The following is a 72,089-nucleotide window of genomic DNA, read 5'->3' on the forward strand; positions in this document are numbered from 1 at the left end:
GTGTATTTGAGTCGGCTAAGATTCCAGCCGTCTTCCTGTGAAATTTAACTTAATTTATTCCCTGTTACTGAAGTTCGCCGGCCGGAGTGGCCGTGCGGATCTACGCGCTTTTTTCTGGAACCGCACGACCACTACAGTCACAGGTTCGAATCCTGCCTCGGGCATGGATGTGTGTGATGTCCATAGGTTAGTAAGGTTTAAGTAGTTCTAAGTTCTAGGGGACTGATAACCTCAGATGTCAAGTCCCATAGTGCTCAGAGCCATTTTTTATTGAAGTTCACCAGCAGTATCTTCTGCCTACTGGCCGTTGGCGTTCCGGTTACCTGCCCTGATTGTTGATGTAATTTTAGGCAGTGTATTTTCCTCGTCATGTTGTTGCTGTCCAGCGTGACGTGTAGTTCGACACCTGAGGTGTTGTTGGTCGTTGTGGGCGCCAGTACTAAGTGTGTCGTGTATTGGAATCTTGTGGTCGTTTTGCTGGGTGGGTTGATTGATCGGTCGGCTGTCTGTCGGATGGGTTGCCTCCAGATTAAGAAATCTATGGACAGGCTGCCTGTCTCACCTAAAGGGGCGTTAGTGTTTCAATCCCAGGCTCACTCTTGGAAACTTCTGAGCTCCGTTCCTTGTGTGTCATGTAGTAGTTTCCCCTTCTGGATTTTAGTTATTTGGTTGATGTGTGGCTTTCAGTCGAGTATCAATATCTCTTAAATTAATGTTCTTGTCTTGCCCTTAAGGCATGAAATTGTTATATTTTGTATGGGGCCTTCAGCCGAATTTTATTGGAAAGGTTTAAAGATAAGGCCTTCTGCCTTTTAGATTGAAACTCTTTCTAGGCCTTAAGCCATGAAACATATTTGTTGTTATGTGGCATTCAGCCGAGTATTAATATATCTTAAATTAATGTCCTTGTCTGGCCCTTAAGGCATGAGATTGTTATTCTTTATTATATATGAAATGTTTTAAGATGTGGCCTTCCGCCCTTTAAAATTGACTCTATTCTAGTGCTTAAGCCGTTAAATTATTTACTGCTGAGTGGCCTTCAGCCGAGTTTTAATATCTCTTAAATTAATCTTCTTCGCCGGCCGAAGTGGCCGTGCGGTTAAAGGCGCTGCAGTCTGGAACCGCAAGACCGCTACGGTCGCAGGTTCGAATCCTGCCTCGGGCATGGATGTTTGTGATGTCCTTAGGTTAGTTAGGTTTGACTAGTTCTAAGTTCTAGGGGACTAATGACCTCAGCAGTTGAGTCCCATAGTGCTCCGAGCCATTTGAACCATTTTAATCTTCTTCTCTTGCCCTTAAGGCATAAGAATGTTATGCTTTTGAATGGGACCTTCAGCCCAATTTGAATGAAATGTTTCAAGATGAGGCCTTCTGCCTTTTGATTGAAACTCCTTTTATTGCTTAATATGCGACTTCCAGCCTAGTTCCACTAAAATTAAATTGTTAAGGCCTTCAGCCGATTAGATTGAAGATTTAGAAAACATTGTTGTCTGAAACCTCCGGAAGAACCTTGTCTTAAAATTTTTCTTAAGCCTTTTGTCTTGGATTTTGAATGTGGCCTTCATCCGATCTAAAGTTAATCAAAGGAGGTCGATTAAAGTTTTGGGTGTTTTTCATCCTTGTTGTAATGTTGTGTGTTGATAAATAAAGTTTGTATGTTGAGTGCAACTGACAGCAACTCATTTTGGCCCCTTACCACAGCCTAATCCGCTCTGTCCTGCTAGCCCACGCATTTCAATAATCTTTTCAATGTTGCAAATGTTGCAACGTATCTACTTGTTTCAGGGCAACTGAATTGATAATAAGACAATAGCAATTCATGAACTAAATATACAAAGGCATTACTGTTTTAGCAACTTAGGCTACGTTGCGTTTTACAGCTGTATTCTAAGATGCCATCGAACTATTTAAGGAACTCATTTCAACAATGATGAGTTTCCCGAGATATACGAAAGGCACCGGGAGCTGCATGAAGACAAAAGATGTTGATAAAAATGGAATTATGCACAAATGAGAAGTGAATAACGATAAAAATAATGTCGTTGATGTAAATGAAATTACAACACAGCTGTCTTGTTTTTCAGTAAGTCGAAGACACATCTTATCACCTCCGGAATTAAAATTATGCCAACAGAAACATCAAGGAATGAAATCCCAAGGGAAGGCAAAATTTAATATTGTTAAGCCCGTAGAACTGTTAGAAGATGAAGAAAGGTAAATAGGTTAACAAGACAAGATTGAAGCCAGTAAAATCTGAAGAAAAGACTAAAAGGTACAGACTCTCTGGATTGAATAATAAGAAAGTAAAGATGCTATAAGGAAAGGATTCAGTAAAGATTAAAAGTAACTTTGGGGAATACCGTGAGGAAGATAAGTTCGCTGTACTCAAACGAAACTTTCTCTAAGAACAATGAAGTCTGAATTAGATTCTCTAATTGTAGACATCTTACTCATCAGGAATGTGCTGGTTGACACCAAAAACTGCGAGAAATGTATCACTTCTTGACTTTTGAAACTAATTTGACATTTAACATAATTACGACAAATGTTAAATACTTTTTTCCAGTATTGAATATATTTCACTTCATAAACGTGTATCTTTTGCATTTAACAATCTCTTCTTATTTGCAGTGCCCCAAAAGTCTTAATCTTAGCCTTGTTTACACTTTTCCTTATCACTAGCCACTTTGCCTACCAGGAGAAGATGCCATTTTACAGACGTTAGTTATACTCACTTTTCTACAACAAAAGGAGGATTTGAATAACAACACCACAGTTTTATAGTTAGCGGAATGTATTCAGATTATACAGACAGATATCATGTTTGTGTCTACGAGGTCAGAGAAAAATAACATTTTCCTGAAGGACTGACACTTTACCCATCTTTCTCCTCCTTTACAAGCTATTCCATATCTTCTTGCAACTACTTCCAGCTTTTGTTATCCATATACTCCGCTCTGTACCGATTCTGCAGAAAACTCCTTTTTTACGAGTCCACGTAACTTTCGACGCAATTCCGTAACAGCACACCCCAAACACTTGGATTATTTCTTCCGCTTCAGTCAAGGATTCACTTCGACAGAACGCTGTGCTGCAAACGTACTTTCTCAGAATTTTCTTTCCCCAATTGAGGTCTGTATTTCTCTCTAGTAGATTGGATTTGGCAAGGAATGTTCCCTTTGTCTGTACCGGTTGGGTTCCATTTCCTCCCTTCTTTGTCTTGCAGTTTTTGCTTTTAGGGTGGTAGAACTGTCTCACTTTGTCCACTGCGAGATTTCCTATTTTGGAGTCCAGTTTGCTACTAATGTCATTTTTGTTATACAGCACCTCATTACTTTCCTCTTTCTTTAGTTTATTCTCAATCCACATTCTGTGCCCAGCAGTCTACTCATTTCAATCAACATGTCAAGTAAATTTTCCACATAATCACAAACGATAACAGTGCCGTCAGAGAGGTTCATCATTTTCATCATTTCACCTTGAATTGTACAGGGTGCGGCAGAAACAACTCCCCGATTTGAGGGGCAGCGGGCAGTTGGCAGGAATAGAGTGGTGCGGGCGTGTCGTTGAATGGCTGCATACGTGCCGTTGTCAGTGTACGCCAAGGTTTGGTCAGGTAAGCATCGCGCTTTTATCGCTGAGGAGTTTATTCAAAATAGCGGACCCTATTCCCAGTACGAAAACCATGTGTTTGTGGATTTCGAATTTTTGAGAGACAGGTTCTGCATTGAAATATAAGCTCAAAGGCCAATGGCTCATTTCTACAGGCTCAGAAAAAGCTGTTGTGAGAGATTAAGCTCAACAATCTCCTTGAAGTTTCGCTAAAAAGCAAGCGTTAGTCTTATGATTATCTGATCGAAGTGTGACAAGAATCTTGCATCGAGGTTTGAAAATGAAAAGCATCCCTACAAGATTGTGTACGTTCGAGAACTGAATGGAAGAGGTTACAAAGTCTGTATGGCACTGTGTCAAGACTTGCTTCAGAACGTTAAGAGAGAAGACGTGACTTTTTCCTTCTTTTTTTTTTTTTTTGTTTTTTTTTTTCTTTTTGGGGGGGGGGGGCAAGGTACAGTTTCATCTATCAGGTGCAGTAAACAAACAAAATAGCAGGTCTGAAAAAAATCTCCAGTAAGTCTATCAACGACCAGTTCATAGTCTCAAAGTAACATAGAGATGTGCTGTGAATTTTCGTGTGATTGGCCCCAATTTTTTTTTAAGAAAATGGTGAGGGTGCTGCTGTAAACAGCAGTCGGTGACATGCTCTACAGCGAAAATTAGGCGAATTTAATCTTCCTGGCAGATTGAAACTGTGTGCCGGACCGAGACTCGAGCTCGGGGCCTTTGCCTTTGGCGGGCAAGTGCTCTACCAACGGAGCTACCCAAGCACGACTCACGCCACGTCCTCAAAGCTGGTACTGTCAGAAGTAAAGCTGTGAGGACGGGGCGTGAGTCGTGCTTGGGTAGCTCAGTTGGTAGAGCACTTGCCCGCCAAAGGCAAAGGCCCCGAGTTCGGGTCTCGGTCCGGCACACAGATTCAATCTGCCAGGAAGTTTCACATCTGCGCACACTCCGCTGCAGAGTGAAAATCTCATTCTGGAAACATTAGGCGAATTGTTTAATGACCTTGAGATTATTTGGTTACAACACGATGACCCTACAATTCACACACCACATCAACCACTGACATTGGTGAGGTAAGTATTTCCTGCACATGTCATTTCTTTGCTTGGCAATACTGGGTGGCCACCAGCTTTCTCTATACTCGACACCCCGTGACTTTGTGCTGTGGGACTACCCCAAGTCCAGGGCGTACCAACATCGCCGTCAAACTGTAGAAACCCTCAAGGAAATGATAACGCAAGAAGTTGAAGTAATCACGCCTAACTTAATTCGTACAGCAGTGAGCAACTTCAGAGAACAGCTCAAGCAATGGTTCAAATGGCTCTGAGCACTAAGGGACTTAACATCTGAGGTCATCAGTCCCCTAGAACTTAGAACTACTTAAACCTAACTAACCTAAGAACATCACACACATCCATGCCCGAGACAGGATTCGAACCTGCGACCGTAGCGGTCGCGCGGTTCCAGACCGTAGCGCCTAAAATCGCTCGGCCACCCCGGCCGGAGGCTCAAGCAATGCATCAACAACGGAGGTAGCTGTTTGAGTGACGTATTGTTTAAAACCCATAAATACAGCATATTCTTAAACGACGGTATGTGCATTCTTAGGTAATATAAATAAAGACAATCTATCTTACAAGGAGACGGCACGACCGTGGGGTCGGGGATTTGTCCGCAATTTTGTGTGGTGAAAGAGGACCCCTAACACCTCACGTGGTTAAAATATTAGGACGCACTACCCGGAAAATCCCGGGAAAAATCGATCCAAAGTTTGTTAGGTGCCTTATCAGTATAAAATGTTAGTACACTGCGGAGCCGCCGTCTGGCCTAGGTACAAGTCGCGACTTGACTTTTGGTATTTCTTGCAGCAAGCCCACAATGAGGTTCATAGATGGTCACACTATCGGAAAACCTTTGCCAGCTATCTTCAGGCAGTCTTCCTCGACCCCCCACGCAGTTGGGATGTGCTGGGTGCAGTCGGTGTGCACATTTAACAGCTGATAATGAACCACACGCTTCTCTCACCACTCAATATGTAATGCACATACTATACGATGAAATGATCTACATGTTCCTTTTAACAGAGTGATCTTTATTGAAAATAAGTAAATAAACAAACAAAAAACAAAAAAAAGTGTTTAGGGCTCGGATTGTCCCACCAGAGGTCTCGTATTCGATTCCTCCCCTGGCAATTTTTTTTTTCTTGTTTCATTTTCTTTCGTTATTGCACAAATTATTCAGAAAGTTTCCCAAACCTACATTTTCTTTAACAAATTAGTTTCATTATTGAATAAAAATTTTCTTTTTGTCCAACAACACAATTCATTGCGGTGGGTTTTCCATTTTTCATTGTAAAGTATATGAGGAGAAACATTGCCTTTTTAATCAGAATAACAAAGTCGATTGGTTGGTTCAAGTGGCCCTGAGCACTATGGGACTTTACATCTATGGTCATCAGTCCCTTAGAACTTAGAACTACTTAAACCTAACTAACCTAAGGACATAACACACATCCATGCCCGAGGCAGGAGTCGAACCTGCGACCGTAGCGGTCACGCGGTTCCAGACTGAAGCGCCTAGAAGCGCACCGCCACACCAGCCGGCTAAAGTCGATTGGAAAACATTCAATTTTTATACATATAATAATTATAAACAAGAACCGCCGTGGTAATTCTCGTAAAAACGAACAAAGCAATAATTTTTGCGACATCTTGCGCAACATATAAAAGCGGATTTTTTACAATCACAGGGCGTTTGAAATAAATCTTACAAAAACATGCCCCATTAATATTTACGAAAATGTTTCGAGTTTCTGACAATTTTGAGGCAAACCAGGCACATTGAATCATGTCTCGGAACATTGGTGACGATAATCGATGGTGAGTTATAGAATGAATTTTTATAGACTTCCCGGGAATTAAGTTCATGATTCTTCTGTAACAATGCGCTGCAATTTGTCAAACAACAGAAGAAAAAAAAAGGAACCGAACCAGAGACTTTTCGTGTAAGGGTCCGAGCGCTAACCATGTTTTTTTTTTTTTTTTTTTTTTTTTTTGCATCTGCTCGGGGCGGACGTCGTAAGACATCCGTTTAAGTTCGTTAATGACCGATAAACTGGTTTTTTTTTATTACAGAAGGCACGTAACCCTCTGACCAAACACGCTGAGCTACCGTGCCGGCGACCATGTAGGCCAGACGGCGGCTCGGCAGTGTACTAACATTTTATACTGATAAGGCACCTAAGGAACGTTGGATCGATTTTTCTCGGGATTTTCCGAGTAGTGCGTCCTAATATTTTAACCACTTGAGGTGTTAGGGGTCCTCTTTCACCACACAAAATTGCGGACAAATCCCCGACCCCACGGTCGTGCCGTCTCCATGTTAGTTGGTTTCGTTTTGCTGAGCTTCCCTAATACGGGAGTTCTTTCTGGTGCAGCCTGTACTGGTTCTGAAACTCTATTTGCCGGTGTTTCTAGCTTCTTCAGGATACAGGTTGAACGGGGTAGGAGAAAAACTGTATCCCCCCTGGCATATGGTTAATTAATCCGGGAACTACTGGCTCGCAGGAAACAAGAAGCGACGTTGCTGAAGCGACGGCGCTTCTGGGAAGCAAGCGAGGAACGTTCTGGGATCACAGCGCTCACATTTTAGTTTCGCTGCTGTATGTAACGAATTCCTGCATCCAAGGAGCCGGGGAATGTGCTCGTGTGATGCCAGCAGTTTGCGGGAATTAAACACAAAGGACGGCGCCCTAAGAGCACATCCTCAGCCTGATGAAACTCGGCTCGCTGTGGGCGCTTTGTAATGTAACGAGCTGACTCCTTTACTCATCGTTCACTTGCAAAATCAACCAGCTCGGTCTCAGGAACATTACTGAAATTGTGGACGCGTTGTGTGGTAGAACTCCACGTTAACAAAGCACTTTTCTAGGAAAAGATACAACTAGTAACGTTCTACTCCCTGCAACAGTAACGAAAAGAACTCTCATCAAGTAACAAGTCTTTGTTGCTCACACTGCATAGTTAAGAATATTGTAGTGTACAGTTTATCTCTTTATCATATCGTTTGCTATTAATCTCTTCATCTTGACACAACTACTGTAAATTAAATCGTCTACGTATAATGTTTCACATAATTTATATTTTGCCTGCTTCTAAAACTACGGGGGTCACTCCAAAAGGAATGCACACTATTTTTGTAAAAATACAGTTTTCATTCTGCATGTGTGAAAGTTTTACGGTTTATAGATACATCCTTCCCGTGTGTTTTCAAACTTAGTTCAACCTGTTCCCATGAGTGGCGCCGTCACAGCATTTCTTCAACATAGCTGCTACACTTGGCGTTCGTCAGAAGCAACGTGCTGTCATAGAATTCCTGTGCTGTGAAAACGAGACAGTGGGAAACATCCACAAGAGGTTGAAAGAGGTGTATGGAGTTGCTGCTGTCGATCGCAGTACAGTTAGTCGGTGGGCAAGCAGGTTACGTGATGAAAGCTGGCACGGCAATATTGAGAATTGTCCTCGCAGCCTCAGGCCTCGTACTGCACACACTCCAGACAATGTGGAGAGTTAACGAATTGGTGACTGCTGACAGACGCATCACAGTGATCGAATTGTCACGCTACGTTGGGATAGGGGAAGGAAGTGTTTGCAGAATATTGAAAGTGTTGACGTTAAAAAAGGTTCGTGAATGGGGGGTTCCCAGGATGTTGACAGTGGCTCACAAAGAAACAAGAGAAACGGCATGCAGCGAACTTTTGGAACAGTACGAAAATGGTGGAGATGAATTTCTTGGAAGAATTGTGACAGGTGATGAAACATGGCTCCATAATTTTTCACCACAGACGAAGAGGCAATCAGTGGAGTGGCACCACGCAAATTCACCCAAGGAAAAAAAATTCGAAACCACATCTTCTGCTGTAAAAATTATGGCTACGGCTTTTTTTCGATTCCGAAGGAGTCTTGCTTGTGGACATCGTGCCAAGTGGAACCACCATAAATTCTGATGCATATGTGACGACACTGAAGAAACTTCAAGCTCGACTGAGTCGTGTTCGACCACATCGGCAAAAGCAGGACGTTTTGCTGTTGCACTACAATGCACGGCCACATGTCAGTCAAAAAAACCATGGAAGCGATCACAAAACTCGGATGGACAACACTGAAACACTCGCCTTACAGTCGTGACCTGGCTCCATGTGACTATCATCTCTTTGGGAAACTGAAAGACTCTCTTCGTGGAACAAGGTTTGAAGATGATGACTCCCTTGTGCACGCTGCCAAACAGTGGCTCCAACAGGTTGGTCCAGAATTTTACCGTGTGGGTATACAGGCGCTGGTTCCAAGATGGCATAAGGCAGGTTAGAGGGATGGAAATTATGTGGAGAAATGAAAATATTGTTCCTAAAGGATGTATCTACACACTGTAAAACTTACAAACATGTAGAATAAAAGATGGATTTAAAAAAAAAATAGTGTGCAATACTTTTGGAGTGACCCTACTATTTCCCCTGACTTCTCGTTCCAGCATTAACGGATTGGTAAGTTAAAATGTGCTCTCGAATGTGGTATAAGCAATTATTAAAAGCAATCGTGTAGGCCTGTTACAAAGAAAGATATTTCATTTATGCGACAACCAAGTTTCATTCTCAAAATGATTAAATTTGTGTTAAAATACATAGGACCCCAGTGCACAGCGATCGTTGGATATACAAATGGAAGAATGCTGCGATCGGTCACGAATACTCTGAATGCGTTGCAGACTGATTTCGAATATGGAATAGCCATTGTCAGTGCATACATCTTATTCGTATTATATCACATATGCTGCTTATTTTTCTCAGTATATTTATGTGTGTGACTATCTACTGAAATTTAAAGGCCATGTATCTTTAAGCATGTGACCATATTGAATTGTGTATGCAATATGCAATACATTCAAAATAATCATGTTTATTCTAAGCAGCGACTAAACAAACAATGCTACTATCTCTTTTACCAGTTCTGACCACACGAAATATTTGCAACTACACATAACCCAAAAATCTCCTTGGACGCCGGCCGCGGTGGTCTAGCGGTTCTAGGCGCTCAGTCCGGAACCGCGCGACTGTTACGGTCGCAGGTTCGAATCCTCCCTCGGGCATGGATGTGTGTGATGTACTTAGGTTACTTAGGTTTAAGTAGTTCTAAGTTCTAGGGGACTGATGACCACAGATGTTAAGTCCCATTGTGCTCAGAGCCATTTGAACCATTTTTTTTTCTTCTTCCACAGGGAGCATTCGTACACTATTACTCACGTTCTGGTTACGCCTGACGAAGAAAATATGCAGCACAATGTAGGGAAGGAGGAAAGAAACAAACGTCACAGGTTGGCAGAGTATGTGACGTTAATTCAGTGGCTAGAACATCGTGTTAAATTTGGAAGGAAGGTGCATGCACTAGTTCAGTTTGGATGGGTGTCATAATGATCTGTCCTCACCTGACGCAACCCGACAAATCAGTAGACTGTAGAGTTGAAATCAATAACGGACTAAGTGCCAAAAAATAATTTTTTTGAAATAGACCCAAGAAAACGTGCTAAGTGCCATAGCCAACTACCTGGAAAGCGGACTATTCGCTACGATCATTTCTAATAGTGCATGTAAGGCCCGAAAGATGGCATTTGCTGTATGTGCTGGGCCACAGAGGAGGCTTAAGTGGGCTTAGTGGCACAAAGCTTTGCCGTTGTTTCGAGTATGGTTTGCGACAGTACTGTGCAGCTACACTGCGTTGGTCTGGTTTGTTTGTTAAACTCACGAAAGTACTTTATCAAATCGATAATTTACACAGTGATACAAGCAGGAAAAGGAAGGAGGGAGAATCAGTTTGCGATGAAAGAAAGCTTTTAAGAAGAGAAGGAAAATCTTACACGATCTCGTTAGTAAAGCAAAATGGCTCTGAGCCCTATGGGACTTAACTACTGAGGTCATCAGTCCCTTAGAACTTAGAACTACTTAAACATAACTAACCTAAGGACATCACACACATCCATGCCCGAGGCAGGATTCGAACCTGCGACCGTAGCGGTCACGCGGTTCCAAACTGACGCGCTTAGAACCGCACGGCTACACCGGCCGGCAGTAAAGCAAAAACTGAGCCTACAGAACAGGTGTGTTTTATATATTGTAACTCGGTTTTCTCTTTTGATGCTAGTCAATTGTCATTACTGCAAAGGGCATTTGGTTCCAAAGCATTATGTCAGGGTGAAAAACACTAAATAAATTACTTTTACTCTCTTAACAACATGTGGGCACGGTGGATTCTTCCTTGGCTCGGCTATGAGGTAGAATGAAACAACATATTTACATAAGGTAACGTTTACTGGAAGTTTTGTCCAATGGTTACCTTACTGGATTGTTCTGGCTGGGAGAGCGGCAGCTGTGTCGTTTTCAAAGCCTTCTGCTGCGGCAGCGGCTGCGTCTGACTACGCCTGGCGGTGTGTATCCCCCGTCTCGTCCAGTTGACTGGAGACGCGCATCGTGAAGTGGCCCATTTAAGTATTGAGAACGAAGTCGTGAATCGGATGGTGATACCTTGGATGTGGCGTCCCAGTGTTTCTCTTCTCTATGCGGCCGCGTGTGTTGTGCGTCGGCCAGCGGAGCGGTTCGGCGGGGGAACGACAGTGTCCCGGACCCGAACAACGGACTCAAGCTTGCCAGTCTTCGCCTTTCAGCTCTTCATCCCAGCTCACAGGTGGGCTTCCTGTCCTCACGAGTCATCCAGGTATGTAAAAATCAAATACCTTTTAACTTCTGTCTTCTGGCGGCGAGGCTGCGGCCTACTATTCCATCACAGCGGCGGACTTGGTGCTTCTGTGTACGATGTAGTCTCTTTCTGCATGACGGTCTTCAGCACCGACTGAACTGTAAACTACTCTGTCGGGCCCACTGCGTCTCGCGTATTTATTCACTTCAGTTCACTGTAGGTGAACGATTTCACGGTCATTGCCGCTTCTGTCACGCTGAAAAGCTTCCCGAAGAATCTTATTAACGTCGGTCATTGGCTCTTGGAATGTAGGCTAGGGCCTTTGATCACATGTGACAATTGCGAAACACGTGAGCCGGTCGGGCGATGCCCTGACGGCTCAATCGACATCGTCCGCTTATGTGGGGAGGGTGATGGCTTCTCCTGAACGCGCTGACTTCACAGTCATTACCTCTTGTGCTCTACCCGCTGTTTGCCAGTGTGTAATTCTTCTAAACTAAACTAAGCTTTTCATTTATTTTCTAATTTCTACTTCACTTCACATTGATTTCACTAATTTATTTACCTATCTCAAGTACCACTCAACAATATTCATTACTGAGCCGTGGCTGGCTCATGCTATGCGGTGGATTAAACCTGCGTTGCGCTTCTGTGTTTAGTCTCCCGCAGTTATCGGGATTGTGCTGTTATCCTCTCCTTCAGCAGGTGGCAGCTGCGGTGTGTATCGATTTTCGCACCTTGGACTATCTTTGACGTAGTGCTTATAGTTCCCAGCTGGGCGGTGTGCGACCAGTCGGTCGGTTGGCGTGGAGTAGCGAGGAATTCTCCGCGGCACGCAGTTTGGTTGGGGCCGCAGGCGGTCTCTACGCAGTGTCGGGGTGTGTGGGCTGTTCCCATTGCTACGAGGTCTGTGGATCACCGACACTGGATACGAAAGTAGAGTTTTGATTTAATCAACCCGCAAGTCAAGACTGTCCACATTGTGTCATTTGGAGTTCGTTGTCGGCCCTTGGCATATTCCCGCAACAACGTGGTTTTCAAGTTGGAGAATTCTAGCCACTCTCCCGTGGAGTTTCGCTGTATTTGGTTCTTTGAATTGAAGTGCACCAGCGAAAACTTCTGCCTTGCGGCCGTTAACGTTCCGGTTGCCTGCCCTGGGCGATGACGTAAATTTCATTTAGTGTAGTTTCCTCATGGTGTTGTTGCTGTCCAGCACGGTGTGTAGTTTGACAGCTGCATGTATGATTGGTTGTGGGCGCCAATATCTTCTACGTTGTTCCGTTGAACTGCCTGTTGTGCCCTGGTTGGGTGAAGTAGAAGTTATCTTGTCGGTGGGTACCTTGACTGTCGGTCGGTTGGGTTGTCGTCGGAACGTGAATGGTTGGCCCCACTGCCAGTCTCACCTAGGCGAGCGTTAGTGTTTGAATTCCAGGCCGACCCTCGAACATCTGAGCGCCATTGGGTGTACTGCCTTTTTTTATTCGTTCTTGTTGTTTGTACTTGTATGACTTCTAGCCGATTTTTTTTTAATGATGGTTGTTTTGCCCTTAAGGCTTAAGAATCTTTAAGCCTTCACCCGAATTTAAAGAACTGTTTCACGTAAGACCTTTGGCATTTTAACAGTTTTAATGTTGTTAAATTTTAAGTGTTGGGCCTTCAGCCCCTTTTAAGTTTGAGTTGTTTTGCTCTTAAGGCCTTCAGCCTAGTTCAAAGAAATGTTTCACGTAATTCGTTTGGCATTTTACAAATTTTAATGTTGTTGAATTTTAAGTGTTCGGCCTTCAGCCGATTTGAATTTAACTTGTTTGCTCTTGAAGTGTCTGATTCTTTGGGCCTTCAGCCTAACTAAAGATCTGTTTTAAGATAAAGCTTTGCCTTTTAAATTTCTGTTTTGGTTGAGTTTTGCCGAATTAAGAACTGTTTTATATAAGGCCTTGTTTCTTTTTTATACAAAAATTTATGTTCTTTAGCCTTAAGTGTTGGGCTTTCAGCCGATTTTGAATTCAAATTGTTTGCTCTGAAAATCTCAGATTCTTTGGGCCTTCAGCCTAAATAAAGAACTGTTGTAATATAAGGCTTAGCTTTTAAATTTCTGCTTATGCTTGCGTTTTAAGTTATTGGCCTTTTATTGGCCTTCAGCCGCTTTTAAATTCAAGTGGCTTCCAGCCGGTATTTAAGTCCCAAAGATTAAAGCTGTGTGCTAAAAAATATTTTTTGGGCTCTTGTAATGTTTTATCAAATGATAAAGTTGTATGTCCGAGTGTAACTGACAGCCCCTTATGTAAACCCCTTTCCGCAATTTAAACTACCTGTCCTGCCCTGCGTGAAGAGCTGGGCGAATCACTGGTAGTAGAGCGTGGTTTGCGCTTGTGCTTCCCATTCTAGTTGCTGTCAGTTTCACTCTTGCTTCGTTTTTGTTGTGTGGCACCACATCGTTTTGGCTGTTACTTGTTTCAGGTGCTTACCGTAATGGCAGTCAGACAGTGTTCGAGGATCGGCCTGCTCAGAAAAGACCACCTTGTTTACGAGACGGCAATAAGGCGCCAACAGATTGAGGACAGTGTTCCGGAATTGGTAACCCGTTTGTGCGCTGCCGTTTTTCAGCCGGTTGACGTCACGCCGACGGTGACGGGTGAGACAGGAGCGGCATTTGAGTTCTTGTTTGAGGCTATTAGAAGCCTTGAGGACACTCTCTTTTGGAGAGAACCCAACCTAGTGACATTGAGATGGATAGGGTGCTGGCGCAGTTAATGCATGTAACTAATCGGATAGCGAATCTGAGCACGTTGGATTTGGGAGATTATCACAAATAATTAACAGCTGAGTTTAGAACTTTGGTGAGCGCATTACTGTTTAAGCTTACGAGTTTGCAGTTGGATGGGAGGAAGGTTGAAGATATAGACTTGCGCTGTCAGGAAGAGAGTGAGAGCCAGCATGGGGGTGGTACTGCGACAGCCTCTGTTAGATGCTGTGTTTGCTAAGTTGCCAAATCCTCTGACCTATTTCTTTCGAGATATTGTAAGTAGGCTGTTTAGGTTTATATGTAGGTAACGCCACGTAGCGCTCTATATGAAAATCACTGGCTGTGCTGTGTGCAGTCTGTGGCTGGTTTGCATTGTTGGAATTTGCTGTTGTAGTGTTGGGCAGTTGGTTGTTACCAGCGCGTAGCGTTGCGCAGTTGGAGGTGTGCCGCCAGCAGTGGTGGATGTGGGGAGAGAAATGGCGGAGAGCGGATGATCTGGACGTGTGTCAATCAGAGACAGTAAATTTGTAAGACTGGACGTCATGAACTGATATATACACACACAGGTTGTTACAAAAAGGTACGGCCAAACTTTCAGGAAAATTCCTCACACAAAAATAAAGAAAAGATGTTATGTGGACATGTGTCCGGAAACGCTTAATTTCCATGTAGTTTCTTCAATGGAGCACGTTATCATGATTTCATACGGGATACTCTACCTGTGCTGCTAGAACATGTGCCTTTACAAGTACGACACAACATGTGGTTCATGCACGATGGAGCTCCTGCACATTTCAGTCGAAGTGTTCGCACGCTTCTCAACAACAGATTCAGTGACCGATGGATTGGTAGAGGCGGACCAGTCCCATGGCCTCCACGCTCTCCTGACCTCAACCCTCTTGACTTTCATTTATGGGGGCATTTGAAAGCTCTTGTCTACGCAACCCCGGTACCAAATGTAGAGACTCTTCGTGCTCGTATTGTGGACGGCTGTGATACAATACGCCATTCTCTAGGCCTGCATCAGCGCATCAGGGATTCCATGCGACGGAGGGTGGATGCATTTATCCTCGCTAACGGAGGACATTTTGAACACTTCCTGTAACAAAGTGTTTGAAGTCACGCTGGTACGTTCTGTTGCTGTGTGTTTCCATTCCATGATTAATGTGATTTGAAGAGAAGTAATAAAATGAGCTCCAACATGGAAAGTAAGCGTTTCCGGACACATGTCCACGTAACATATTTTCTTTGTTTATGTGTGAGGAATGTTTCCTGAAAGTTTGGCCGTACCTTTTTGTATATATATATATATATGTATATATATATATATATATATGTGTATATATATATATGTATATATATATATATATATATATATATATATATATATATAATGACTTTTGAACGCTAGCCGGCCGCGGTGGTCTAGCGGTTCTAGGCGCGCAGTCCGGAACCGCGCGGCTGCTACGGTCGCAGGTTCGAATCCTGCCTCGGGCATGGATGTGTGTGATGTCCTTAGGTTAGTTAGGTTTAAGTAGTTCTAAGTTCTAAGGGACTGATGACCACAGATGTTAAGTCCCATAGTGCTCAGAGCCATTTTTGAACGCTATTAAGGTAAATACATTGTTTGTTCTCTATCAAAATCGTTCATTTGCTAACTATGCCTATCAGTAGTTAGTGCCTTCAGTAGGTTGAATCTTTTATTTAGCTGGCAGTATTGGCGCTGGCTGTATTGAGTAGTTTGAGTAACGAAGAATTTTGTGAGGTAAGTGATTCGTGAAAGGTATAGGTATTGTCAGGCAGGGCCATTCTCTTGTAAGCATTATTGAAAGTCAGACTGCGTTGAGCTAAAAATATTGTGTGTCAGTTTAGTGTTGATCAGAATAGGTAAAGAGCAAAATGTCTGAGAACGTTCAGTTCTGCTCAGCTGTTTGAAACTCAAATAACGTAAGAGGTTTGTCAGCACATAAATTCATAAATTTTCTAAGGGGACGTTTCAATATTACTGAATAGGTGGAGGAGCGACTGGATCAAGTAGAGGAATTATTGCGGTCGTTAGTTCACATAGAACAACACGCGGCCGCTTTTCGAGTTCCGCGCCAAGTAATTTTGTCGTTGTTGTACCCGTTAGCTAGAGGCGAATTGCAGAACCTCCTCTCGCGGGCCTTGGCGGAAGGGTTTTCGTTGCGGCAATTAAGAGAACTCGTGATTAGACAAAGGTTGACTACCGGGGATCGTAAACAGCCTAAGTGTCGTTACATCTGGGAAGTGCAGCTGGGTAAGGATTAGTTACATCAGTATGTCGACAGAATTCAGACAGCCTCTTTGGCTTTGCTGATTGCTTTACGTGAACAGAAATTGGTCTCTATCGTTCTTAGGGGAATGCGTGCTGCGGATAAGTCGCATTTTGTCTTCCGTAAGCAGCATTCAACCTGGGAAGAGCTCCGTGATGTGGCCTTAGCAGCATCTGCATTACCAGTTGAGAACCGTGTACGTCACGAGGTTAAGGGGCGGAACGTCGGCGCTGATGCCGGAGTGTCTAGGGGAACTCGGGGCGGAACGGGATACTTAGTGTTTAACAATTTCTATTCAATAAGGAAACACAAGGAAACACTTCTTAAAGTGATAAAAAAACACCTTGTAGTGTAACCTAATGTACCTTATTTTAAAATTACTTAAAACAAATTATTTTGCATGTTTTACAATTTTTCAAAGAAAGTCTTGCATATTTCCCGTTCCGCCCACCCACGGGGCGGAATGGGATAAGGGTACTTTTTGCTAAATTATTGCATAAACGTTGAATTTGAAATACGAGTATCGTATCAAACTATGACAAAATGTTGTATAACAGGCAATTCAGACTAAGGAATGTGTAATTTAAACAATTAAAAACTCGTTCTTCAGAATAAGAAAATATTTTAATGTTATACTGAAAAATGTACAATGCTTAATAACCACCAAACCCCTAACTACTAGCCCTTTCGACAACACTCACAAATCAGTATTTCCTCTCCATCTTCACTGTCTATGCCAGCACATGAATTGTGTGCCCAATCTGGCATGCGACCCAGCCCTCATTAGAAATGGAGTAGAAGTCCCCACAGTAGAGACACTCAGCATCCTCTCTCTCTGATTCTCTCTTCTCCATCATCTTCTTTCTTTTATTTTTCTTAAGGTCTTTGATGTCCTCTGTTTTGGTTTTTTTTTGGTGTACAGTTTGATATTTTTGCCTTAAGTTGCATTGCACGTGACGTCTCTGTCCTGACATTGTTCATATTTGTTTACCCTCCTTCCTTTCTGTAGGCCTACTTTTCGTGCGGCAGCATTCTGCAGTTCTTTCTTATAAGGAGAATCTGTTAATACGACGGTTTTTCCTTTTCGTCTTGTAGTCCGCCGAGTATTTTGACAGATTTGTGGGATTGGAATGACAGCCTCGAGCGATATCTGGAAAGCTGAGTTGTTCGGTGAACATAGCTGGTTGTGAGAGTCTGGCATCCATGAACATCCAAGTTGGGTTTTCTTTCTACTTGGATCAAAATATGACGGGGCAGAACGGGACACTATCCCATTGTGCCCCGTCCCGTTCCATCCCAAGAGCACTTTTGAGGTTAACAACTTTTATGGAGTGTAATAACTAACGTATTTAAACGCATTAAATAACTAAAGTATAACAAATGCCATACACGTTAAGGGAATGTGTCATTTTAGGGTATACAATTAACAATTAACTGCATACCTGGCGTTGAAATTCACCAAACATTAGAACAACGCAAGCGGTAACGTGACGTACAATTCACTTAGATCTCGCACTTCAAACTAAATCAGAATGGCTGCCCTCACTTCCCTCCCACTCGGAGAAATAGTTACATGGCCACACAACAGGTTGCAACACTGTCCAGTCTAGAAAAGAGCAATTTCCCATTGTGCCCCGCTATCCCGTTCTGCCCCGAGTTCCCCTGCATCTGCTGAAGTTATCAAAAGGGAGCCTCGCTGGTGTTTCAGGTGCGGCAGTACGACTCTTTTGGTGCGCTCTTGTGTTCAGCCTCGTGCACCCAGTGCCAATAGATGTCACCGGGTTGGGCCGCGAGGTCGGGTTCGAACTTCCATACATTGGTGTACTCGGGTGGTCGCTCCCTCATTACCCCCCTTGCCTTACGTTTGTTCTCGGGCAGGTGGCTCTTTTGGATTCTGGTAGTTCCTTATCATTATTGAGCTCCGTGTGGATTTTGGAATTTGGGCATCTCACGTAACTTCGGAGGGTTCCTTCGTCGGTGTAGATGTGTTGGGTGGCCAATGGCCAGGTGTTGCCTCTGTACGTTTGGGTTCGGAGAAGTACATCGGTCGGCGATTTTTCCTGGCCTATGTTTCTAGCCTTTGTTAAGGAACTGCCTGTTAATCTAATTTTGGGGTGTGATTTAATCAATAAAATCGGCTTGGTCTTGGATTATTTCGGACACACCATTTTCTTTAAATTCGTTCCTCGAGCGATTTTTGGGCTTTGCGAGTGCGCCAATCCTGTTGTGCAGCGAACTCTCGGGGCGTTGGCCGTTGATCTGGCCTTTCTCTCCCCATCTTGTTGTTTGTACTCGTATGGCTTCTAGCCAATATTTTAAATTAAGGTTGATGGCTCTTAGGGCTTCAGATTCTTTAGCCCTCCAGCCTAATTTAAAGAACTGTTTTAACGTAAGACCTTTGGCATTTTAAAGGTTTTAATGTTGTTGTATTCTGTGTTGGGTATTCAGCCGATTTTGAGATTGAGATGTTTCGCTCATAAGGCCTTCAGCCTAGTTCAAACAAATGTTTCACGTAAGGCCTTTGACATATTAAAAATGTTAATGTTGTTGAATTTTAAGTGTTAAGCCTTCACCCATTTGAATGTAACTTGTTTGCTCTTGAAGCGTCTGATTCTTTGTGCCTTCAGCCTGACTAAAGAACTGTTTTAAGATAAAGCTTTGCCTTTTAAATTTCTATTTTGGTTGAGTTTTGCCGAATTAAGAACTGTTTTATACAAGGCCTTGTTTTTTATTTAAAAAATTAACGTTCTTTAACCGAAGTGTTGGGCTTTAAGCCGATTTGGAATTCAAGTAGTTTGCTCCGCAGCACTCAGATTCTGTGGGTTTTCAGCCTAAATATAGAACTGTTGTAAGATAAGGCTTGGCTTTTAAATTTCTGATTATGCTTGCGTTTTAAGTTATTGGCATTTCTTTGGCTTCAGCCGTTTTTAAATTAAAGTGGCTTTCAGCCGATAATTAAGTCCCAAAGGTTAAAGCTCCGACTTAAAAAAAAATTTTTTTTTTGGCGCTTGTAATGTTTGATCAAATAATAAAGTGGTATGTTCGAGTGTAACTGACAGCCAATTATTTTGGCTCCTTTCCACAGTTGAAACTACCTGTTCTGTGTTGCGTAAAGAGCAGGGCGTATCAATTAATAATGTGTAATGTTATTACTTAACATTTGCGCGTGGTGTGAAATTTTTACCAAGGAATGACTTACCTGTTAGATTGTTAGCTTGTGTCATGCCTAAATAAATCTGTGTCAAGTCTTATTTCAGTTCAGCTGCAAGTGCAAGCATGCGTGTGCTTGTGTCGCATATAAAGAAAGAAAAGTTCTGTTCAAAGACTTTTATGTCCTCAAACATTATGTGAAATAAAAATCAAATTTGATGGGTTTGATGATCATTAAAAGTGTGAAAAGAAGGCGTCATGGTCAGTAGATACACCACAATGATAGCAGACGGCAAGCTACAGTTTGTTACTCGTTTTTGCCGGCAGGGGTGGCCGTGCGGTTCTAGGCGCTGCAGTCTGGAACCGCGTGACCGCTACGGTCGCAGGTTCGAATCCTGCCCCGGGCATGGATGTATGTGATGTCCTTAGGTTAGTTAGGTTTAAGTAGTTCTAAGTTCTGGGGGACTGATGACCTCAGCTGTTAAGTCCCATAGTGCTCAGAGCCATTTGTTACTCGTTGCCAGATGGAAAGGGTAACATTGTACAGGTCTGTGAGAACACTTTTATGCATGTTTTCGTAATAACAAAACGCAGAATTGAAACGCTTGTGTAAGCAAAAGAAAATAGGAGTAACAGTGTTTACAGAAAAGCGGGGTAATAAATCACAAAAAAGTAAGTTCACACAAGAAGGTGAGAAGCTTATTTTGGAGCATGTCAACTCATTTCCAAGGAATGAGAGTCATTACGGAAGAAGAAATACACACAACAAAAAAGGTTTTGCATCACCCCGGCCCCAAGAACTCTTGAAGGTAGACGTTGACTGTGGATATTGTATGACAGATACATTTTCTTTGACTGTTCAGAGATGTCACTAAACCCGCTCAAAGATGTACACAACCACGCATGAGCAGCGCATGTTAGACGGAGGGGGTCCGACAGCCGGTCATTCCACCAGGAAGGAGGTCCATGGCTCGTTTTGTCTGTGGTTCAAGCATGCCTAGAAGGTCATTACCGTGGTTCGATCGCGCCAGCATTGTTACTTTGTGCCAGGAAGGGCTCTCAACAAGGGAAGAGTCCAGGTGGCTCGGAGTGATCCAAATCGATGTTGTTCGGACATGGAGGAGACACAGAGACACAAGAAGTCGGTGACATGCCTCGCTCAGGCCTCCCAAGTGCATGAACTCTACCTGGATTATGGCTCTGAGGAACCCCGACAGCAACGCCACCATGTTGAATAATGCTTTTAGTGCAGTCACAGAACGTCGTGTCGTGACCCAAACTGTGTCCAATAGGCTACATGATGCGCAACTTCACTCCCGACGCCCTTGGCGAGGTCCATCTTTGCAACCACGACACCATGCAGCGCGGTAGAGATAGGCCCATCAACATGTCGAATAGACCGCTCAGGCTTGGCATCACATTCTCTTCGCCGAAGAGTGTCGCATATTCCTTCAACCAGACAATCGTCGGGGACGTGCTTGGAGGCAACCCGGTCAGGCTGAACTTCTTAGGCAAACTGTCCAGCAAGTGCAGCAGGCTGGAGGTTCCCCGCCGTTTTGGCGTGGCATTATGTGGGGCCGACGTACGCCGCTGGTGGTCATGGAAGGCGCCATAATGGCTGTGCAACAGGTGAATGCCATCCTCCGACCAATAGTGCAACCATATCGACAGCATATTTGCGAGTCACTCGTCTTCATGGACGACAACCCCATGTGCTTTTGCATGGCACTATGACAGCACAGGCCTACGTTGATGTCTTAAGCACCTTCTTGCTTCCTACTGTTGATGAGCAATTCTGGGATGTCGATTGCATCTTTCAACACGGTCGAGCATCTGTTCATAGTGCACGGGCTGTGGCGGAGTGATTACACGATAATAATATTGCTGTAATGAACTTGAATCCTATAGAACACCTTTGGGATGATTTGGAACGCTGACTTCGTGCCATGCCTCACCGACTGACATCGATACCTCTCCTCAGTGCAGCACTCCGTGAAGGATGGTCTGCAATTCCCCAAGAAACCTTCCACCACCTGATTGAACACATGCTTGCGAGAGTAGAAACTAAGGTTGGCTAAGGGTGAATCAACACCATACTTAATTCCAGCATTATAGATGGAGGGTGCCACGAACCTATACGTCATTTTCAACCAGGTGTCCTGATACTTTTGATCATATAGTGTATATCAGTTATCGGAGGGAAAATGGCAGCTGTTGCCTACTTGACCATTATTGTGGACCACTGGGATCCATTCATGCTTGATGTCTTCCAGCAGGATAACAGTCCACACCATTACATCATAAGCATACACCAGTGGTTTGAGATGCTTGATAGCGAATTCACTTTGAAGTCCTGGTCGCCAAATTCAGTGGATCTGAACCCGATGATAGCACGTCTGGGAGCTATTTCGCGGCAGGTCCACGTCTAAAAACCACCAGCCCATCATTTACAGGAACTGCGTGGCCTGGTGCCACATATTCCCCGAAATGTACGAAGGGCTTATCGAATGCGTGTCACTCAGAGCAGCGGCTGTGTTGCTTCCAAAACGCCAGCACACTATTAAACAGGTGGTCCCTATGTTTGGCTTTTCAGCATAAAAAGTACTGGGTGATCAAAAAGTCAGTATAAATTTAAAAACTGAGTAAATCACGGAATAATGGAGATAGAGAGGTATAAATTGACACACACGTTTGGAATGACTTGGGGCTTTATTAGAACCAAAAAAATACAAAAGTTCAAAAAATGTCCGACAGATGGCGCTTCATCTGATCGGAATAGCAATAATTAGCATAACGAAGTAAGATAAAGCAAAGACGATGTTCTTTACAGGAAATGCTCAATATATCCACCATCATTCCTCAACAATAGCTGTAGTCGAGGAATAATGTTATGAACAGCACTGTAAAGCATGTCCGGAGTTATGGTGAGGCATTGGCGTCGGATGTTGTCTTTCAGCATCCCTAGAGATGTCGGTCGATCACGATACACTTGTGACTTCAGGTAACCCCAAAGCCAGTAATCACACGGACTGAGGTCTGGGGACCTGGGAGGCCACGCATGACGAAAGTGGCGGCCGAGCACATGATCATCACCCAACGATGCGCGCAAGAGATCTTTCACGCGTCTAGCAATATGGGGTGGAGCGCCATCCTGCATAAACATCGTACATTCCAACAGGTGTTTATCAGCCAGGCTGGGGATGATGAGATTCTGTAACATATCGGCGTACCTCTGACCCGTCACGGTAGCAGTTACAAAACCAGAATCACGCATTTCCTCGAAGAAAAAAGGCCAGATAACGGTAGATGTGGTAAATCGAATCCATACATTGATTTTCTCGTCGTGCAATGGAGTTTCCAAGACAGTTCTAGGATTTTCGGTAGCCCAAATTCTGCATTTGTGGGCGTTGACAGACCCTCGGAGCCTGAAATGAGCGTCGTCCGTCCACAACACGTTACTCAAACAATCGCCACCTTCCGCCATCTTTTGAAACGCCCACACCGCAAATGCCCTCTGCTTCACTAAATCTCCAGGTAAACAACAGTTCATGATGCCGATGAATTTTGTATGGATAGCATCGGAGGGTACGCCTAAGTGCCAACCAAACAGTAGTGTATGGAATGTCGGTGCGACGTGCGACTGCACGAGCGCTGACTTCCCCGTGCATAGACGAACCCGCTACAGTCTCCATTTCTTCCTGAACTGTCTCAACAACATTACGCCTTGTGCTCGGTCGGCGACTACGGGGTATATCGTCTAAACAACCCGTGACTTCGAAATTCGAAATCATTCTCGCCACAGCTGCATTTGCCAACGTACCTTTAACCGTTCGAATCCCCTTCCTATGGCGATAGGATCGTAACGCTGAACTAGCACATTCCCCATTCTGATAATACAGCTTCACTATAAGCGCCTTTTCAGGTAACGTCAACATGCTGCGAATGCTGGTGCATCTGATTCTCTCTCTCTCTCTTTTTTTTCTTTATTGTTATTTTTAAACCTGTTACAGGCAGGCCAGCAGCAGCATACTACGCCGCTCTTTGACCTCAGAGAAACGCAAAAGATACAAATGAAGACATTGAGAGAAAAAAAACATGGTGGACATGAAACGGAGAGCCCTTCACGGGCGTAGAGTCCAAGATAAAATTTGTTCAGATACTTGGACACAGACAGAGACGAAAATTCGACATAAAAGTTTTCTGGGTTTGGTACCGCGTCATAATGTAAAAACTACTGCTGCTATAGAAAAGCCAACGTTTCGGCCACGATTGCAGCGGCCTTCTTCTGGGTCTAATGGTGCGTTCTAGCTATGCAGTGTCCTTTATATTTTGTTGTTAGTGTTCACTGCGCATGCCATTACGTCATAATTTTAAAAAGGTAGTTGGTTTATTGGTCACTTAAGGAAGAAGGAGAGGGAACTTTATTTTAATAGGTTATTGCGGTGGAGGGAGAACATGACCTCTGTTGTCCATTGGCTCTTGTGTTATGTGCCATGATTGGTGGCCACCGTCGAATGAGAAGTTTGCTGTGTGTTTACCAGCTGCTGGACGTCGGCCGCGCGGCGGCAGTTACTCGCCGGTAGTGCTCGTGCCTCGTGTTGACAGTGCGGTCTGTTGGGCTCTGATTGCTGGCAGCCAAGATGGGGCAAGCCTGAGTCCATCCTCCCTGTTCATGTTGTTAGGGTGTTTGAGAATTTCGATGGCCTCTCTGATTTTGCGTTTCGTCTTAGTTGGCTGCTTGGCCAACACACAGGCTTCGCTGAATTTTATTTCTTTTCCGCAGTCAAGGTGATGTTCTGCCACTGCGGATTTATTGTGTTGCCCTAGACGAATGTAACGCTCGTGCTCCCGAATACGCGTTGCTATTGGCCTACCAGTCTCGCCGATGTATGCCTCTCCACATTCGCATTCCACCTTGTAAACACCTGCAGTGTGTAATGCATCCACCTTGTCCTTGGTGGAGCCTAGCACGTCCTGGATCCTACGACCACTATAGAAGACAGGCTGCACTCCAGCGCGGCGAAGGTGTTTGCCTATTCGGTCAGTGACGTTTTTCACATACGGTAAGCGTACTGTTGGCTGCAGTTTGTCTATTTCCTGCTTATCCTTCTTGCTTGTGTTGGTGGACAAGGCTGTGTTTATCGACTTATGGCTGTAGCCATTGGCTAAAAACGTTGTGCGTAACCTTTTGAGCTCAGGTGTGATGTTTTGAGCATCACTTAGGCGCTGACCACGGATTGCCAAAGAGCGGATGACAGAGTTCTTCTGCGCTGGGTGGTGGTAGGATTGGGCGTGCAGATACCTGTCAGTATGTGTAGGCTTACGATATACTCTGTGCCCCAGTGTGCCCTCCGTTCTCCTGTACACTTCGACGTCTAGAAACGGGATAGTACCATTCTTTTCTACTTCCAGCGTGAACTGTATCTTCCCGTGCATACTATTCAGATATTCGTGGAACTTGTGTAGCTCCGTTTCACCATGAGGCCATATAGCGAACGTGTCGTCCACGTATCTAAACCAGCAACGTGGTCGTAAAGGAGCTGAACCTAGGGCCGTTGCTTCAAAGGCTTCCATGAATATGTCGGCCGCCAGCGGAGATAGGGGAGACCCCATTGCTACGCCGTCTGTCTGCTCGTAGTATTTTCCTTGCCATTTGAAGTACGTTGAAGTCAGGCACAACTCAACCAGGTCGCATATGTCTGGCGGGACATGCTCCTGAAGGATGTGGATGGTTTCATCTACTGGCACGTTAGTAAACAGTGATGTCACATCAAAGCTGACCATGATGTCCGTAGGTAAAATTGTTTCTCCTTTTAGGCGTTCTATAAAGTGTGTCGAGTTCTTCACATGAGAGTCCGTCTTGCCAACTAGACGTCTTAGCTTGCGGGCTAGGTACTTTGCCAAGTTGTAAGTGGGCGAATTGATCCCATTCACTATTGGCCTCAAGGGGCAACTTTCCTTATGTATCTTTGGAACACCGTAAATTCTAGGAGAGACTGGTACTCTGGGAATAAGACCCTTGGCTGTGTCAGCGTCAATTCTCGAGTCCTTAATCGCGGCCTGCGTCTTTCGAATTATCTTCGCCGTAGGGTCCGCCCTTAGTTCTTTGTAGATGGGATCATTTAATAATTCTTTCATCTTGTCTTCATACTGCAAAGTGTCTAAGATGACAGTAGCATTGCCTTTGTCTGCTGTTAATAGCACAATTTCATCGTTGTTCTTCAGTTCCCTGATAGCTGCTCTTTCCTCTCTGTTAAGGTTGTGTTTCTGTGGCTTGGCACGTAGTAGGACTCGAACAGTTTCCTGTCTAATTTTCTCAGCTTCTATCGCAGATGTGTGCCGGAGTGCTGTTTCCACGGATTCGATAATTTCTTCCGTGGGAATCCGCTCAGGTGTGACGGCAAAGTTTAGTCCTTTAGCTAGTGCTTCTGTAGCTGCGTTGCTGATGGGATGAGAAGAGAGGTTCACCACTGTTCGAGACGTATCCAGTCGAGGCGTAGTGTTCCGTGTTGACTTTGCTAGCTGCTCAAATTTCTTCTTCTGGCGGATGGCGGCGGTTTCACTAGCTGCATACGCTTGCAGGTGAGTGATTCTGTCGACGTTATTCCAGTCTGTAAGCGATAACGTAGATGCTAGCAGAAGATGTATTTGCAGCAACTGTTTGTTGTTGAAGTCAAGTTCTCTCCGCACCTGCTGAATACGCTCCTTTAGAAGAGATTTACTTGCTCGCCTGTAGATGCTTCTTGCTTTGTGAGTGTCGATGTTAAATTTGAACTGAAGAAATTTAGGTACAATGTCCTGATCCCGACACCTCTTCAAGTAGATAAGATCGTTGAGAAGTTTCCCTTTCTTCTTCCTGAATGTTTCCAGTTTGCGGATGTTGCTGTGTGTTTCCTGCCCATACAGGTTGCTGATATAATTGCGTAGGCTTCCGCGGCCAGAGTCAGTCGACATAAAAGTTTTCTGGGTTTGGTACCGCGTCATAATGTAAAAACTACTGCTGCTATAGAAAAGCCAACGTTTCGGCCACGATTGCAGCGGCCTTCTTCTGGGTCTAATGGTGCGTTCTAGCTATGCAGTGTCCTTTATATTTTGTTGTTAGTGTTCACTGCGCATGCCATTACGTCATAATTTTAAAAAGGTAGTTGGTTTATTGGTCACTTAAGGAAGAAGGAGAGGGAACTTTATTTTAATAGGTTATTGCGGTGGAGGGAGAACATGACCTCTGTTGTCCATTGGCTCTTGTGTTATGTGCCATGATTGGTGGCCACCGTCGAATGAGAAGTTTGCTGTGTGTTTACCAGCTGCTGGACGTCGGCCGCGCGGCGGCAGTTACTCGCCGGTAGTGCTCGTGCCTCGTGTTGACAGTGCGGTCTGTTGGGCTCTGATTGCTGGCAGCCAAGATGGGGCAAGCCTGAGTCCATCCTCCCTGTTCATGTTGTTAGGGTGTTTGAGAATTTCGATGGCCTCTCTGATTTTGCGTTTCGTCTTAGTTGGCTGCTTGGCCAACACACAGGCTTCGCTGAATTTTATTTCTTTTCCGCAGTCAAGGTGATGTTCTGCCACTGCGGATTTATTGTGTTGCCCTAGACGAATGTAACGCTCGTGCTCCCGAATACGCGTTGCTATTGGCCTACCAGTCTCGCCGATGTATGCCTCTCCACATTCGCATTCCACCTTGTAAACACCTGCAGTGTGTAATGCATCCACCTTGTCCTTGGTGGAGCCTAGCACGTCCTGGATCCTACGACCACTATAGAAGACAGGCTGCACTCCAGCGCGGCGAAGGTGTTTGCCTATTCGGTCAGTGACGTTTTTCACATACGGTAAGCGTACTGTTGGCTGCAGTTTGTCTATTTCCTGCTTATCTTTCTTGCTTGTGTTGGTGGACAAGGCTGTGTTTATCGACTTATGGCTGTAGCCATTGGCTAAAAACGTTGTGCGTAACCTTTTGAGCTCAGGTGTGATGTTTTGAGCATCACTTAGCAATGGGGTCTCCCCTATCTCCGCTGGCGGCCGACATATTCATGGAAGCCTTTGAAGCAACGGCCCTAGGTTCAGCTCCTTTACGACCACGTTGCTGGTTTAGATACGTGGACGACACGTTCGCTATATGGCCTCATGGTGAAACGGAGCTACACAAGTTCCACGAATATCTGAATAGTATGCACGGGAAGATACAGTTCACGCTGGAAGTAGAAAAGAATGGTACTATCCCGTTTCTAGACGTCGAAGTGTACAGGAGAACGGAGGGCACACTGGGGCACAGAGTATATCGTAAGCCTACACATACTGACAGGTATCTGCACGCCCAATCCTACCACCACCCAGCGCAGAAGAACTCTGTCATCCGCTCTTTGGCAATCCGTGGTCAGCGCCTAAGTGATGCTCAAAACATCACACCTGAGCTCAAAAGGTTACGCACAACGTTTTTAGCCAATGGCTACAGCCGTAAGTCGATAAACACAGCCTTGTCCACCAACACAAGCAAGAAAGATAAGCAGGAAATAGACAAACTGCAGCCAACAGTACGCTTACCGTATGTGAAAAACGTCACTGACCGAATAGGCAAACACCTTCGCCGCGCTGGAGTGCAGCCTGTCTTCTATAGTGGTCGTAGGATCCAGGACGTGCTAGGCTCCACCAAGGACAAGGTGGATGCATTACACACTGCAGGTGTTTACAAGGTGGAATGCGAATGTGGAGAGGCATACATCGGCGAGACTGGTAGGCCAATAGCAACGCGTATTCGGGAGCACGAGCGTTACATTCGTCTAGGGCAACACAATAAATCCGCAGTGGCAGAACATCACCTTGACTGCGGAAAAGAAATAAAATTCAGCGAAGCCTGTGTGTTGGCCAAGCAGCCAACTAAGACGAAACGCAAAATCAGAGAGGCCATCGAAATTCTCAAACACCCTAACAACATGAACAGGGAGGATGGACTCAGGCTTGCCCCATCTTGGCTGCCAGCAATCAGAGCCCAACAGACCGCACTGTCAACACGAGGCACGAGCACTACCGGCGAGTAACTGCCGCCGCGCGGCCGACGTCCAGCAGCTGGTAAACACACAGCAAACTTCTCATTCGACGGTGGCCACCAATCATGGCACATAACACAAGAGCCAATGGACAACAGAGGTCATGTTCTCCCTCCACCGCAATAACCTATTAAAATAAAGTTCCCTCTCCTTCTTCCTTAAGTGACCAATAAACCAACTACCTTTTTAAAATTATGACGTAATGGCATGCGCAGTGAACACTAACAACAAAATATAAAGGACACTGCATAGCTAGAACGCACCATTAGACCCAGAAGAAGGCCGCTGCAATCGTGGCCGAAACGTTGGCTTTTCTATAGCAGCAGTAGTTTTTACATTATGACGCGGTACCAAACCCAGAAAACTTTTATGTCGACTGACTCTGGCCGCGGAAGCCTACGCAATTAGAGACGAAAATTGTCACACGTGAACGGAGGTGCACAAAAAGAAGAACACTGAACCACTGAAATACAAAAAGACAGCACACACAGAATACGAGGCGTTGATCTCCGGCACGCGAATGTTCACTAACCGTGTACGAGTCCGGGGACCTGCCAAGAGAGGAGGAGGGGGGTTGGAGAGGGAGAGGGGAGAGCAGATGCCATGGGCAGGGGTGATAGGGGGAATGGAGGAAGGGGGAGGGGAAACCCGGGGTAAGAGGGGTGGAGGGAGGGTACGGGGAAAAAGGAAAGAGAAGGGAGGGAGGGTGCCTAAAGGAAAGGACACAGGAGGTGGGAGGGGAGGATCAAAGTTGATAGGAGGGGTAGATGGAGGGGAAGAGGGCATCATCAGGGAGGGGGAGCTGGCGGAAACCACCTTGGGAGAGGGTGAAGAGTGTGGAGAGATGGAGACCGGTTGGGACGTGGGAATACAGGCGCGGCAGCGGGCGGGGGTGGGAGAGGATGGGTGAGACAAGCGGATGAGGAGGATCGAGTTTGCGGGAGGTGTACAGGATCCGCATCCTTTCAAAGAAGAGGAGGAGGTGGGGGAAGGGGATGAGATCATACAGGATCCGCGTGGGGTAGGGGAGACGGATGCGATTGGCGACGCGGAGAGCATGACATTCAAGGATTTGGAGGGATTTATAAAAGGTTGGGGGGGGGGGCGGAGATCCAGGCCAGATGGGCGTAACAAAGGATAGGGCGGATGAGGGATTTATAGGTGTGGAGGATGGTGGAGGGATCCAGACCCCACATACGGCCGGAAATGAGCTTGAGGATACGGAGTCGGGAGCGTGCCTTGGCTTGGATTGTCTGGAGATGGGGAGTCCAGGAGAGACGACGGTCGAGGGTGACGCCAAGGTACTTAAGGGTGGGAGTGAGGGCGATAGGATGGCCATAGATGGTGAGATAGAAATCAAGGAGGCGGAAGGATGGGGTGGTTTTGCCTACAATGATCGCCTGGGTTTTGGAGGGATTGACCTTGAGCAACCACTGGTTGCACCAAGTGGTGAACCGTTCAAGATGGGATTGTAGAAGGTGCTGGGAGCGCTGCAGGGTGGGGGCAAGGGCATGGAAGGCGGTGTCATCAGCAAACTGGAGAAGGAGGACGGGGGTGAAGGTGAGGGCATGTCTGCCGTATACAAAACATACAGAAGGGGGGAAAGGACGGAGCCTTGGGGCACACCGGCGGAGGGGAAAAAGGTGTAGGAGTCAGTGTTATGGATGGTGACGTAGGAAGGACGGTGGGAGAGAAAGGAGCCGATCAGACAGACGTAGTTAATGTGAAGGGCGAAGGTTTTGAGCTTGAAGAGGAGAACGGAATGCCATACATGGTCATAAGCTCGTTCGAGGTCCAGGGAGAGGAAGATTGTGGAGTGACGGGAATTGAGCTGGTTGGAAAGGAGATGAGTGAGGTGAAGGAGAAGATCGTCGGAAGAGAAGGACGGCCGAAAGCCACACTGGGTAACAGGAAGGAGGCGGTGCTGGCGAAGATGCTGGTGGATGCAGCGGGTGAGGATGGATTCCAGGACCTTGCTGAAGACCGAGGTAAGGCTGATGGGACGGTAGGAGGAGACGACGGACGGCGGTTTGCCAGGTTTAAGGAACATCAGGATATGGGAGGTTTTCCACAGGTCGGGGTACTAACCGGTGGACAGGACTACATTGTAGAGCCTGGCCAGGGTGGAGAGGAAAGAGACAGGAGCTTCACGAAGGTGACGGTAGGTGACACGATCGTGACCAGGAGTGGTGTTGCGTTTTGTGCGGGGTGTAGCAATGAGATCCTGTGTAGTGATAGGGGCATTGAGTTCCGTGTGTGCAGTGTTGTCCAAGTACTGGAAACCAGGTGTGAGGTGTCAGTTCGATCCGGGAAGAGGGAGTAATCGAACTGGGGATCATCGGGAATGGAAAAGACGTTGGAGAGGTAGGAGGCAAAGTGATTGGCCTTACTAAGGGAGTCAGGGAAGGGGTGATCATCATAGAGAAGAGGATAGTAGGGGGATGGTTTAGTTCTGGTAAGGCGACGGAAGGTTGACCAGAACTTGGACGAGTTGATAAGTAGGGTAGCATTTAAAAGGGTGCATGTCTGTCGCCAGTCCCGGCATTTCTTAGCCGTGAGCAAATTACGAATGTGTCGCTGGAGTTGCCGGTGGCGTCATAGTGTGTCCAGGTCACGTGTGCAGAGGAAGGCACGGTAGAGACGGCGGGATTCACGGAGGAGGAGGACGGCCTGTGGAGGTAGGGTAGGACGGTGGGGGTGGACGGCGACAGTAGGGACGTGGGCCTCCACGACCTCTGACAAGGTCTGCTGGAGAAAGGAGGCGGCATGGGTTACATCATCAAGGTGGTGGTAGGCGAAGGGGTTGGCTATCGACCTGGGTGGAAAGGGTATCCCAATAGGCATTCCAGTTGGCATGGGAATAGTCATGGACGTACTTAGGGGGAGGGTCATTACAAGGGTCGGTGTGGGGGTGACGACCGTCTGAAATGGTAAGGAGGACAGGGAGATGGTCGCTGCCAATAGGCTCCAGGACATCCTCCGTTATGCGGCCAAGGAGGTTGGGGGAGGAAAGGATAACATCAGGCCGGCCTCTGGTGGCCGAGCGGTTCTGGCACTACAGTCTGGAACGGCGCGACCGCTACGGTCGCAGATTCGAATCCTGACTCGGGCATGGATGTGAGTGTTGTCCTTAGGTTAGTTAGGTTTAGGTAGTTCTAAGTTCTAGGGGACTTATGACCTCAGCAGTTGAGTCCCATAGTGCTCAGAGCCATTTGAACCATTTGATAACATCAGGAGTGGAGTTGGATTCAGGACGGGTGTGCTGGGGGATGGGGATGAGGTCGCCTTGAAGGGAGGAGAGAAACCGATGCCACCACCGGTGGCGAAACGACTATGGATGTTGAGGTCGGGGGCGATCATGTAGGAGGAGAAGGCACGGTCAATGTGGGAGAGGAAGTCGAAGGGAATAGGGGCGTTAGGGCGGACATAGATGGTGGCGCAGGTAATGGTAAGGCTGGGGAAGAAGAGACTAAGGATCAGGTGTTCGGTGGGGTCGGGAAGGAGAGGTTGAAGCCGAACGAGGATCTGGCAGTGGTGACCAATGGCAACTCCGCCACGCGCAATTGGGAGAGGATTATCGGAGCGGTGGAGGAGGTAGGGCGAAGTGTGGATGGTGTGATGGGGTTGGAGGAAGGTTTCATTGAGTAGGAAGGCATCCACGTGGTGGGTAGCAAGATTGTGCAGGAAGAGGTTCTTGTTGGCAGGAAGGGAGCGTATGTAGTTGAAAAGGATACGGTGCTGTCACGCCATGACAGGGATTTAAACGAGCGTGTGAAGATGGGAGAAGGTGAAATGGGCCTGGTTGTTGGAGTAGGTGGCGTACATTTTGAGATGGAAAACGGAACGGGCAGCGAGGGATATCTGTTGGAGGGTGTGGGGTCGCTAAAAGGATGAACATTCCGAAGGACGATGGTGTGGAATCTGATGATGTCCTCGGCAGTAAGGGGTGGGCGAAGGGAATTGCCGGGAGGGGTGGGGGCGTCCAGAGGACAGACAGGAATGGTGAGTTCAGGAGTGGTAGGAGGGGGTCGGGCATTACATTTCTGGGAATAAGTAGGATGAGGGAGGTCACAGGTATTACAGGAGGGGGGGGGGGACTGGAGATTGGGGCACTGCCGTAAAAAGTGGGCTTGCCTACAGTGCGGGCAGGTGGGGGCATCGCGGCACTCAGATGTCAGGTGTGCATTATATCGCAAGCACCTTGGCAGCGGAGGGATTTAGGAGGGGAACAGGAGGGGTCAACTTTATAACGTTGGTTAAAAAGGAGGGCACCCTCCTTCAGGAGATGGTCTATGGAGGGGCCATGCTCGGAAAAGACCCGCATAATGCGGGTGGGGTCAGCAGCGTTGTGGACGCGACGAACTGCACGCACCTCCAGATGGGGATGTGCCTTAAGCTCCGCCAACACCTCCTCCTCCATGATCGTCGGACTAAGCCGAGTGATCACGGCGGTGAGGGTCAGCCGGTGATGCGGGGGTTACGTTTGGTGGGAGAGAGGCGGGGAAGGAGCAGGGGTGAGGGAGGCATTAGGGCCAAAATGGGTGACAGGGATGCGGGAAAGGAGGTCCGTGTGGAGGGTAGGGCTGGGGGAGGAGATGAGCACCGAATCATGGCGGGGAGTGAGGAGGGAGACGGGTCACCAGGAAAATTCTGGCGAAGGAAGAGGGTGAGGTTCCGGGCCTCAAGAAGGGAGGGATCAGGATGGGAGAGGAGGTAGCGGTAGGAGGAGGGGGCGGTGGAGGAGGAGGAGGGGGCTGGGACAGGCAGGGAGACATCCATGACATCAACGGCTGGGGAAGGGGGACGAGGCGGAGCCTTTTTGGGAGTAGAGGAGGCAGGGGTGCCACTGGGGCGCTTGACGGCGGCGGAGGAGGTGTGGGGGATGGGAGTGACTGGAATGTGTCGGGGAGTGGCAGGTCCTGGTGCTGAAGTCGGCGCCGGAGATGGTGAGGGCGATGGCGAAGGCGACAGTGAAGACGATGATGATGAAGGCAAATGGGAGAGTTGAGGGTGGGCCGTAGCCCTCCAGGCGACCACCCTAGCGGGGGCCGCAGAAACGGAAGGAGCAAAGGGAGGGAGTGGCGGGAAGGGATCAGAGGAGGCATGGGAGGGAGGAATCGGGAATGGGGCGACAAATAGTGAAGGAGATGGGAGAGTGAGGAGTGGGGGGATGGACTGAGGGGGGAGTGATGCGGCACACCACGTGATAGTGGTGGCGGCGGCGGAGGGGGAGGTGTAAATGATGGCAATGGTGGTGGCAGTAGTGGCAGTGGTGGGGGTCAATATTACGAGAAGGTGAAAAGCACAGGACAGGACAAAGAAGGCGACAAGAAACACAGAGTAGAAGGGACGGAGAAACTATGAAGGAGACTGGGGCCGAAGCCCCACTCTGCTGCTGCTGGCGGGGGAGGCGACCTGGCTGGCCAGCCGGTGGGGACGCTATTGCTGCCACTGCTGCTGCTGCTGCTGCTGGACGCTGGCTGGGACCGCAGCTGGACGCTGGCTGCTGGGAGGAACCGCTGCTGGCTGGGACCGCTGCTGGACGCTGGCTGCTGGCAGGAACCGCTGCTGGCTGGGACCACTGCTGGACACTTTCTGCTGGACACTGGCTGCTGGCAGGAACCGCTGCTGGACGCTGGCAGGAACCGCTGCTGGACGCTGGCTGCAGGCTGCTGGCTGGGACCGCTGCTGGACGCTGGCTGCAGGCTGCTGGCTGGGACCGCTGCTGGATGCTGGCTGCTGGCAGGAACCGCTGCTGACTGGGACTGCTGCTGGACGCTTTCTGCTGGACGCTGGCTGCTGGCAGGAACCGCTGCTGGACGCTGGCAGGAACCGCTGCTGGCTGCTGGCGGGACTGCTTTACTTTGACGGGCTGGCTGGCACCTGTAACACTTATCGCTTCGTTTTGTACCGTAATAGCACAATCGAAGGGCGGTATTCAAACGAATTACCGCCGGAGATGGATTCTCTCTCCATTACAGCTCCTTTTATACACGATTGTCATGTGCAGTCACAGACGTTTTGCTGTCCAGCGCCATCTGTCGGACATTTTGTCAACATTTTTTTTTTTGTTCTAATAAAACTCCATGTCATTCCAAGCATGTGTGTCAGTTTTTACATCTCTATCTACATTATTCCGTGGTTTATTAAGTTTTCAAATTTATACTGACTTTTTGATGACCCGGTATATGGGAGTAAACATGTGTAAAGCGGACGCGTAGTCTCATTTCTAGGTAAAGCAAATGGGAGATTTCGACTGATTTGTAGATTGCTAGGAAATTTTGTTAGGAGACCTCTTATGTTAAATGCAATAAACTTTAGACCTTATCTTTAATTCTTTGCTCTGTAATCCATTTACGCAATTGCTTAATATTTGTATTTGTTTGCAGAAGTAAAAGTATTTTCACTGATATCTTTTATCGTCCCCAGCAGCCTTCGATGTCATAGAATTGAAAAAGAATTTCAGATTGGGTTGTGCATGGACCTGTAACACCACAGCTCTTATGCTGTATGGATTCATTTCTTTATTTAATGTTACATTGTTGATCTTTTGTAAATGTGTTTGAATCGATAACATAAAATTGTGTACTCTTTTCTTTGTCAAACTTTGATGTTATGATTTGATTGTATGCTGTGTAACATATCTCTCGTTTAATTGCTTTGACCCATTTGGAGGGAACAATACTTACTGTATATGATTGTAATTTTGTGTGAATAATTTTTGTAGAAGTGTCAATATGTGAAAATGTTCTGTTTTATTTAATACATTTGGTTGCTATTATGTAAACTGCTGATCCTCACTTAGGGCTCTTAGTTATTCTGTATGTAAGAGGTAGTGTGGTTCCCCTTGGGAACGGAACTGTGTAGCGCGCGCAAATTGTGGTTGGCCTAGGTGGAAAAGGTGGAACTGATAGTCAGTCGGAGGCGAGCTACGAGTCGGAGACGAGCCACCAGTTGGAGAGGAGCTACCAGTCTGTGCAATGTCAATGTAAAGGTGCATATCATGCTGATTCAGAGAGAGGCTTTTACTGCTTCTTTCCAGTGCCTCGGATGGGTGGATAAATAGCTGGATCTATTCTGGAATTTGTATGAATCATCGCCATGAAGATACGATAAAGTCCGGCAATTCTACCTGTAATTTCACCTACCAACATGCAGTTGCCACCACATTGCGCAATCACTGTAACGTAATACTATATTGATGTACAGTGAAGGATCAGCCTAATGGATGTGTTAGTGTGCTGAAATATAAGGTAATTCATATCGGAATTTATTTACCTACCTTGATTTTACTCCTCATCATAACACCTCTCAGGGTCCTCTCCGTTTGAAGTAAAGTGATTACCGAGTGTCCTTACTCAAAGTACGTTGAAGCCTAGAGCTTTGTTAAATAATGCCTCTTGAACTTATTTGAAAGATAGTTAAAGCTAATGTGGTAACAGAGTGAGTTAAAGCAAATGTTATTTGTCCAATAATAATTTTCCTATTGAAACTGTTATTTAAAGTGCTGTTACCAACTTCAAACTTTAGGCTGAGTCTTATAAAGTAAATGATCACGTTGTTGTCTGTAGTAAATTCTAAAAAGGAGAGTCAGTTCCTTGCAATTTTGTCAACATTGTGTTTCGTTGTAGTAAAAGTGAGAAAGCTGCAGTTGTGAAACGTTACATTCTCATGTATGCCAAGTGTTTGTCTCTCTGGTGTGCATATTAACAGTATAAAGACCACTCAGTTTGTGTAAACCCTGAAAGTGATAGTGTTTTTCTGTACCTGTTATAATTTTGAAAATAGTTCCTGCTGCTCTAACTGTTAGCTTCAATCTTAAAACATATGTGTGTTAGAGTTCATTGCACTCGCGTCTTGCTAAGTCTAGGTTGTGTCTGTTGTGTTGTCCATTATAGTTACTTATACCTACTTTCATAAACGAGAATGTTAACCTTTCTCTTGCCTAATTAGGCTGGCGACCGTTTCCCTTATTCTATAAACAGTATAGCTAGGCAAAATTTTGTTTGTCACTATTCCAATATTAACGTAATTCTGACTTTCATTTCCGATAAGCCACTTCCATTAGGAACAATACGGTCAACTTAACAAAATTCCTCTCAGAGGGTAACACTGCTCTGTTGCTTTGTGCCATAGTTACTTTTACAAAATTGTTTTATGTTACAACCTGCTTCTGGCATTGAGGTTATGGTACAGTAGTTAGCAGAGAGGGAGTGTTATACGTGGCGCCGCGTGACAAGACGTTGTTGAGTTTGCACTTACAGACGGAAAAAATTATAAGTAGTTAGCATTGTACAAACAAAGAGTGAACATAAAACGTCCAGCGGCACGAACCTGTACATTACTTGACAGAACTAGTAGTGAAAGTTCAGTTTAAATTAAAAATAAAAGGTATCAGTACTTAATAATAGCTAAAATGGACAGGAAATTAGAAATAAATTTAGACGCGCGAGAGCAAAATGCAACCGAGAGCAGTTCAGGCAGCACACCAACAGATGGCATGACGCGCGAGTTAAATTACGTACGTTATCACGCAGACATTAATAAACAGATCGAAGCTATGTGTGTAGCGCGTACTAAGCAAGACAATGTAGGCAATGTTGTCGAAGACAGTGGCTATGCTGATGAATCGAGGGATATGTTTGAATCACCAAAACCAGAAAGGGGTGTAGGATCTGAACACGAAAAGGCAGTAGAACCTAAAAGTGAAAAGACATTAAATCTGACTGACTTGCTTAAAATACTGTCTGCACAAAATGACAATATTAAGGCACAAATTGCAGCACAAAATGACAATATTAATGCACAAATTGCCGCACAGGGGCAGTTAATTACCACACAAGGTAGCGATATTAGTAAACAGATTGAGAAAGTTGATGTAAAAGTAGACATTGTGAGTAATGAAATTAAAAACCTCAAAAGCGAAATTACTGTCATCAACGGCAATATTGCCAACATACAAGGACAAATTGATGACATTAACGAAAGATTTGACTCTGAAGTAATTAAAATTCAAGATCAAATTGAACCCTTAGTCTGTACTAAGGTTGACGAAAAGGTATTCGGTATTAAATCCGAAATACAAACAGAGTGTAACGCGGAATTTGCACAGATCAAACAGTCTGTAACAGAAACAAGCAGAGCTCTAACCAAACAGATTATTACTTGCGAAAAGAAGTATGAGCATAACACTTCACAAATCCAAGGCAAAGTGTATGACTTGGAAAGGAAAATACAAACCGGACCTACACATTTTACTGAAAGAATGCCTCTCAGTAAAATATTAGAGGGCGAAGAGAAATTCGACCCTGCAAAGAGGCATAACGGATGGCACCCCCTAGACTTTGTAAAGAATTGCGAAAGAAATTTTCCTGAATATTTGTCTGATCAGGAAAAAATTAATGTCATAATCAGTGCATTAACAGGAGAAGCAAAAAGGTGGGGGTTGAATCTTGATACTAACCAGATGTCTTTTGAAACTTTCAAACAAAAATTTATTGACGAATACTGGTCAGAACAAAAACAAGACCAATTGTGGCGTGAATTTCTAATGGCCAGGTTGTATGACATCAGAGGTAGGCAAACCATGAAAGAATTCTGCGAATCATGGTACAGAAAACTGATACATTTGAAGGCTAGAAGAACTGAAGCTGAGATCGTTTGGGTTCTTTGGCAGAAACTGCCTGAGGATTCGAAACGATATGTTGGGAGTACACACAGTAGTTTTTCTGCGTTCTTGGAAAGGGTAGAAGATGAAGATCACTGGCGAAGAAATCGCGAGTACCGTCCCCATAATAACAATAATTATTTGCGAGAAAGTAATGACCAAAATGAACAACCTGAAAACGAAAGATATCGTGTAAACGCGATTCAAAGAGGTCGTGCGAGAGGTAGAGGAAATTATACGATCCGCGGCAGAGGATACATAGCACGAAATTCCCAAACTAGAGACGAAATGGAAAACTAAAGACCGCGTGTGTTACGGGCCGGATTCACGCGGAAACCGGTTTTGGGCCCAAAGAAAAGATGCCAAATATTAGATTCGAGAAGGAAAGATGTAAACTATGGGGCAGGAAGGTTAAGGGCGCGCCTATAGCAGACAGGCGCGGAGTGATACATAGTGGCGTTCCCAGTGCGAAGTCACGTGACCGTTCGTGCTCGGGCCAGCGGTTGCCGAAGCAGCGTACATTACACTTGGCAGCAGACACAAATGGCAGACGTCAGAACAAGATGGCTGCCGTAGAGAGAGACAGAAGAGGCGGGATCGGACACTTCCGATGGCCGGTTTCAGTAGTAGATGAATGTAGAGATGAAAATAAAGTTAATATGTCATATGATAATGATAACTCGGTATCGGAATCGTGCGAAAAGACTTCAGTAAAGAATGAAAGGGAGATAGTAAACGCGAATGAAAAAGAGAATATTGATACTGTTAATAATGTATATGAGGTACAAGACGTAGATGTGGGGGAGGTTATGATGAATAAAGAAGAGAGGAAGGTAGAATACGCCACGCAAAAGACGTGTGCACAATTAATGATAGGTGAAAGTGATATAGAGGAGGACGTTAGTAAACATGACATTATAAGCAGTGCAGGTGAAGTTATTGTTGATGGAAAGGTGCTTAATGATTTTAATGCAGAAGGATCTGATAGGGATTTCGCACGATTACCTGAAAATGACAGCATGGAAGAAAATGAAATGAAAGTTATCGAAGTACATGACAATTATACTAAGTATGAAGTTAAGGCTGAAATCGTTCAAAGTGATAAAACAGAAGTGTCTGACTGTGCAAACGATGTGCATTGTGTAGAAAATGAGTTAAAAAACGAATTGGCTGAAACATCTAGCGATAATCTGCCTCACTGTTTGAAAGTTGCCTTACTGCTCGAATCTGATAACGAAATAGAACCTAGTGATAGCTCAGACGAAGGAGAGACGACAGATTCAGATACAGATGAGTTTTCGGGTGTAAACGAAAGTGAATACACTTTTACTGAAAGAGGGTATGAGAAAATTAGTGACATTTTACTAAAGCAAGATACAGAAAGTGAAACTGGTCCAAAACCGGATGAATTATTTAGTAATGTAACACAGGGGCATAATTTGCAGGAACCTCCAGATGATACTATACTGGGGCAAGTTTTAACTAATGTTTTGAGTAAGTGTGAGGCACAGGAACAAAAAGAACCACCTGATAAAATAATAGCAGAGCAGGAGATGTTGTACCTTGCTAAAGACTTTGAAATTCCAAAACCCAAAAAGCCACCTGATGAAACAAAACGTTGGCAAGATCTGAATAGGTTAGTGAAAGATGTAGAAAGTAGAAGGCCTAAAAAGCCACCAGATTTAAGTGACTGTTTTATGAAACATAAAAGACTGCCATGTTAATAAAGAGACTGGAGGCAGGGTGCTGTATTTGTATATATGTTGTTAATATAATGCATCACTTTATTATTATTATTATTATATCTGAGTGTTACCTGAAAGTGGATTGTTGTTTTGTTGATCTTGAGCCCTGTTGGAGGTTGTTGCTTATTTATTATAGTGTACTGTTTAACTTTGCTTAGGAAATGTTTATTTTCAATTGAACACTTACTGTTGCCAGTCTAATTATGATGAGAGGGTCATGTAGTGTGAGAAACATGAAAACTTTATGAATAAATATGCTTATGGTAACTTAATGAAAGTGCAAAGAATTCTTCAAGATAATAATTAATTTCTAATATACTTAAAGATCAGAAAGGGCTTATGGTTGCATAATGTTGTTTATTTAAAGGCACATGTCCTCAGATGAGGATTGTTCAACCCTCAGGGGGCAATGCACTCTTTGCATTGTCAGGTGCCTGACGAGCACCAGGGACCCGAGTCGTTGCTAGCACTACTTCCATTTCTTTTCGTGCTGCCAACCTTCCTCTTCATCATTCAGAACTTTTACTATCTTCTTTCCTTCTTCTCTATCAGAGTGTATTGAATAGTGTGGCAATGATGTAAGATATTGTGTATTGTTTGTGGACAAGTAAATGGAAAAATAATATGGGTACACTAGAAAATGGCAAAAAATAATGAAAATATAGTGGGTACTGTAAAGGAAAAATGAAATAAAAAAGTAATTGGAAAGAGAAATATGGATGAGAAAAGGTAAGAATATTGAAAAGAAAAGGTAAATGAATGCCATAATATAATTAAATGTAAATGTTTTTGAAAAAGAAAGGGGCAAATATGGTGTTGAAAAACTGTATATGTGTTTGAAACTGAGGAGATGAACCTGGCTAAGGTATGTGTAAAGTAGATGTGAGGTATGTGTCTAGTGCCAGCAAAAGAGTTGGCAGAAATCACTTGCAATAGGATATGAAATTATTGTCCTGATCTTGATGTATGTAATGACCTAACTGTGTGTGGAAAAGCAATGATAAAGGAGTAGTAAGAAATACTTTATCCTAACTTGATCCTGAATATGACATTTAATTCTTTCTCGATTAATGTATATGTTACCTGATTGTGTCATTTGAAAAGAAATGGTTTTGTTACCAGTGCCTAATTGCTGTTTCAAAGTTACAGGTTTCATGTTTTATACCACTAATGCAAATTTTACCAAAAGTGTGTCAGAATGATAAAAAACCTGGAAATGATGACAATAAACTGCTCAAAAATATGTTGATGGGCAGTAAAACAAGACAAAAGAATAAAAATGCTGTGGTCCTGATGCTAAGGACTACAAAATATACGATGTGAGCAGTAACCAACGGACTTGCCATTGTGGGGCAAGGAGCTGATAAGTGGTCATGAACTGCCAAACCTAGGGGATGGGGCAGTGTGTCAATTTAAAAATGTGTTTTTTAGTGTTCTTTATCTAAATTGTGTTTTGTGTCTATATGTTATAGGTAAAGACTGCCAAAACCAATAATGGGCAGAATGTGTAACATGGACTGCTAGTGCTGAGGCAAGCAGTGAATTAAGTTAGGTTTTTTGAGCAATATGTTATGAACTGACTATTCTTATTGAAGTCAGTGAAAAGTTATTATAAAATTAATATGCAACTTATTTAAATGGATGTAGATGTTTTGAGACTAAGTTTTCTTGGATAACTTAAAGTTTTGGACTGCCTTGTTTTAAAACACTGCAGTGATGATTAAAGATAGGCTCTGAATAGGTTAGTATGTTTATGTGCAACAAATATTCTGGACTGCTATTAATGAAGAGCAGCTTTATTTTGAAACATCCTTGCCAAGTTGCTTTGGTATTTAAAGAGTCAGTTGGAAAAAGGTTTCCATAGCTGTTTGTGTAAATATTTGTACATATGTGGATGCAAACTGATATTTTCAATAGTTCATTAATTGCTGAACCTTGTAAAATGTACTGTGATCATGACTCTACTTGTGTGTCTGAAACTTACATTCCTTTTAAAATTATTGAGAGACAAACTTCTGTTCTGCTAAGTTAGAATGTTCTGTGTTATAGTATATGTGTTTATTCTTTTATTATTTGTTGAAGGCTATACCTTTGCTACTAATATGCAGATTTATTTTGTGTACTGATTGCCTATTAATTGAACTGTGTCTGTATGAAATGAACATGCTTAAAGATATTTTGTGTAATGATGAAAATTAGTTTCCTTAAACCAGTGTGAAATTGAAAATTGCTTTAGATATTTTACTTTGAAAATATTTTGGAAGAAATACATGCAATTTCTTAGTGTATATACTGTATATTTGTAATGTGTGTGTGTGTTTTTTTTTCTCCCAACTGAAGTTGGATGGAATAATTTTTTTTTTTTTTTTTTTTTTTTGCAGCCAGCGCCACTTAGGTGTTATGGATGTTTCCTTGAAGTATCCCTGATGGGAAACTTCAACGAAACATGGGGCATGTGTAACACCACAGCTCTTATGCTGTATGGATTCATTTCTTTATTTAATGTTACATTGTTGATCTTTTGTAAATGTGTTTGAATCGATAACATAAAATTGTGTACTCTTTTCTTTGTCAAACTTTGATGTTATGATTTGATTGTATGCTGTGTAACATATCTCTCGTTTAATTGCTTTGACCCATTTGGAGGGAACAATACTTACTGTATATGATTGTAATTTTGTGTGAATAATTTTTGTAGAAGTGTCAATATGTGAAAATGTTCTGTTTTATTTAATACATTTGGTTGCTATTATGTAAACTGCTGATCCTCACTTAGGGCTCTTAGTTATTCTGTATGTAAGAGGTAGTGTGGTTCCCCTTGGGAACGGAACTGTGTAGCGCGCGCAAATTGTGGTTGGCCTAGGTGGAAAAGGTGGAACTGATAGTCAGTCGGAGGCGAGCTACGAGTCGGAGACGAGCCACCAGTTGGAGAGGAGCTACCAGTCTGTGCAATGTCAATGTAAAGGTGCATATCATGCTGATTCAGAGAGAGGCTTTTACTGCTTCTTTCCAGTGCCTCGGATGGGTGGATAAATAGCTGGATCTATTCTGGAATTTGTATGAATCATCGCCATGAAGATACGATAAAGTCCGGCAATTCTACCTGTAATTTCACCTACCAACATGCAGTTGCCACCACATTGCGCAATCACTGTAACGTAATACTATATTGATGTACAGTGAAGGATCAGCCTAATGGATGTGTTAGTGTGCTGAAATATAAGGTAATTCATATCGGAATTTATTTACCTACCTTGATTTTACTCCTCATCATAACACCTCTCAGGGTCCTCTCCGTTTGAAGTAAAGTGATTACCGAGTGTCCTTACTCAAAGTACGTTGAAGCCTAGAGCTTTGTTAAATAATGCCTCTTGAACTTATTTGAAAGATAGTTAAAGCTAATGTGGTAACAGAGTGAGTTAAAGCAAATGTTATTTGTCCAATAATAATTTTCCTATTGAAACTGTTATTTAAAGTGCTGTTACCAACTTCAAACTTTAGGCTGAGTCTTATAAAGTAAATGATCACGTTGTTGTCTGTAGTAAATTCTAAAAAGGAGAGTCAGTTCCTTGCAATTTTGTCAACATTGTGTTTCGTTGTAGTAAAAGTGAGAAAGCTGCAGTTGTGAAACGTTACATTCTCATGTATGCCAAGTGTTTGTCTCTCTGGTGTGCATATTAACAGTATAAAGACCACTCAGTTTGTGTAAACCCTGAAAGTGATAGTGTTTTTCTGTACCTGTTATAATTTTGAAAATAGTTCCTGCTGCTCTAACTGTTAGCTTCAATCTTAAAACATATGTGTGTTAGAGTTCATTGCACTCGCGTCTTGCTAAGTCTAGGTTGTGTCTGTTGTGTTGTCCATTATAGTTACTTATACCTACTTTCATAAACGAGAATGTTAATCTTTCTCTTGCCTAATTAGGCTGGCGACCGTTTCCCTTATTCTATAAACAGTATAGCTAGGCAAAATTTTGTTTGTCACTATTCCAATATTAACGTAATTCTGACTTTCATTTCCGATAAGCCACTTCCATTAGGAACAATACGGTCAACTTAACAAAATTCCTCTCAGAGGGTAACACTGCTCTGTTGCTTTGTGCCATAGTTACTTTTACAAAATTGTTTTATGTTACAACCTGCTTCTGGCATTGAGGTTATGGTACAGTAGTTAGCAGAGAGGGAGTGTTATAGACCTTATTCTCCATATATATCGTGGACGATTCAGCTTTCACTTCCTGAGTTTATTCCACTTGTAAAACTACAGCCAACTGTCTCACGTGTGTTTCATCTACTTGATTTCTAAAGTTTATAACTATTTTTTGTAAACAAATGTATTAATGAACTTCGTAATCAGCGTCGCTTAGCACTGCCTACAGAAATGAGTGGATTATGCGAATCTGCTTTTCCACTTTTCCCCATTCTTTTTAACTACTTGTGCGTAGTCGGTCCACCACCCACTTAGAGGTTTGTTGTCATTATTATTATTATTATTATTATTAACACGTTCCATTACATTGGAATAGTCTATATGTTGACTTGTTATGTGAACTGTAGGGTCTTGGATTAACGATGAAAATACAATGCTTATTGTTACATCAGTTGCCTTTGTTTCCTTAAAACAATATCAGAATATATCAGTTCATAACTATTTACTCAAATATCGCATATGCGGTCCTTTTTCTTCACGAAATGTCCTATTTAAATGAACACTTAAATACCTATACGTGCTCTTTGCTTCTTTAGTGTAATCTAATAATTGTGTCAATAACTAAGAGCGATGATTACGAATGCATGGGCCATGTAGCGGGTTTTTTACGGAATGCAGGTATTAATAGTCAAAACCTGGGGTTTAGGAATTTGTGGGTGGGAAACGGTTTGAGATTAAACAAATGATTGCAAAAGCCGTTAGTGGTTATTTGCAGACATTACAGAAACGCAGAGTATCAATGGAGAAACGCTGGAAAAAGAACTTTGACCTAACAGAGATCTAAGGTAAGAAATATGTTAATTTCTGGCCTGAAACACACTTTTTTGTTAAGAAGTTAGTCTTATTACGCTCCACCGTCGAATAGTTACATCTTTCCTATAGGTACCCGAATAATGTGTTGAGCATCGTAGTGCCTTACAAGGCAGGGACCCATCGGAGGTGAAAAGCCGTGACCCATGAATGACTTACCCTGAGAGTTATCGGATGACTTACAGTTTAAGATGGAATCAGAAACATGTTGAACATTGGCGTTTCCCACACAGATCATTCGCAGATGGGGAAGAAACGATATGGAGAGAAAAAAATTAAAACCGACTGGAATCGAACCCAGAGCTTCGGACTTGCAGTCCTGAGCCACAAGCCGAACAAGAAAGAAGAACGGATTAGTAAATGATATAAATTACCTAGATGAGTCTGCATCATCACAAGATTTTTCCGGGAGTAAGCATACGTCCCACGTAGCAATGGGTTATATTGTAAGTGACGCTGAACTTGGCAATACCAGTTAAAAGACTTGATCTGATGTCGGTAAATGTAATAAACTAAAGTATATTAGGCCACAGAAAATTTGTACAGCGTTGCCTACTAGCCACGCTTCTCAGGCCCGGTTTGTTTAATTTGACTTAAATTGACACTATTTTGACTGTGGATGATGTAAACGACTTTCGAGGCATAAATACATTTAAAATAATTTTATTTATTTAAAGTTTTCGTAACACTTTTAAAGGTGGCTTTTATTCTTATTGCAAATTTGCTCAGGGTGTTCAGACAATAGCAGAATGTTCCGAGCATACAGGTTTGGTTCACTTATAATATGTCATTTATCTTTGTCTAACTTTCTTCTCTACACAATATGTACGTCTTCTCCCTTTCTTAGCTGGTGGTTTCACAACCCTTCCTTGATCCGATGCTCTTAATGAATGAATTCACTTCTTTACACTTGCTAATTGCTTTTCCAAATTGGTGATGGACGTCCAACGTCACATTTTGTTATTAGTAGTCAGCATCATCCAACATGTGTGGGCATTCGCAACATTTACATAAATCATATTCAAGGAAACTACCAATGGGCAGCATCTTGATTTCCTCTTCACACTGTCGTATTGAGTCATCTGGTCCATGGTATCAACGCCACCATTTGTGGCGTTGTATGTCATTATAACTTCGTGATCCCTTGCTTGCGATGATGACGTCGTTGATTGATCATGAAGAGAGCTAAGGACGGTAACAACTTTGATTTTCTTATGCACATAAGAAGCTGTCATTACATTTGATTGAAAACCAAGTAATGGAGAGTATACTTCTCGTCCTTCAGATTTATTAAAATAGGCAGGTAGTTCTCTTTTGTTTTTTCGGATAGTATCGACCAGTGTCAGATCTTTTGACAACAAATAGTGAGCTAAGTCGAGAGATGTAAAAAAATTATCGCAGGTGATATCACGTCCAGACTTTTATCTTTAAATCGCCAGGATTTTCACAACATTATCTCCCAGTCTACTTCCCAAAATACACTTTCATCTTCCAGCAGTAGCTTGTTACGCTGTCACAAATTGTCCAAAACTTTATTTGATGGGATGTAGTGTCGAAACGGTCAACGACCTCGAAATGTGACAAACTGTTCCTCCACGGTCGTACACAAACCTGAAATGTAGGCGTCCCTAAGGGTACTTTCCCGCATCTCAAACACTTCTCTGAGTGATTCCAGTTCATAACTTGACCTATACTCATTGTATTGTCAAAGCGCAACAACCTCCAAACAGCACGGAAGCGGCTGCGAGACATAATTCCATTGAACAGTGGTCGGCCATTCTCAGCACTCCAAAGCTGATTGATAGCTTCTTTTCATGACTTACGAACTCCAATAAGAATCACAACACCAAGAAACTTTTCCATTTCATGCCTATCTATATAAAACCAGTCCTTGTAAATGGTTCGACCTCCCTTGTTTGTCCGCAAATACACATTTCAATGACCTCCCTAGACTTACACACTACTTAAACTAACTTAAACTACCTTATGTTAGGAACAACACAAACACCCATGCCCGAGGGAGGACTCGAACCTCTGGAGGGAGAGGCCACGCAATCCGTGACATGACGCCTCAAACCACGCGGCCTGGAAAGGTAATAAAATTTCATTAAAACAACATTTATACTTATTAATAGAGACGATATTAAAATTCACGGGCTGGCCTCTGAGTCTCGATGGTAGGTGAAGGGTTGAGGAATCTAGACGGCTTTATATGCAAAAGGAAAGGGAAAATCTCTTACTAACGAAATACCAAATAAGATACATTTAGCCGTATACTCTGCTGACATTCGATGGATCTACGTCGTTTTCGATATAGTAACTGTCGAGTTTCGCCGCATGGAAGAACAGAAAGCAGGTGGCGCCTTTTCTCTTGCTCTAGGAGAGTGTTTACTCGGAATTAAGGCGGTAGCAGTGAGGGGAATAACCGGAATACCCTGGGGAGTGCTACGTTATTATCGTCAGCGAATGCCGGGAATTGGCGCGCCTGTTTGAATTACGGCAACACTGGCTGCGGTCACGCTTTCATCAAGGCGGAAACCTCCGGCTGATACACGTCTGCCGGTAGCGACCTTTTGTCTTTAATTAGCGCAGCTTCCCGCCAGAAATTACTCGCCTTTCGTTGGAAAGCAGCGCTGCCAAAGGAGAGATGAGAATACTGAAGCTACAGGGTACGTGGTAAGCAGAATGTGAAACAACAGGTTCTCGCTTGGTAACACGTTCCCACAGTTTACATGAAACCCTGTTGTAACGTAGCAAATTATTTCCGGGTCTTTCCTCTCTGCAGTGAAGTAAGTGATCATGGTAGGTGTGCGTTGTCATGTAGCATGTAGCCGGCAGTAGGAGAGCAGCTTTTTTTTTCGAGGTATAAACAATTACCTAAAACCTATAATAATTTATTTGGTACTACGAAACTGAGATTGTTGAAACTGTAACTAAAAAGTATCAGCTCATAGATGTTATTTTTGTAGAATTTTCTTTGTTTTCATTATAATAATTGTTGATGTAATAGCAAGCACTTTAAAAATTACTATTTAAGTAGGTTTCGTGGTGTGACTGTTCTGGAGAGACTCAGAGAGTGTACGGAGGACATACCTAAAGTTTGTATGTTTTATATTATCAAGAAATATGCAACATGTAGGCGTGAGAAAATTCTTAAGCAATTATGGCTCATGTGATGCATGCTCCAATGCGCATGCTTTCGAATGAAAACTGCCAGAAGATTTGTTGGTAATTAAATGAGTTAGAATTTCATCTTTCAGGCGTTTTTTTTCTTTTTCGTGTCGGCTTTCGAGAACATCTCAGAACATTTTGACGAGCACTTCAGATGCCCACTGATCGACTTGATGCAGTAACTGGTAAAGGTCTGTGTTTCAGTGACTGTACAGAACGTGAAAATTATTTGGGTCGGACTGGTAAGCTTCTGGCTACTTTCGTGTGGAGAACATGTAGTAAAAACAGCCGTTAACTTACGCCAATATAGGCTTAATAGTAAACGCTGAGTTGATAGTGATTTAGAGCATGTTGTGGGGGAAATAAAACCAAACTACTTCACCTTTAAAACATTTTAAAGCAAGTTTATCTTGGCATCCCAAACGCCCGAAAATTTACCAGCTTATAAGATGCTACCTCCAAGTTCGAATTATCCGGCCTTTGTTTGGTGGGTATGGAGCCGAATTTTCTTCAACGCTGCTTTTGTCACCTGAGCCAGTACCTATCAATGCAGAGTGAAGGGCAGGCAACAAGAAGCCTATTGAAGCTGGTGGACTGTAATGATTTATAGTTATAACCCGCCCCGCCACACTATTTTCTCTCCCGCCACACTATTTTCTCTCTTTTGATAATGAAGCCCCATGCTTCTTGACAGGCGCTTCTGTCTGGAACCGCGTTGCTGCTACTGTCGCAGGTTCGAATCCTGCCTCTGGCATGGATGTGTGTGATGTCCTTGTGTTAGTTAGATTTAAGTAGTTCTGAGTATAAGGGGTGGATGACCTCAGATTTTAAGTCCCATAGTGCTTAGAGCAATCTGAGCAATTTTTGAACTTCTTGACAGAGCGTAGGGGAAAGATGCGGGAGACCCGCACCGCCGTACTAGGCAAGGTCCAAGTGGTTTGACGTTCCTTCGCCAGTAATGGGGATGATGATGGAGACGACACAACACCCAGTCACGTGGGGGCAAGTTAAAATCCCTGACCCCGCCGGGAATCGAACTCCCGTACATGGAGAGACTTACGATTATTATCGCCGCCATTTCTCGCCCTCAAATAGTATATTGCAGAGCCTACGTTTTCATGACGTAGTCTGCAATATCTTTGGAATACGCATGCACGTCTGAAGGACATTGCAGAGTACGTCTTAAATACATAGGTACTGCAACATAGAAAAGTAGTTTAACGGAAGCTGAGAACTATAGCTACTATGCGCTGTTTACTACTGTCATCCTACAGCAGACAGTAAAGACTTACATGGTGTATATCCAGTGTCACGTTGTGTCTCACTCTGTTTCTGACCGTCAGATCGACTTTTCTGCAAATGACCCGTCAAAGCGTCTTGCGGGATGCATACTCTCCAGTAACTCAAGTTGTGGTATGGACTAGCATTGGGTTTCACAAAAGGGTTGACTTGGCATGTTATTGTTGAAGTGAGACTGAATGCTTTCCACTATGTCGTAAGCATGGTGATCTTTGTTGTTATGCCCTTTATGATATTAATCTGTAAAATACAAAAGGGTAATGCAAGAAAACATATTGCTGTTCACACCACAAACGCCTTGAGAACGGTATATAGGTCCTTGGCTATCCTTCCCAGTAGTCCGATTTGCCACCCATAGCGCACGTCTGGAATTTTGTGGGAAGTTCGTAAGTGCTTGAAAAATGACATGATTACCGCCACTCACTACTGATAAAATTCTTTATTTGACAACCAGTTTCGGTCGACAAACCACCTGCTGATAGTGCTTGTTAAATAAAAAAATTTACCAAATAAACTTGCTCATCATTTGTTTCAGCCATAGTAAAAAGTTCCTGAAGATGACATTCGTATTGTGTTTGCTTCCATTCCACAAGAGTGTGTGCCTCTGGGCGTCAGACTTCGCACTGATGGACACACTAATGGCCGAGAGGGACGTCCCGGCTTGCGCCAGCGTTGGCTTATCGAGTCTACCCGCCCTGGCCACCAGGCCAGTGTCCTTCAGTCGCAAACGTAATCACAAATGAACAAAAACATTGGGTCCTTCACAGAGCCAACTAGGGGCGGTATCCGATTGTGCTGGAGTTTAAAATGTCAGGGACGTTCAGTAAGTAATGTAACACATTTCTTTTCTGCTTCAGTGGAATTCACTATGGCACATCATAGAATATTCACGCTTCCGCCTCTGTTGTTTCTTGAAGTTCCAATAGGTGGCGGCGCTATACATATCTTTCAAAATGGCTTCTTTAAGGGAGGTGAGTTCCAAGCAGAGAGTTGGCATTCAGTTTATTTTGGCGAGAACCAGAGGATCGCAGATATTCATAGTCACTTGCAGAATGTTCAAGAAGAGCTGGCAGTGAACAAAAGCAGAGTGAGTCGTTGGGCGACGCTTCTGCCAGACTCCCTATCTTAACCACCCTACTGCTCGGATCTCGCACTTTATGACCTCATGACTCCATCTGTTTCGCCCAATGAAGGATACACCCTCTGTGGAGAGCAGTACGTGGGTGATGATGGGTTATCGATAAGGCAGACGTTGGCTCCGATATCGACCAGTGGAGAGTTACCATGGGGGCATGTACGCCCTCCCAGTAAGGTGACGTAAGGCCGTCGTATTGAACGGAGACTATGATGAAAAATAGGGTTTTGTAGCGATAGTAGTGAGGAATAATATGATATGTTGGAATCTTGAATAACACCAAGCTAATTTCAGAAAAAATAGCGACATTACTTATTGACCACACCTAGTATATTGACCCCAAAGAAAACATCCAGAGCTGGCCGCTGTGGCCGAGCGGTTCTAGACGCTTCCGTCCGGTACCGCGCAGCTGCTACGGTCGCAGGTTCGCATCCTGCCTCGGGCATGGATGTGTGTGATGTCCTTAGTTTAGTTAGGTTTAAGTAGTTCTAATTGTAGGGGACAGATGACCTAAGATGTTAAGTCCCATTGTGCTTAGAGCCTTTTCAACCAAAACAGCCAGACAAGAGCCATAATGAACAGAACGACTATTCACGAAATGTCTATTCAGTAGAGAGAGTGTCCCAGGAGGAATGGTCAATATGCATGGATATAACAGAAACGCAAAAATGGATATATGACCTATTCCTAATGGTTTCCAAGATAGAGCACGTTTAAGGTACACCGTTAATTATTCAATGCGTTGTCAGTTTTACACATATATAGGGTGGTCCATTGATCGTGACTGAGCCAAATATCTCACGAAATAAGCGTCAAACGAAAAAAACTACAAAGGACGAAACTTATCTAGCTTGAAGGGGGAAACCAGATGGCGCTATGGTTGGCCCTTTAGATTGCGCTGCCATCGGTCAAGCAGATATCAACTGCGGTTTTTAAAATAGGAACCACCATTTTTATTACATATTCGTGTAGTACGTAAATAAATATGAATGTTTTAGTTGGACCACTTTTTCGCTTTGTGGTAGATAGTGCCGTAATCTATAACAAACATATGGCTCACAATTTTAGACGAACAACTGGTAACAGGTAGGTTTTTCTTAAAATTAAAATACAGAACGTAGGTACGTTTGAACATTTTATTTCTGTTGTTCCAATGTGATACAAGTGCCTTTCTGAACTTATCATTTCTGAGAAGGCATGCTATTACAGTGTAATTACCTGTAAAAAAACCACATTAATGCAAATAATGCTCAAAATGATGTCCGTCAGCCTCAGTGCATTTGGCAATACGTGTAACGACATTCCTGTCAACAGCGAGTAGTTCGCCTTCCGTAATCTTCGCACATGCATTGACAATGCGCTGCGCATGTTGTCAGGCGTTGTCGGTGGATCACGATAGCAAATATCCTTCAACTTTCCCCACAGAAAGAAATCCGGGGATGTCAAATCCAGTGAACGTGCGGGCCATGGTATGGTGCTTCCACGACCAATCCACCTGTCATGAGATATGCTATTCAATACCGCTTCAACTACACGCGAGCTATGTGCCGGACATCCATCATGTTGGAAGCACATCGCCATTCTGTCATGCAGGGAAGCATCTTGTAGTAACATCGGTAGAACATTACGTAGGAAATCAGCACACATTGCAAAATTTAAATTGCCATCGATAAAATGGGGGGGGGGGGGGGGGGGGGTATTATCGTTCCTCCCACAATGCTGCACTATACATTAACCCCCCAAGATCGCTGATGTTCCACTTGTCGCAGCCATCGTGGATTTTCCGTTGCCCAGTAGTGCATAGTATACCGATTTACGTTACCGCTGTTGGTGAATGACGGTTCGTTGCTAAATAGAACGCGTGCAAAAAATCTGTCATCGTCCCGTAATTTCTCTTGTCCCCAGTGGAAGAACTGTACACGGTGTTCAAAGTCGTCGCCATGCAATTCCTGATGCATATAAATACGGTACGGGTGCAATTGATGTTGATGTAGCATTCTCAACATCGACGTTTTTGAGATTCCCGATTCTCGCGCCATTTGTCTGCTACTGATGTGCGGATTAGCCGCGACAGCAGCTAAAACACCTACTTGGGCATCATCATTTGTTGCAGGTCGTCGTTGACGTTTCACATGTTGCCAAACACTTTCTGTTTCCTTAAATAACGTAACAATCCGGCGAACGGTCCGGACACTTGGATGATGTCGTCCAGGATACCGAGAAGCATGCGTAGCACACACCCGTTGGGCATTTTGATCACAATAGCCATACATCAACACGATATCGACCTTTCCGCAATTGGTAAACCGTCCATTGGTAACGTGTCACGTAGTAAATACCGTCCGCACTGGCGGGATGTTGTGTGATGCCACGTACTTAAACGTTTTTCACTATTACAGCACCATCTATCTCAAAGCGAAAAAAGTGGTCCAGCTAAAACATTCATATTTCTTTACGTACTACACGAATATGTAGTAAAATGGGATTCCTATTTTAAGAAAAAAACGCAGTTGATATTCGTTTGACCTATGGCAGTGCCATCTGGCGTTCCAACCATAGCGCCATCTGGTTTCCCCTTCAAGCTAGACGAGTTTCGTTCTTTGTAGTTTTTTCGTTTGATGCTTGTTTTGTGAGATATTTGGCTCGGTGAGTATCAATGGACCACCCTCTGTACATATATAACGGTTTGTAAATACTACAGCATGTCTTTTTCAAAGTATCCATAGAAAAATACGTATTTGTGATACCTCTAAATATGATCGCACGCGTCACATCGTAGTTATGGTACTGTTCACAATAACTGCTCGAATATCCCACCATATACTTCAAATAATTTGTCCACTCTACTCTTCGTAGAACATGTCGTGTTGCTTGTCCAAGTGCCCCTGTCTGTTTCCCAGTGATGGCAGTATATGGCATGATGCGGGTGACGTGGGGTCTGCCAACATTAGTGAACAGTTTATTGTACTACCTCTACTAAGCCAGTGATTAGCGTTAGTGCTGTTGAGACGTTCCGTCAAAAGTTTAGTAAATTGTGGAGGGTCTTCGTCATCCTGGAAGTATCATCCTAGAAGTAAAATGCAATCCGCGTGGCCAATGTAACGTTCTTAATGTGTTCAACAAACAAATTTTCCGAAAAATTCATGTAATTATGTCCCGTCATTCGCTTTTCTAAAATGACAGAACTTATGAACTTGACTGTTACCGCAGCAAATATTGTTCGAAAAACGAATCTAGAAATTGGTTTCCACAGTAGAATGCGGATTTTCATGCTACCATCCATGTTGTTAATTGCATTCCATGTAAACATGTTAATCGAAGCAAATGACGACTGTAATTTAACCAGTGAGAAAATTCAAGTCGCATGGCATGATTGGCAATGTGAAGATAGTGGACACGATGTACGTGAGATGGCTAGAAGTTTTCCGAATGTAATGTTCGCATTACACGTGTCAGTGGGACTTTAATAAGTGGAGAAAGTTGTCGTGTGCTGCTAGCAGGACTACGCTGCACCATTTCAAAAATGTTTCCATGTTCCTGCACAGGTTATTAAACAACATGATCAGAAGAAAACCTGGAACTTATAAGACTACCTGTAATGTGCTGAAAACTCTGGTAAACACTCTACGAACAGGAATTCGACGTCTCAGGAAAAGCAGCGACCGTATTCTTCGACAGCAGTAGGAGCATTTCCATCGCAGAAGCCGTAAACGAACACTTGTCTGCGCACGGTCTTCATTAGTGCCGAAGTGTAGCATTTTAACCAGCACGTGTACAATCACCGGCGGTGCTTCTCTCTGGTACACTCTCAATCCCTCGCACTACTTCACTCAGAGCACACCATGAACAACTGCGCTTTCTCTTTTCGTGGCAGACAGACATCCCCAGCAAATGATATAAAGCAATGAGGTAGGCTGGACTACAGTAAAGCGTCAAAGAGGTCAGATGGATAAGACACATACGTAGGCGCCACTAGCAAATGTACAGTAGCGGACAAAACGAGCGAGATCCCTCGCCTTTTCGTTATGCTGATCCGCACAGCTATAAAGTCTGATACACAGCATAACAGGCAAGGCGACGAAGTGTACTAACATACTATGCAAGTTCTCTCAGCTGATGTGCTGAGATAGCTAGCACTGGAGAAACTCGCGCTTCGAAGACGCCACAGCATCGTCTGCCACCACTTCGTGGGAAACAAAATACCTCAAGTATTAGCCAATGTGTTGTATTAACATATCTGTGACTATGACTTGGATCTAAAGTGTGGTTATGGATAGTACGTATGCAACATGGATAAAGACAAGGGGAAATGAATTAGGCATTCTTCCTCTTCTGTAACATCAAATGTATTTTAGTTATTCTGTCTTAAATGAACTGCGCAGAAAATCATTTACCAGGAGCGAATAACTTTTTAGCAACACCAGATGATATTAACAGCTTGCCGGCGCGGGTTAGCCGTGGGCTCAGCGGCGTCGTATCGCGGACCGCGCGACTGCTTGCGCCGTCAGTTCGAATCCTTCCCCGGGCATGGATGTGTGTTAGGTTAGGTGGGTTGAAGTAGTTCTAGGTCTAGGGGACTAATGACCTAAGCTGTTTGGTGGCATAGTTCTTAGAGCCATTTTTTGACCTTTCGCATAAATTTTCTTTACATAAACGGCCGTGTCTTTAGATTGCGTTGACATAGCTCACTTTTTTACACCACCAAGGGACCGTATACCACAGGAAGTGCGATACACTTCCGCTTTTTATGTTCACCCATATTCGAGGTAAACGGATTTTAAGGGTTGGGTAGACAGATAGACGGTCAAGAAAGTGGGACTAGTAGGGCTCCATTTTCACCGTTTTACGTGACGAAATCCTAACAACGAAAATAGCTACCACAGTTACTGAAGATGAGGGCAGCATAATGACTTCCCCTACTCTTTATCTGAAATGTTCCAGATGCAGTCAATACATCAGTATATTAATCGTAGCTACGCTTTCGATCCAAATCACGTTTATAGGAATGCAAATAAAGTCCATTTGCGTATAGACGTGGTAATTCAGATACCACTATTAATGCCACCGCGTTTTAGATGTGCGAGCATTCCCATTGCCAGCTACATTAAGGAACACTTCGGCCAATCAACGTTTTCTGGCTGGGGCACGTCTAATGGAGAATTTAAAACATTGTAGAATAAGTTTGGCAGCTACGTCTCCGTTTATTTCCTGGGGTGGTGCAGAATTATCCTGTTAAATTTACTCGCTAATAACAGTTTATTGTTATTTCGATAAACATCCCGAATGATTGTCGCGTAAGCGGTGACATAAGGGTAGACAGTTCATGGTTTTGAGTCCAGAAAGCTGTATGCAACAGAAACTGCAGATCATGTTGAGATTTTCATTGAGAAATTGCCGACTTATTCATGTCTGGGGTAATAATAGAGAACTGTTTGCCTGGGTTGTCTGCTAGCATAGTAGAAGGTGTTTGCTGCTGCAAGGGGGTCTGGTTTGTTTTCGGTTCTAACCTCGATGGAGGCACATACATTATCAGTAAAGCAATTTTATGAAATTATCGCGCCCCCAATACGTTTTATTGCCACCTTTATTCTGTACCGGCACCTTGTGGATGTCAATATGAAACTCTTGTAGAATTTCAAATTGTTACTGCCTATTTTTTCCGCTTCTGTCAATAACTGAATTGACTTAAGTGTGGCACTGAACGATTTTTTAACTGAATTTCGTTATGAATCTTCGCGCATTGCTAAATTTCCACACTTTCATGGTAGGTAAGCAATGGTAACCAGTATGACTGGTCTGAACGTTGACACAGACCATTTCGCGGCCGAATGAGCATAACAGTTTGCTAATTCGTAACGATCTGGGGTACTTTGTCCTAATAAAACAGTTATGTTATTTCAATAAGCCGAAATTCATTTTTATTAGTGCAGCTCATACTAATTAGCGTTTCTTCTTTCATTTATATCTTATATTTAGATGTTGTGGTTAACACATAATCAGCATTAATATAGTCTTACACATGATTGAAAACAGTCTGACAAATTTCGTATAGTTTTTCAATTTCATGCCTGTGCATGGTATGTTGGTAGCACTTGGTCGCCTTGCCTGTTAAGCAGTGTAACATACTTTAAAGCTGTGCGGATCAGCATAACAAAAAGGCGAAGGGTCTCGCTCGTTTTGTCCACGACTGTACACAACTGGCAATTAAAATTGCTACACCAAGAAGAAATGCAGATGATAAACGGGTATTCAGTGGACAGTACAGCTGCCCATGCAGCTTCAACACGATACCACAGTTCATCAGGAGTAGTGAGTGGCGTCTTGTGACAAGCCAGTTGCTCGGCCACCATTGACCTAACGTTTTCAGTTGGTGAGAGATCTGCAGAATGTGCTGGCCAGGGCAGCAGTCGAACATTTTCTGTATCCAGAAAGGCCCGTACAGGATCTGCAACATGCGGTCGTGCATTATCCTGCTGAAATGTAGGGTTTCGCAAGGATCGAATGAAGGGTAGAGTCACGGGTAGTAACACATCTGAAATGTAACGTCCACTGTTCAAAGTGCCGTCAATGCGAACAAGAGGTGACCGAGACGTGTAACCAATGGCACCCCGTACCATCACACTGGGTGATACGCCAGAATGTCAATGACGAATACACGCTCCCGAAGTGCGTTCACCGCGATGTCGCCAAACACGGATGCGACTATCAGGATGCTGTAAACAGAACGTCGATTCATCCGAAAAAATGACGTTTTGCCATTCGTGCACGCAGGTTCGTCGTTGAGTACACCATCGCAGGCGCTCCTGTCTGTGATGCAGCGTCAAGGATAACCGCAGCCATGGTCTCCGAGCTGATAGTCCATGCTGCTGCATACGTCGTCGAACTGTTCGTGCAAATGGTTGTTGTCTTGCAAACGTCCAACTGTTGATTCAGGGATCGAGACGTCGCTGCTCGATCCGTTACAGCCATGCGGATAAGATGCATGTCATCTCGACTGCTGGTGATACGAGGCCGTTGGGATCCAACAGGGCGTTCCGTATTACCCTCCTGAAGCCACCGATTCCACATTCCGCTAACAGTCATTGGATCTCGACCAACGCGAGCAGCACTGTCGCGATACGATAAACCGCAATCACTATAGGCTACAATCCGAAATTTATCAAAGTCGGAAACGTGATGGTACGCATTTCTCCTCCTTACATGAGGCATCACAACAACGTTTCACCAGGCAACGCCGGTCAACTGCTGTTTGTGTACGAGAAATGGGTTGGAAACTTTCCTCATGTCACCACGTTGTAGGTGTTGCCACTGGCGCCAACCTTGTGTGAATGCTCTGAAAAGCTAATCATTTGCATATCATAGCATCTTCATCCTGTCGGATAAATTTCGTTGCTGTAGCAGGTCACCTTCGTGGTGTAGAAATTTTAATGGCCAGTAGTGTACATTGAATGTGTTCTGTCTCGGAAATCATTCGCAATAGGATATGTCCGTAAGACTTTTTGTCTTCAAAAGAGTGTTCCTCTCATTCCCCTGAATACTGGCTATCCCTCCTGGGACACCAAGTGCATCACGACGCTCTATGTTAAACCACGAATGTCTGAAGTCTTCCTGATTACGTACGCGTGAATACGACAAAAATTTGAAGCCTGCACGACCGGCTGGCTCCAGCATGCTAACCATAAACAAACAACATTATTACGAAGGACATTAAAATTAAGGATTTTCTTGTATTGAGTTCAGTCTACTGACTGGTTTGATGCAGTTCACCATGAGTTCCTTAGTTGTGCGACCTCAGAGTAGCACTTGCTACTATAGCCGTTTATTATATGTAGTTTCCCTCTACAGTTATTGTCTTCTACCGCTCCCTCTAGTTCCACGGAAGTTATTCCCTAATGTGTTAACACACGTGTTATCATTCGGTCTTTCCAGTATTCCTTTCCTCGGCGATCCTGAGCTGAACTTCCTCGTGTATTCCCATTCCTCCTAATTTTCAAAATTGTAACGTAGCACCATATCTCAAATGGTACGGTTTTTTTCCGGTTTTCCCTCAGTCCACGGTTCCTTACCATACAAATACTTAGCTCCAAACATACATTCTCAGGAATCTCTTACTCAAACCAAATCCCGCGTTTTCTGTTAATAAATTTCTCTTGAGCATTACTGTCCTCTTTTCAGTTGCTGCTCTGCTTCTTATACTCCTTTCTTAGTCTACTACGTTTTCTTTTGCTTACAAAGTAGCAGTATTCCTAAATATCCTCGCGGTCACATATTTTGATGCTACGTTTATCGGTAATCTTAATTCTGCTACTCCTCATTGCTTTCGCTTTGCTTTGGTTTACGCTAAATCCATATTCTGTACCCATTAGACAGTATATTCCATTCACTATCCCTATAATTCTTCTTCAATTTCATTGACGATATCAATGCCACCTGTTGATATCATCATTGACGTTCTTTGTCGCAGCATATTGTGATTTATGTTGCTGATTTGGATCTGAGTGTCCCCGGTTGGATTACTGCCAGGGTCGGAGATTATCTCCTCTTGGGGACTGGATGTCTGTGTTTTCCTTATAATTTCACCTTACGATAGTCGAAGTGACGTCAAACAGAAAGTCTTACACTTGGCGGTTGAAGTACCACAAATGGTGTTCTCCGGCCAATAATGCTACATGGTCATTTCATTTTTTATTGCTATACTGTCACCACGAATTTCAATCCCACTCTTAACCCTTCCTTTTTTCTGTCAGTGCTTCTGATATGAACACACACCAAAAAAAGTATTGCATCACCCCAGTCCCCAGAACTCCCGAGGATAGACGTTGACTGTGGATATTGTATGACAGACATAGTCCCTTGACTGTTCAGAAATGTCACTATACCCACGCAAAGATGTAAACAACCATGCATGAACAGCGCCTATTAGACGGAGGGGGTTCGACAGCCGATCATTTCCAGTCATTCCACCAGAAAGAAGGTACACGGCTCGTGTTACCTGTGGTGCAACCATGCCTAGACGGTTAATACAGCGGTTCGATCACATCCGCAACGTTACATTGCGCCAGGAACGGCTCTCAACAAGGGACATGTCCAGACGTCTCGGAGTGTATCAAACCGTTGTTGTTCGGACATGGAGGTGATATAGAGAGACACGAACTGTCGGTGACATACCTCGCCCAGGCCGCACAAAGGCTACTACTGCAGTGGATGACCACTACCTACAGATTATGGCTCGGAGGAACGCTGACGGCAACGCCACCTTGTTGAATAATGCTTTTCGTGCAGCCACAGGAAGTCGAGTTACGACTCAAACTGTGCGCATAGGCTGCATGAGGCGCATCTTCACTCCCGATGTCCATGGCGCGGTCCATCTTTGCAACCAAGATACGATGCAGCGCGGTACAGATGGGTCCAACAACATGGCGAATGGACCGCTCAGGCTTGGCATCACGTTCTCTTTACCGATGAATGTCGCATATGCTTTCAACCAGACTATCTTGTGGATAGTATGCCTTGACGAAAACAGGCATGCATCAATGCAAGAGCACGTGCTACTGGGTATTAGAAGTACCGGTATGTACGGCAATATGGATCACCATATCTCAAGCTCTCGTTGTTGGTACAGTGTGCAATGTGTTTTTTTCATGAGCAGTAAAAAGGGCGGAAATGATGTTTATGTTGATCTCCACTCCAATTTTCTGTACAGGTTTCCCGAGGTGATGCAAAATGTTTTTTGATGTGTGTAGTAACAAGGAGCATTGGAGTCTAATTTGTATGTCAGCATTCTCTACCGTGCCTTTAAGGATAGATATTCAGACTCCGAAATTAAGTATAAGTTTTATTATAAAACCTTTAAAAAACTTATACCTTTGTAATAGGGCACTTCGTTCTTGTTCTTCCACTCTCATCGTTCCTTCATGGTTCTTGTACATATTTCACGTTATTCGCCTTTCGCTACAGCTTATCCTCTCACAATTTCGAATATCTTGCATCATATTACACTGTAGAATTCATTTTTGAGGTCGACGGATTGTATCAAAGGTGTCCTGATTTTTCGTAAATCTTGATTCCGCCATCAAACAGACCCTCAACATTCTTTTGCATTCTTCGGATTCATGTGTTATTCTTGCTAGCAATTTTGATTCATGAGCTGCTAAACTGATTGTGCGATATATTTTGTGACTAATATTTTCCGAAAAGTGGATAACGTGTCTGCAGTCTCATAGACTCTACACATCAAGCTGAACAGATTTTTGATTGACACTTCGCCCATTGGTTTTTGAAACTCTCTTAAAAGCTCTATTAAAATCTGGCTCCATTACTCTATCCCCTCTGTCTTCCATATTACTCACTTTTCATCTTCTATCGCGTTATAGTTATTCGCTCTCGCACTGTCCTCCCGGGTACTCTTTCGATCCATCCGCATCTCCTCTGCATGTATCAGTGTAATTCCTATTGTACTCTTAATGTTGACGCCTGAGCTCTTAATTTCACCGATGGTGTTATAATTTTATGAAATGCTGAACACACGTTCAACGACGTTACTTATTCGATTTCTTCATATTTTTCTTGCCACTCATTGGTCTTAGTTTCTCTGCACTTCCTTTTTAAATCATCCTTAAGTAAGGAACATTGCTGTATACACATATTTCACAGAACATTTGTTTTACATCCTCCTTTCGTCGACCAAACGAGATCTCTTTCTATTACCCAAGGTTCCTTGCCTACCTTGTACCTATGTTTGTCTGTCCAATTTGATTCGACTTCAACTGACCTGCCTTAGAGAACTGTAGAGGAATATCATCATTCCTGAGCTATTCAGCATCCCACTTCTTTCCATATATTTTGGACGATTCTCCTAAATATCATTATATCCTTCATCGCTACTAAATTGTGTTTGGAGCCACACAATCCAGTGCCTAATGTCGAAATCTCTATCTGACCATGATGTTATACAGTTGGAATATTTCCGTGCTTCCAGGACTTTGCCAAGTATATCTACCCCTCTTGTGATTGTTGAACAGTATATTCGCTATTACCAGCTGAAATTTACTGTAGAGATCGTCTATCTCTTTTGTCATTCCTGTGACCATTCCAGTGTTTTATCGTAACTCTGTCTTGTATTCCTAGCACGACTACCACGTTCCAGTCACCCACGGTTATTGGAATACCATCTCCGTTTACGTACTGAAATACCCATTCATCAGCATGTGACTTTGGAATTTGTAACTTAACTATTGTTGTTGACGTTGGTTTGTTGTCCTTTTTGGCTATATAAACTTAACGTATTATCAGTGTGGGCCCTCTTATTATACGAGGGCGCTCAAGTATGTCAGACACGTGGACGTAACTCTGTAGTCTGCTTTATTGTTAAATTTTCTTAACTTCAGTAATTTTAACAGAATATTTGCAAATTAACGACCTGCTCTTCACAATAATTCGAAACGACTTGCTGAATATTATTTTATTTTTTCGGCATACGTAGACTATTGTCTATATTTTTATGTCACTTTATAATTACCTTTGGTCTACCATACTTCTTCCCTTCTTCCTTTCCCTTCTAGTAATTAGTGGATTTGATGATGACCGAAAAGGGTTTAAAACCGATTACGCTGTTCAATAAAAACGTGATAACGACGGTGTTGGCCTTGCAGTAAATGAGAAATGGTCACGCTGTGCTCTGGATATTACGTCTTCAGTTATGTGATGTAGTGTGCTTATTTAAAGTGCAGCTAATCACAGAGATCCAGTGTGAGATGTAATTAACGTTTGGCAGCGAAAATTGACACATATTTTAATTCATTAATGTCGAGCCGATTAACGCTGAAAAAAAATTAGTTCATATTTTCGGCACCAAGTGCATATCTTTTCCTTTTTTCTCGAATGACTTTAACAGTTCCGCAGGAATCGCATGAGTTCCCATTGCCTTTCCATTTTTCAATTCCTTCATAGATTCTTCAATCTCACTAGATAGTATTGCATTTCCTTTGTCATCATCTGCAACTTTATCTTCTTCTTCACTTGGTCGGCTGTCTTCAGTGTATAGCCATTCCATATATTGTTCCTGTCTTCTCAATATTTCTTGGGGTACACTCACCATTTTACCGTTTGCTGCCTCTACTACCTTTAGTCAATTGCTGTTTCCCTTTTCCCTGAATGTCAAAACCATTGCTTCTTTGTACATCAAATCATATTTTCCTTCTTTCTGTGTTTTCTCTATTTTGTTACACTTTTCTGTCAGCCATTTCTCCTTTTCTTTTTCTGTCTCCCTTCTTAATTCATTACTTAACCTCCTGTAATTGCACTCCCCTTCTTCTGTGTTTACAGTTTTCAATTTCCTGCGATCATCCATCTTGGTTATCATATCTGATGATATCCATTCTTTCTTTGCATTTTTCCTCTCCTTGACTTCAAGCGTTTCCTTAGCTGCCTTTTTGATCCCATTTTTAAAACGATCCTATCTTCCTTCTGTACATGCCGCTTCCTATCCTTGCATCATGATTTCACAATATGCATTCTCTAATTTTTCACAATTCCCTTTGTCTTTCAGTTTCTCAAAGTCAATGTGCTCTCTCTTCTGTCCTTTCCAGATTCTTTCCAATTTAGCTAGAACCTCAGCTACTACTAGTATATGATCTGAATAAATATCAAAGTTGACTGAATTGTGAAGTCAAATATACATAACAGGAAAATGGGCAAAGGACTTTACAGAAGGTATCTTAATACCTACAGAAAAGAAAAAGAACAACAAAAAGTGTGAGGAACATAGAACAGCGAGCCTGATATCGCATGCAGCAAAAGTCTTGCTTAGGACGCTCAACAGAAGGCTACATGGAATGCTGAATTGTATAATAGGAGATGAACAATTTGGTTTCAGGTGAGGAGTGGAAAAGAGAGATGTCATTGGGCTACTGAGAGTGATAGGGCAGAGATACAGAAGAAAAAGAAGGTGTATGTTGTGTTCATTGGTCCTGAAAAGGCTTTTGACTGTGTCAGAAGGGACGAACTGATGGAGACCCTCAGGAAACTTGGAGTTGACTGGAGGGATAGACAGCTAATTAGAAATTTATATTTGAACCAGAGAGCGAGGTGTAAGATAAGGTTGTTGTTTATCACCAACACTGTTCAATGTATATCTGGAGGAAATTATTAGTGGAAGTTTTGATGGAAGGAGAGGAACTTGTATAGGGGGTCGGAGAGTAGAGTGTATAAGATTTGCAGATGACCTGGTTGTGATGGCAGGGAGTGGAAGAGTGATGGAACAAATATTAGATTATCTAAACACAAAATTAGAAGAATGTGGAATGAAGATTAACAATAAGAAAACGAATAGCATGGTAATTGGAGGAAAGGGGAGAAAATACCGTATGAAAATAGGGGGAGAGGAAACAGAGCAAGTTAGTAACTTCAGTTACTTGGGAAGTGTAATAATGGATGATATGCATTGCTCAACAGTAATTAGGAAAAGAATTGCAATGGCAAAAGGAGGATTCAAGAGAAACAGAAATTACTTCGTGGACCACTAAACAAAGATCTGAAGAAAAGACTTGCCAAATATTACACCTGGAGCGTTGCACTATATGGTGCGGAGACCTGGACATTGAGGAAGGAAGATGAAAGAAGTTTGGAGGCACCAGAGATGTGGATACGGAGAAGAATGGAAAAAGTGAAGTGGGAAGACCGAGTAAGGGATGAAGAGGTATTAAGGAGAGTTGGAGAAGAAAGAAACATGCTGAAAGTTATGAGAAAGAGAAAACGGGATTGGACATTGCTTGAGGAGGAACTGTTTATTGAAAGAAGGAATGGAAGGAATAGTGGAGGGAAAAAGGGGAAGAGCAAAAAGAAGATATCAGATGCTGGACAGTGTAAAAGGAGACAAATATTCAGAAATGAAAAGACTGGCTATGGACAGACAAAAGAGGAAGTGGCTTAACGCATGACAAGACTGCCGTAAGGTAGGATACCATACTACTACTACTAGTGCATATCTGGCGCCGTGAATGCAAGGAAAACTAATGGATTACAAACGGGGTTCAGGCACGAAAGATTAAACAAGTAGGATAGGTGTAATATTGATGTTATTGTTAATCGCCGCTAACACAATCAGAGCACTGGAGACGTCGACGAGATGCCGTACAGCGCCAGATTGGCACATAGTGGCCAAAATTTGGACTAACCTTTTTCCCAGCGTAAACCGGTTCCGTATTTATGCATTAGCGTATCTATCAAGTTTCTCTGCCGTACGGGAGTTACAGTCCACACTGGACCGCCATGAAATCATTCTGTAAGCTGTCAGGCATTGATTATCTGAACGGTAGTGACTCCTAAGGTGCCACCTAGTGGCCTTCTGTGGCTGTCTCAACCTATTTCAATTATGTATCCAAGGGCAGTATGCTCATAAAGTCTACCAGAGGAAATATCACTCCGCATTCCGGTATGTTGCGTAACAGCCTAACTCTCATATCGAAAGTCAACGATTTTAATCACTCTCCTTTGTCGGCTAAGGAACTCACAAATTAAAGATAAATGTTCTGTTTACAGTGTAAAATGAACATATATTCAAGTAACACTCTTAATATTTCCGGCTATTAAACAGGATGGTTTTAATTAAACATTCGCTACTACAGAAAACCGCCATGAAAAACGAGGGGTCATAGGCCAAAAGCTTTATACAAACATTTGCACGGACATGTGTGGAAGGGGAATAACGAATAAACCAGTGAAAAAATTTGAACACGAGATGCTAACATTTGTTAATTTCGTACCATTTATACGTTCCAGATAACAAACGTTACTCAGTGTGATGAACATCTGCATCTACGACAGCCTGGAACTGCCCTAGAGATTGCTCTACTATTGTTCTAAAGAACGGTGGAGCATGGATAGTTCAGCTGTCACGGCAAGACTCCTGCACTCCTTGAAGATCGCACATTTCGTCCGGCATTCTCAGCCATAGCAACCAGTAAATTCAACAATTTGTAACGCAAGTGGCCATCGCCCCCCCCCCCCCCTCCCCCAGGAGCAATTTCCTAATTTCCAGATAATTCTAACTTCCGAAACACTTTCTTCAACATCAGTGATGAAATAGGACCTCTCCATATTCCATTTATGCGTTGATACTGGCGAAGAGCAGCACCACTATTGCTATTGTTTTCATAAAACAGCATTGTTGACTGGAATACTCTCTTTCAAATTCTAAAGGTGGCAGGGGTAAAATACAGGGAGCGAAGGGCTATTTACAATTTGTACAGAAACCAGATGGCAGCTATAAGAGTCGAGGGACATGAAAAGGAAGCAGTGGTTGGGAAGGGAGTAAGACAGGGTTGTAGCCTCTCCCAGATGTTATTCAATCTGTATATTGAGCAAGCAGTAAAGGAAACAAAAGAAAAATTCGGAGTAGGTATTAAAATCCATGGAGAACAAATAAAAACTTTGAGGTTCACCGATGACATTGTAATTCTGTCAGACACAGCAAAGGACTTGGAAGAGCAATTGAACGGAATGGATGGTGTCTTGAAGGGAGGATATAAGATGAACATCAACAAAAGCAAAACGAGGATAATGGAATGTAGTCGAATTAAGTCGGGTGATGTTGAGGGTATTAGATTAGGAAATCAGACACTTAAAGTAGTAAAGGAGTTTTGCTATTTGGGGAGCAAAATAACTGATGATGGTCGAAGTAGAGAGGATATAAAATGTAGACTGGCAATGGCAAGGAAAGCGTTTCTGAAGAAGAGAAATTTGTTAACATCGAGTATAGATTTAAGTGTCAGGAAGTCGTTTCTTAAAGTATTTGTATGGAGTGTAGCCATGTATGGAAGTGAAACATGGACGGTAAATAGTTTGGACAAGAAGAGAATAGAAGCTTTCGAAATGTGGTGCTACAGAAGAATGCTGAAGATTAGATGGGTAGATCACATAACTAATGAGGAGGTCCTGAATAGGATTGGGGAAAAGACGAGTTTGTGGCACAACATGACCAGACGAAGGGATCGGTTGGTAGGACATGTTTTGAGGCATCAACGGATCACCAATTTAGTATTGGAGGGCAGCGTGGAGGGTAAAAATCGTAGGGGGAGACCAAGAGATGAATACACTAAGCAGATTCAGAAGGATGTAGGTTGCAGTAGGTACTGAGAGATGAAGGAGCTTGCACAGGATAGAGTAGCATGGAGAGCTGCATCAAACCAGTCTCAGGACTGAAGACCACAACAACAACAACAACAAAACAGCTTTGTGAGTAAAGCCCTTCTCACCTTGTCCAGACCGATGTTGACTATTTGCAAATGCAATGTACGCTGATGCTTATGTTCGAACCCTACGTCGTCGTATCGGTACCGGCAGCGGCAATTCGTGACACTAACATTACTAACAACGTAAATACTGCAACGCATAGTGTGAATATGATTTTTATTAAGTTGGGTATCCATACGGTAAATAGTTTCCCGCCTACACTGACTCAGGCTTCACCGTTGATGGCTACCACTCAGAGGACTCGAGTTTGATTCCTGGTACTACCAAGGAGTTTTCCTTAGTAGGAGGAATGGTACGGTGTGTGGTCAGCCTCGTGGTACCAATTGAGAATCTACTTGACCTAGAAAATACTCAAAACAGCCGGAGAGTGGTTTGTTGACCAGATGCCCTCTATATCGCATTCTCATGATGCCGCAAGGCAACCGTAAGGTTGCGGTGTCAAATCGCCGTCAGACAGAGGTGTTTGTCGGTGTGTGGTCAGCCCCGTGGTACCAATTGAGAATCTACTTGACCGCACAGTAGTGGCTCTAAGATCTGGAAAATACTCCAAACAACCGGAGAGCGGGTTGTTGTCCATATGCCCTCTATATCGCATTCTCATGATGTCGCAAGGCAACCGTGAGGTTGCGGTGTCAAATCGCCGTCAGACAGCGGAGTTTTTCGTTGTGCCTTTGCGCTCACGTTCGCCTCTGATCGATGTGCATATACGGCAGAAACGACATAAGGTTCGGATTCCACGTTGAACTGTCGGTCATCTTTCCCCGATAGGATAACTGTCGTGGTTTTAAGGCGCACACGTCACCCTTGTGGCGCCAAACTGGAAGACTTGCAGATAGGCTACTGAGCATCCTTCCTGTGGTGATCGCAGCCGTTATAGCTTTAGCGGTCTACAAGGAAGTATAATTAAATAAATAAAATAAAACGACAGGCCAAGAAGGAATTATCCGAATCGGACGGAAATCGGTATGTGTGACGTTCATGTAAGAGAAACTAATTGTTGCACTTTAGTCCGCCCCGATAGCTGAGTGGTAAGTGCGCTGGAATGCCGGGCACTGTGGCCTGGGTTCGATTCTCGGCTGGGTCGGGGATTTTTCTCCGCTCAGGAACTGCGTGTTGTTTTTTCCCCATCCTCGTCATCGTGTTGTGTTCTCTTCTTCATCATCTCATCCACAGGAGTGGTGACAGGAAGGGCATCCGGCCACCGCTTAAATTAACCTTGCCAGATCAAACGTGCCATGCGGACCCAGCGGCAGTGCGGGACACGGGTGCAAGGAAAGAGAGAGAAACAAATGATTGCAGTTTAAAAAAAATCGCATTGTTTATTCAAGACAAACGGCTTCACAAATCGAGCATTGGTCGACTTCTGGCCTTTATGCAACCAGTTATTTGGCTTGGCATTGACTCACAGAATTGTTGGATATCCTCCTGAGGTGTTCAAATGGTTCAAATGGCTCTGAGCACTATGGGACTTAACTTATGTGGTCATCAGTCCCCTAGAACTTAGAACTACTTAAACCAAACTAACCTAAGGACATCACACACATCCATGCCCGAGGCAGGATTCGAACCTGCGACCGTAGCAGTTCCGCGGTTCCGGACTGCGCGCCTAGAACCACTAGACCACCGCGGCCGGCTCCTGAAGAGTGTCGTGCCAAATTCTGTCCAGTTGACGCGTTAGATCGTCAAAATCCCGAGTTTGTAAGATGACGCTGGCCATAATGCTGTAAACGTTCTCAATTGGGGACAGATTCGGTGACCCTGATGCCCGTGGTAGGGCTTTGCAAGCACGACGGCAAGCAGTAGAAACTCGCGCCGTGTGCAGGCGGACATTACCTTTCTGAAATGTACATCCAGGTTGGTTGGACATGACGGGCAACAAATCGGGGGGTAGAATATCGTCGATGTACTGCTATGCTGTAAGGGTGCCGCGGATGACAAACAAAGGGGATCTGCTGTGAACAGAAATGTTACCTCAGGTCATCAGTCCTGGCTGTTGCGCCGTATGGCGGTGGCAGTCATCTCGGTACCCCACCGCTGTGCGGTGCGTCACCAGGCACGTCTTGCCTGGTCATCGGTGTTCAGTTCGAAACGGGACTTATCACTGAAGATAATTCTACCTGTCGCGCAGGGTAGCCGCGCGGTCCGGGGTGCCTTGCCTCAATTCGCACGGCTCCCTCCCGTCGGAGGCTCGAGTCCTCCCTCGGGCATGGATGCATGCGCTGTCCTTAGCGTAAATTAGTTTAGGTTAAGTAGTGTGTAAGCCTAGGGACCTATGACCATAGCAGTTTGGTCCCACAGGAACTTACCAGAAATTTCCAAAGTTTACAGTTCTGCTCCAGTCAATGAGATTCCAGGCCCCGATCAACTATCGGACAATTCCTTTGTGGCCAATTCTTTCTTTTTCTTGTTTTAGAGTCTATGTATAGGTACATAGCATGACGTCTTTGTGTTTAGCCGCTGCGTCATTACAGCACAGAGTAATTCGACGGTATTCTATGTCCCGCTATGTTACCCTTCGTGGCAAGTTATCTTGGGCTTACATTTCAGCAAGATAGTGCCTGTTTGCACACGGCTAGAGCTTCTACGGCTTCTGTTCGTGTTGATGATGAAGATTGGGATGTGGGGTAATCAGCGCCCGTACAAAGTCCCAATTTTTACATAGTCCAATCTTAGTCACTCTCACGAATGATGATGATGAGATGACGAGGACAACAGAAATACCCAGTCCGCGTGCAGAAAAAAATCCCCAACCTGGTAGGGAATCGAACCCAGGACCCCGTGATCCCGAGACAGCAACGCTAGCCACTAGAGCACGAGTTGCGAACAGCCTTGTCTCCGTACTTACAAAATCCTACCTAGCTAGCTAGCAAGGTCGCAGAATCTCCCCCAGAAGAAAACGTTTGGAGCATTATGTTAGGGCCTTCCAACCAGCCTGGGATTCTGACGATCATAATCGCTATTTCTACAGAATTCGGTACGATATCCTTCAGGAGGACATCCGACAATTGTATTAATTAATGCCAAGCCGAATTACTACTTTCATAAGAGCCAGTGGTTGGCCAGTGCGTTATTGATTTCTCAATTTGTGAAGCCCTTTCTGTTGAATAAATCTTCTAATTTTTATGAAATCACAATCATTTATTTGCTGTGCATGTACGCAACGTCTATCGATTTCCGTCCCATTCAGATAATTCCTGCGTGGTGAGTCGATTTCTTTGTCTTGAAGTATATTTTGTAGTGGTTGGCAGCCCTGGCGCATACTGCACGGGCTTCAGTAATGATCTCGCGAAGATTAGCAGTTAATTGTGTAACACCTGTCATGTTACAGGAAGGTAATTAGGGCCTGCTTCATCTAATCAATTGAAGGTTTCACTTGTTTCAAAGTATTTCTCGAAAAAAATATCGTATCTTAAGGGCCGGTTTCTGCGTGCTTTAGACGTAGGTTTCCATACAGATGTAAGATGTTTGCATCAGTATTTAGAGAAAAATTTAGGTGTTTTCGTAGTGTCGTATCTACTCGGAGAATTAATGGTTTTAAGTCTCATCTTTTATTTCTTTCAGAATTCATTTTGTGCATATACGATCTTGGGGCTAATTTTTCGCGTATACAGGCACCGAGTTTTAATGTTATTTTAAGTGTTTTACGTTACTATATTCATAATGTATACATACATTAGTGTTTCACATAAACTTATTGACTTGTGATTTGTAGAGAACAGAGAATTACTGTTTTTGTCTAGATAAATTTTGTACGAAGGTTGTAAACAATCATGAGTGAGAAGTATCAGAACTGCCGTAGGAAAGCTAGTTCTTGGGTTCTATGCAGCAGTTGTGACAAATATTTACATGGCTGTGGGGGGTGGGGGGGTTGTAATACATGGGAATTGGGGAAGTAACTGGGTGTCTTCCATTGTACTGCGAAGTATGTTCAGAGGACAGGAAAATAGCTGAACAGGAGGGGAAGATTGGAGCCCTTAAGGCTGAACTGTATAGTGCTAGGGAGGAGCTGATAGGGTTGAGGGGGGGAAAGGTGAAGACAGGTGGGAAGTGTTAGCAAGGAACAGGGGACACAGAAAGAGAACAGTGTCTGACAGTTCCATCATTGGCACAAACCATAGGTTTGCCTTACTACCTCAGTTACTAAAGGAAGAGTATCAGGTAGGAATAACTACAATTATTTAATATTCAATAGACTTTCACCAGGAAATCAACTGTTTCAAAAAATGTAGAAAGTAGGAGGAAAGTTCTCTTGTTAGGTAGTAGCCATGGAAGAGCGGTGGGCCAGATCATGTAGGGAAAACTAAGTAACAGATATCAGGACAAAAGTTTTTAAAGCCCATTTCATGTCTTAGTCAAACGATAGAGGACGTAGGATCATTGTGCAAGGGTTTTACAAAGCAGAATCTTGCAGTTGTAGTGGGTGCAGCAGAAAACAGTATTGACACAAATCTTGGCAACAATATTGAAGTGACCAGATAAGAATAGCAGATGCAACGAACCATACAAGTGCTGGCTCGGTTCCTACTTTCATGCAGTATTATCATCAACAATTGAACAGCCCTATTGGGAGGGTCAATATAGCGTTAGATAAACTGCTTTCGGCAGTTACTTTGTCAGGCAGAGGCTTGGTTTCTGTTGATGCTGTTCATAGGTGGGACTTCACAAGGCATGGGTTTAATCTCGTTAGGTGAGGGAGGGATACATTGGCTGGAATGATAGTAAAACTTTTAATTGGGAGGGGGGGGGCACTGATACTCATGGGACTACCTATTTTCAGGCTAAGATAAGTGTCAAATGATTCAGCATGGAATGAAATTAAGAATTTCAGACAGGCTGGTACTAGAGGTGTTCAATTCTCATAAATATACAGTGAAAATTAATGGTAGTGTATCACAAGATTCTCATAAAAGTACAACAAAAATAATGTTAGTATATTATATCAGGATGCCAGGGGATTAAAAGACAAAGTAGGTAAGCTTCTTCTTTGTTTAGAAGATTTAGAAACTGAGGGTGGAATAGATGTACCATGGCTGTCTGACTATCATACGGTCACAGATATGGAAAAGGTAAATGTAGGTGGATGTAAGTTTTCAGCACATGTAGACAGAGATTACATTAAAGCTTATCAATGCGTGGAAAGCTTAGAAACAAAAAAAAATTCTGTAGAGCAGCATATGGAAGCATGTGCCTGTGAAATTACATGAAATCATG

Source organism: Schistocerca americana, chromosome 8 (genome assembly GCF_021461395.2).
Source record: "Schistocerca americana isolate TAMUIC-IGC-003095 chromosome 8, iqSchAmer2.1, whole genome shotgun sequence".
In the NCBI taxonomy this organism is placed as follows: Eukaryota; Metazoa; Arthropoda; class Insecta; order Orthoptera; family Acrididae; genus Schistocerca; species Schistocerca americana.